Source organism: Esox lucius, chromosome 19, assembly GCF_011004845.1.
Source record: "Esox lucius isolate fEsoLuc1 chromosome 19, fEsoLuc1.pri, whole genome shotgun sequence".
Classification (NCBI taxonomy): Eukaryota; Metazoa; Chordata; class Actinopteri; order Esociformes; family Esocidae; genus Esox; species Esox lucius.
In genome coordinates, this window is record NC_047587.1 from 2,064,104 (window position 1) to 2,136,192 (window position 72,089).

At 44.7% G+C, this 72,089-nt stretch overlaps 2 protein-coding genes across 8 annotated transcripts in view; both read left to right on the plus strand.

The window, feature by feature from the left end:
* The first annotated feature begins 25,955 nt into the window (after positions 1-25,955).
* Positions 25,956-57,084, plus strand: smad6b (SMAD family member 6b). The gene is made up of 4 exons (XM_010905245.4): positions 25,956-27,586; positions 33,465-33,521; positions 35,652-35,741; positions 56,128-57,084. The coding sequence occupies exons 1-4, from the start codon at positions 26,749-26,751 to the stop codon at positions 56,703-56,705; spliced, it is 1,563 nt and encodes a 520-aa protein (XP_010903547.2). The 5' UTR covers positions 25,956-26,748; the 3' UTR covers positions 56,706-57,084.
* A 10,810-nt stretch (positions 57,085-67,894) lies between these two features.
* LOC105031050 (histone-lysine N-methyltransferase PRDM9-like) overlaps positions 67,895-72,089 on the plus strand; it is an 11,928-nt gene continuing 7,733 nt past the window's right edge. For 2 of the 7 annotated variants that reach the window (XM_010905246.3, XM_020056735.2), the window contains exons 1-5: positions 67,895-68,296; positions 68,613-69,027; positions 69,502-69,683; positions 70,885-71,014; positions 71,146-71,292. In XM_010905246.3, coding sequence (XP_010903548.2) covers positions 68,279-68,296; positions 68,613-69,027; positions 69,502-69,683; positions 70,885-71,014; positions 71,146-71,292 — 892 coding nt within the window. In that variant the 5' untranslated portion in view covers positions 67,895-68,278. Of the gene's footprint in view, positions 68,297-68,398; positions 68,482-68,612; positions 69,028-69,202; positions 69,684-70,884; positions 71,015-71,145; positions 71,293-72,089 lie in introns of those variants that run through there. The other 5 variants (XM_020056732.2, XM_034288197.1, XM_029114954.2 and 2 more) reach the window with 5 other exon arrangements.

Consider the following 72,089-nt stretch of genomic DNA (forward strand, 5'->3'; position numbering starts at 1 on the left):
CTATCTGTTCCTAACATCCTCTTCTTCTCTCCTCTCTTCTTCTCTTCCTCTAATTCCTAACTTGTTTATATTGTGACTTTCTATATAGTTTGCACTCTTTCAGTTTTCGGATAAAGTATCTTAGAAACCAAGGAAGCAAAGAGGAAACATTGTCGAAAACACAGGAAGAGGAAACAGAGCAGTTTGTATATACTTTTAGGTATGCAAATGTGTAATTTGTTGGTTTGTGGGTGTGGATGTGTTTCTTTGCATGTGCATGTGTTTGTTGGTTTGTGTGTGGGTTTGTGTGTTTAAGTGTGTGTGTGTATGTGTGTGGCTGCCTGTCTACTTACTGGTTCTGATTACGACAGCAGGGCCTCTTGGCGCCATCGACCCTGATGAGCCAGAAGGCATGGAGGGAGTGAGGAAGATGGGGGGAGAGAGAAGGAGGGAGGGATAGACTGATAAGGAGGGAGAGGAGGAGAAAGAGGGTGCGGCATGGAGAGCTGTGGTGCTGGAACTGAGACAACCCCTAATTATAATATAATAATGATAATGATAATTATAATAATGATAATAAATGAATAGGTGTGGAATTCAGCCGCACACCTCTACACCCGTGTGGGACTGGCTCAACATAAACATGCCACGATTCTGCCCTCCTGAATAGTCCGGTTTGTATTCTTCTGGTCACTCTAATTTGGTCACTCTGAAGAGATACTTTAGTCATCGTGGATGTGTAATCTCCCGCTGAAAAGGAACAAGATACTCAAAAACAAAACGAAAAACCAGTCAGTCAGAACTAAAGGAAGAGAGCAAGAGAGGGAGGGAGAGGGAGGGAGGGGGAGAGAGGGAGGGGGAGAGAGGGAGGGGGGGAGGGAGGGGGAACACCAGAACAGGAAGAGTGGCATCGCTACAGTGGAGATACTGTGTATAAACATTTAGAGACAGAGGGGACTGAGGGAGACAGACAGACAGATATATATAGAGAGAGCTTCTGCATTCACTGCATTCTGGGATTTGTCTGGATTCTGGGTTCTGACTGGAGGAGACATGCGGAGGCAGGAGCAGACGGGGAGACAGGATAAAGGAGTCGGGAGGAGATAGGAGACACTGGGAGGAGAAAGGAGATGGGAGTGGATAGACAGGGGGAGACAAGAGGAGACAAAGAGGGAAAAAATTAGGGGAAGAGAGAGAGAGGAGACAACAGAAAGAGAGGACGAAATGGGAGGACATGGGCTCTAGGGACTCCTTGTAGAAGGATGAATGCCTTCAAGCTCAATAGTGTTCATTGGCAGGGGAATGCATCTCCTCCAACAAATAAGACAACATTGTTATACCTATTAATTCAGATTATGCAACACCCAATTCCCCTGTGAAAAAGTAACTGCTCCCTCAACAATAGTTTATTTCCAATTTCAGCTACAATGACTTTTGTGAAATATAGAGAGAATTTAGAAAGTGGGCAAATACTGTTGTTTTATGACACTATAGCTGCAGGAAGATGAGCTGAGTTTTAGTTCAGTGGAGTGAGAGACTGAGAGGGGGTACAGGGGACAGTGGAGTGAGAGACTGAGAGGGGGTACAGGGGACAGTGGAGTGAGAGACTGAGAGGGGGTACAGGGGACAGTGGAGTGAGAGACTGAGAGGGGGTACAGGGGACAGTGGAGTGAGAGACTGAGAGGGGGTACAGGGGACAGTGGAGTGAGAGACTGAGAGGGGGTACAGGGGACAGTGGAGTGAGAGACTGAGAGGGGGTACAGGGGACAGTGGAGTGAGAGACTGAGAGGGGGTACAGGGGACAGTGGAGTGAGAGACTGAGAGGGGGTACAGGGGACAGTGGAGTGAGAGACTGAGAGGGGGTACAGGGGACAGTGGAGTGAGAGACTGAGAGGGGGTACAGGGGACAGTGGAGTGAGAGACTGAGAGGGGGTACAGGGGACAGTGGAGTGAGAGACTGAGAGGGGGTACAGGGGACAGTGGAGTGAGAGACTGAGAGGGGGTACAGGGGACAGTGGAGTGAGAGACTGAGAGGGGGTACAGGGGACAGTGGAGTGAGAGACTGAGAGGGGGTACAGGGGACAGTGGAGTGAGAGACTGAGAGGGGGTACAGGGGACAGTGGAGTGAGAGACTGAGAGGGGGTACAGGGGACAGTGGAGTGAGAGACTGAGAGGGGGTACAGGGGACAGTGGAGTGAGAGACTGAGAGGGGGTACAGGGGACAGTGGAGTGAGAGACTGAGAGGGGGTACAGGGGACAGTGGAGTGAGAGACTGAGAGGGGGTACAGGGGACAGTGGAGTGAGAGACTGAGAGGGGGTACAGGGGACAGTGGAGTGAGAGACTGAGAGGGGGTACAGGGGACAGTGGAGTGAGAGACTGAGAGGGGGTACAGGGGACAGTGGAGTGAGAGACTGAGAGGGGGTACAGGGGACAGTGGAGTGAGAGACTGAGAGGGGGTACAGGGGACAGTGGAGTGAGAGACTGAGAGGGGGTACAGGGGACAGTGGAGTGAGAGACTGAGAGGGGGTACAGGGGACAGTGGAGTGAGAGACTGAGAGGGGGTACAGGGGAAGCCACTGGGAAGCAGAACACGAGGTGCAGAGTTGTTGATGGGAATCATTCCTTTTATCTGCTCGACACAACGCAAAAGAGAAGAAGAGACACAGCCGAGAACCGAGGCATAATGCACAAACAACGATCCACCACTCAAAAGGCAAAAAGGTCAGCTTAAAGTAAAGAAAAGAAAGCGTAGAGTCCAGACATACTAGTTGAAATAGAAGTAGAGAAATGACAGCGTAGAGTCCAGACATACTTGTTGAAATAGAAGTAGAGAAAATAAAGCGTAGAGTCCAGACATACTTGTCGTGAACCAGCACTGGTGGGTTTTAATGTTTCCTGAACCCCAGTAAAACCCATAACGAATCTCAGAGCCAATCATTACATCACCCAACACACATACACTCAAACCCACTACACACACACACACACACACACACACACAGGGCAGGGCTTGCCACAGAATATAACTACCAAGCCTGGTAACCAGGTTGCCACACTGAGCCATTCAGCGAGCCAATGACGTGATTGAGCGGTTGAGTCATTCTGGGATCTGATTGGCAGATCAACAACAAATTCCTCATAACCCGTGGGCTGTGGAGCAAAGCAGAGCAGAGGGATAGAAGAGAAAGTGACAGAGAGATTTGGGAATTAGGTGAGAGAGATCTTTTTCATCTTATTTACCATTTATTATGCCAGGAGCCCACACTCCACCATTCAGCCATCAGAACTCATTGACAATAAAACAGGATTTTAAAATAACATGAAACCTCCATCTCCACATATTCACAGGTGCATATCATCTACAGTCAAGAAAAGGAGGAGACATACATACATCATGATCACACAAGGCCTTGACATCACCTATACACACGCACATACAAATACACAAAATAACAGAAATTAGTGGTATGATGAAATTATGCATGTAACTGTAAGTTGTGGGAATGTGAAACATCACACTGGCCAGTAGAATAACACTAGCATTCATACATCCATGCTCACATAATAACCCCCTCCCTCTTAAAGGGACCTAGAAGGTTGGTTATGAAGGCCTCCCTTCACATTTCCCTCCCCTCAGCAATCTCAGAATCAGGGTGAGAAGATAGAAAATCCTCCACGATGTTGGACGTACCTGGCCTGTGTTTGACCTCAAACTTGTAATGCTGAAGAGCCAAGTACCACGGAGTGATGAGGTCATTCCAGCCAGCCACTGCAGTGTGCAATGGTCAGTCTCCACCAGGATGGAGTGTCCAAGACTGTAATACAGTGGTGCTCATATGTTTGCATACCCTGGCAGAAATTGTGAAATGATGGCACTGATTTTGAAAATATGACCGATCATGCAAAAAAGAGGGCTTTTATTTATAGTGATCATATGAAGCCATTTATTATCACATAGTTGCTTGGCTCCTTTTTAAACCATTATATAACAGAAATCACCCCTGATCAAAAGTTTACATACCCTTGAATGTTTGGCCTTGTTACAGACACACAAGGTGACACACTCAGGTGAAAATGGCAATTAAAGGTGAATTTCCCACACCTGTGGCTTTTTAAAATGCAATAAGTGTCTATTTATGAATAGTTAATGAGTTTGTTAGCTCTCAAGTGGATGCACTGAGCAGGCTAGATACTGAGCCATGGGGAGCAGAAAATAACTGTCAAAAGACCTGCGTAACAAGGTAATGGAACTTTATAAAGATGGAAAAGGATATAAAGAGATATCCAAGCCTTGCAAATGCCAGTCAGTACTGTTCATTCCCTTATTAAGAAGTGGAAAATTCAGGGGTCTCGATACCAAGCCATGGTCAGGCAGACCAAGAAAGATTTCAGGCAAAACTAACAGAAGAATTGTTCAGGATACAAATAAAAACCCACAAGTAACCTCAGGAGAAATACAGGCTGCTCTGGAAAAAGATGGTGGGGTTGTTTCAAGGAGCACAATGCGACGGTACTTGAACAAAAATGAGCTCCATGGTCGAGTTGCCAGAAAGAAGCCTTTACTGCACCAATGCCACAAAAAAGCTCAAATGGTGAGAAGCCTGCAGTGCCCTGCAGCACCTCCTGGTACGCAAACAGCAAGTAGGAGCCGTGCATCCCAGCCTTTCCCAGACTCACTGACGAATCTTCGGAGCATTCCTTTTAACGTCTAAAACGTTCCACCAAACCATCGGTTTCAAGGGGATGAGGAGTACTGTAGATGGACGTCATCCTAAGGAACCTGTATATGTGCCCTGCTCTGTGATTATTTCTTTGGGTAAACCCATACATGTTCTAAGATGCCCACTGCCTCAGCTTTGATATTCCTTAGGGGAAAAGCCCCTGGGTACCGTGTGGCATAATCACATATGCCTAATATGTACTTGTTTTCTGAGCTACTTGGAACTAAAGGCCCCACAATATCCATGGCAATACGTGAGAATGGTTCCTGAATCACTGGTAGTGGACACAAAGGCCCCCTTTCTGAAACCCTTACAAGAGATGTAGCTTGACATTTCCGGACAGGTTAGAATTCAGCAAAACACCCTGGGTTATCCCTGGCCAATGAAATTGTTGCTGGATGCGGGCATGTGTCTTTTCTCTTCCCAAGTATCCAGCCACAGAGATACATTGACTAATCTCCATAACACTGGCACTGCACTCCACTGGCACCACTAACTGGTTAACTCACTTTGTGCAGGTTATCATTAATCACCGCAGACTCATTCACCACACCAGCCTGCTGCTTTTCTGCCTTCTTCTTGCCAGGCTCTCATCTGTCTATGGTGCTGACAACCACCAGCCCCCCCACCACCTCCAAGGGCTCCCGTCCCGGTATGACATCTCCTTGTCTTCTGGATAGCAACTGTAGCTTGGCCGAACCTGGCATGCAGTTAGGGCACACAGCCACGCCCCTCAGCCTGAAGCTATACTTGGGTCAAAAAACTAACAGCAGGGAAGAGAAAAACCTTCCCCAGGGCAGAGGAACAGCTGGGTAACAACCTTAACAGCCTCACCAACCTTGGACCTGGTATAAAAAGAAAGATAGAAAGAGAGGAATAGAGTGACAGTGAGAGGGAAATACAGAAGGCGGTCGGGGGGGGGTCAGAGGTCAGTAGCCCATCGTTAAATTAATTTGTTGTGCTGAATTCAGAACATCTGTTGTTGACGATGATGTGGCAGTGACAAGCACACACCAATACATACACACAAACACACACACACACACACACTACAACTACATTACTAGGCCTACTGATGCCATTATCTGACCTACTGATGGCATTACCAGACCTGTTTATGCCATTACCAGACCTACTGACGCCATTACCTGACCTACTCATGTCATTACCAGACCTACTGATGCCATTACCAAACCTACTGATACCCTTACCAGACCTACTGATACCATTACCAGACCCACTGATGCCATTACCTGACCTACTCATGCCATTACCAGACCTACCAATGCCATTACCAGACCTACTGATGCTATTACCAGATCTACTGATGCCATTATCAGACCTAATGGAGCTGGGCCTCCACTGTCCTATATTGTCCACTCCTCTCCATTTCTCTCCCCTCTCCTTCTTTCCTCTCCCCTCTGCCCTTCTCTTGTCTTCCTTCACTCCCCTAAACTCCACTCCATTCCTGTTCTCTATTCCAGTGTTTCTCAAACCTCCTCCTGGACGCCCCCCCCCACCCTGCATGTTTTAGGTCTCCCTGCCCTCCCATACCTGATGTAGCTCATGAAGGATTTGATAATGAGCTGATCATTTGAATCAGGTGTGACAGAGCAGGGAGAGATCTAAAACATGCAGGGCAGGGGGGCGACCAGGAGCAGGGAGAGATCTAAAACATGCAGGGCAGGGGGGTGACCAGGAGCAGGGAGAGATCTAAAACATGCAGGGCAGGGGGGTGACCAGGAGCAGGGAGAGATCTAAAACATGCAGGGCAGGGGGGAGACCAGGAGCAGGGAGAGATCTAAAACATGCAGGGCAGGGGGGCGACCAGGAGCAGGGTTGAGAAACACTGCCCTACCTTATTCTCCACTCTTCTGTTCTATCCTCCACTTTTATACACTCTTATACACTCTTATACCCTCTCCTTTACCTTCCAATCTTCTTTGTAACAAAATAATTTACAGCTTGGTTTTCTGTCTCTCTAGTATTTCATTTTTCATTTTACATTTCATATTTCAACGATAATCAGCAGTGGATACATGTGCTCTGTATGTTACTGGGGATGAATTATTATTAACACGCTCTAACCCTGTCTGTCTGTCTCTCCGTCTGTCAGTTTTTCTGCTGATACTGTTGGTCTGCCTGTTTGCGTGGGTTATCTGTTGATACTGTCTGTCTGTTTGCGTGTGTATCTGCTGATACTCTCTGTTTTTATGTCTGCCTGACTGTCTGCTGATACCGCTATCACCCGGCCTGCTTTAGCACCGAGCAGGAAGAGAGAAGTGTGTTTATAGAGAAGCCAGACAGGCCGTGATATCTGGACCAACACCAGATTAGCTGTCTCCAAGGCCTAATGAGCATCATAGGTCTGACAGAGGAAGTCACACAAATGCCTACAGCTCTAGAACACAATGACCCACGGTTCTAGAACACAACTATCTACAGCTCTAGAACACAATGACCCACGGTTCTAGAACAGAACTACCTACAGCTCTAGAACACAATGACCCACAGTTCTAGAACACAACTATCTACAGCTCTAGAACACAATGACCCACGGTTCTAGAACAGAACTACCTACAGCTCTAGAACACAATGACCCACGGTTCTAGAACAGAACTACCTACAGCTCTAGAACACAATGACCCACGGTTCTAGAACAGAACTACCTACAGCTCTAGAACACAATGACCCACAGTTCTAGAACACAACTATCTACAGCTCTAGAACACAATGACTCACGGTTCTAGAACACAACTACCTACAGCTCTAGAACACAACGACCCACGGTTCTAGAACACAACTATCTACAGCTCTAGAACACAATGACTCACGGTTCTAGAACACAACTACCTACAGCTCTAGAACACAATGACCCACGGTTCTAGAACACAACTATCTACAGCTCTAGAACACAATGACTCACGGTTCTAGAACAGAACTACCAACAGCTCTAGAACACAATGACCCACGGTTCTAGAACACAACTACCCACCACGAGCAAATGCTTTCTTTGAAAATAGGACAATTTGTGTGTTAGCAGCTGAACTTTAACAGTGTCTGCATCAAGCTAATCCAAATAAAGCCATCTTGTTGTGTTAACAAGGGGGCTGTCAGAGGAATGTGGAAGGATACGTAAAGCAGCAGTCTGGCACTGGCTGGGTTTTCTTTACTGAGTGTGCACAGACCAATCCACACACATACAAACACATAAACACAAAGAGAGAATAGATCAGCCAATACCCCTTGGTGCACTCTGGGTAGCTAGCAGGGAGGATATCCTGGTACTGAGAGAATATGGCAGAGAGGGTGGAGAGAGAGGAGGATGGGGAGGGAGGGAGAGACTGAAAGAGTGTGGAAGGGGACAGCGGAAATGGAGAGTGAGAGAGGGGGGAGAGAAAGGAGGATAGGGGAATAAGGGAGGGTGAGGGCAGGGGGATGAGGTGTGGGGTTTCTCCCTGTGGCCTTAACCACACACATTTACATACTCACACACACATTTACACACCCACACACACATTTACATACTCACACACACATTCGTTTTTCAGTACCGATAGACAGGCTGGAAAACTTTGTTGGTCTTAGTGACACAGTCCTAAATTGGTTCAAATCTCATTTACAAAACAGGGAATAATTTGTCTCCACAGGGAACTATGTATCATAGAGAACACACATGACATGTGGAGTTCCGAAAGGCTCTATCCTGGGGCCCCTTTTATTCAACATATACAGTTAGGTCTGGAAATAATTGGACACTGACACAAGTTTTGTTATTTTGGCTGTAAAGTTACAGTTAAATAATAAATATGGGCTTAAAGTGCAAGTCTATCAGCTTTAATTTCACATCCAAGGGTATCCAAGCTATTCACATCCAAATTAGAGGAAGGGTTTAGGACTTACAACTCTTAATATGTAGCCCCCACTATTTCCCCTCTATTTTAGAATAAAAGGGCCAGATTTTGCCAAAAAACTTCTAAAAAAGCCATCCCAGTTCTTGAACAGTATTCTTTGGAAGATCAATGATGTATCAGAATGAGGGGAAGAAATAAGTATGGAGAAGGAGTCATTCCCCCTGTAATGAGTCCTAGGATTTGAAAGCAACCTAGGACGGATCTACTTCATACACTACCTAGGATGGATCTACTTCATACACTACCTAGGATGGATCTACTTCATACACTACCTAGGACAGATCTACTTCATACACTACCTAGGACGGACCTACTTCATACACTACCTAGGACGGATCTACTTCATACACTACCTAGGACGGATCTACTTCATACACTACCTAGGACGGATCTACATCATACACTACCTAGGACAGATCTACTTCATACACTACCTAGGACGGACCTACTTCATACACTACCTAGGATGGATCTACTTCATACACTACCTAGGACAGATCTACTTCATACACTACCTAGGACGGACCTACTTCATACACTACCTAGGACAGACCTACTTCATACACTACCTAGGACGGATCTACTTCATACACTACCTAGGACGGACCTACTTCATACACTACCTAGGATGGATCTACTTCATACACTACCTAGGACGGATCTACTTCATACACTACCTAGGATGGATCTACTTCATACACTACCTAGGATGGATCTACTTCATACACTACCTAGGATGGACCTACTTCATACACTACCTAGGATGGATCTACTTCATACACAACCTAGGACGGATCTACTTCATACACTACCTAGGACGGATCTACTTCATACACTACCTAGGATGGATCTACTTCATACACTACCTAGGACGGATCTACTTCATACACTACCTAGGACGGATCTACTTCATACACTACCTAGGATGGACCTACTTCATACACTACCTAGGACGGACCTACTTCATACACTACCTAGGATGGATCTACTTCATACACTACCTAGGACGGATCTACTTCATACACTACCTAGGATGGATCTACTTCATACACTACCTAGAATGGATCTACTTCATACACTACCTAGGATGGACCTACTTGATACACTACCCAGGATGGATCTACTTCATACACAACCTAGGACGGATCTACTTCATACACTACCTAGGACGGATCTACTTCATACACTACCTAGGACGGATCTACTTCATACACTACCTAGGACGGACCTACTTCATACACTACCTAGGATGGACCTACTTCATACACTACCTAGGACGGACCTACTTCATACACTACCTAGGATGGATCTACTTCATACACTACCTAGGACAGATCTACTTCATACACTACCTAGGACGGACCTACTTCATACACTACCTAGGATGGATCTACTTCATACACTACCTAGGACGGATCTACTTCATACACTACCTAGGACGGATCTACTTCATACACTACCTAGGACGGACCTACTTCATACACTACCTAGGACGGATCTACTTCATACACTACCTAGGATGGATCTACTTCATACACTACCTGCCATATGCCCTGGGTCTGAAGCAGGGCAATACATAAGGAATTGGTGCCATTTAGGATGCATAACCAGTCTTAATATTGCTGATATAGTGGCCCTTTGTCAATCCCAGATCTATGAATTTATTACTGTAATCACAGAGTTCAAAAACACTTTAGCACAAAACATTAGACATTGTTTTGTCAGCCACTAATTCAACACAGGCACTTGGATAATCATTTGCAGGGAAAAACAATAATGTGTGAGGCAAGAGGAAGTCCAAGGCATTTGCAAACATGGCCTCCTAACCTCTCCCCTCCCAACCTCTCCCCTCCTAACCTCTCTTCTCTCCCCCTTCACCTCTCCTTTCCGCTCCTCCCCATTTCTCTCTTCTCCTTTCTTCATCAGCTTCTCGTCTCTTCATGTCTCCTCCCCCTTTGTATATTACTACATAGTATTTGATTCTACTCTGTTACAATATACAGGTGCTGGTCATAAAATTAGAATATCATCAAAAAGTTGATTTATTTCAGTAATTCCATTCAGAAAGTGAAACTTGTATATTATATTCATTCATTACACACAGACTGATATATTTCAAATGTATATTTCTTTTAATTGTGATGATTATAACTGACAACTAATGAAAATCCCAAATTCAGTATCTCCGAAAATTAGAATATTAGACCAATACAAAAAAAATATTTTTAGAGATGTTGGCCAACTGAAAAGTATGAACATGAAAAGTATGAGCATGTACAGCACTCAATACTTAGTTGGGGCTCCTTTTTCCTGAATTACTGCAGCAATGCGGCGTGGCATGGAGTCGATCAGTCTGTGGCACTGCTCAGGTGTTATGAGAGCCCAGGTTGCTCTGATAGTGGCCTTCAGCTCTTCTGCATTGTTGGGTCTGGCGTATCGCATCTTCCTCTTCACAATACCCCATAGATTTTCTATAGGGTTAAGGTCAGGCGAGTTTGCTGGCTAATTAAGAACAGGGATACCATGGTCCTTAAACCAGGTACTGGTAGTTTTGACAATGCGTGCAGGTGCCAAGTCCTGTTGGAAAATGAAATCTGCATCTCCATAAAGTTGGTTAGCAGCAGGAAGCATGAAGTGCTCTAAAACTTCCTGGTAGACGGCTGCGTTGATCTTGGACCTCAGAAAACAAAGTGGACCAACACCAGCAGATGACATGGCACCCCAAACCATCACTGACTGTGGAAACTTTACACTGGACTTCAAGCAACGTGGATTCTGTGCCTCTCCTCTCTTCCTCCAGACTCTGGGACCTTGATTTCCAAAGGAAATGCAAAATGTACTTTCATCAGAGAACATAACTCAGCAGCAGTCCAGTCCTTTTTGTCTTTAGCCCAGGCAAGACGCTTCCGACGCTGTGTCTTGTTCAAGAGTGGCTTGATACAAGGAATGCAACAGCTGAAACCCATGTCTTGCAAACGTCTGTGCGTGGTGGTTCTTGAAGCACTGACTCCAGCTGCAGTCCACTCTTTGTGAATGTCCCCCACATTTATGAATGGGTTTTGTTTCACAATCCTCTCCAGGGTGCGGTTATCCCTATTGCTTGTACACTTTTTTCTACCACATCTTTTCCTTCCCTTCGCCTCTCTATTAATGTGCTAGGACACAGAGCTCTGTGAACAGCCAGCCTCTTTAGCTATGACCTTTTGTGTCTTGCCTTCCTTGTGCAAGGTGTCAATGGTCGTCTTCTGAACAGCTGTCAAGTCAGCAGTCTTCCCCATGATTGTGTTGCCTACAGAACTAGACTGAGAGACCATTTAAAGACCTTTGCAGGTGTTTTGGATTAATTAGCTGATTAGAGTGTGGCACCAGGTGTCTTCAAAATTGAACCTTTTCACAATATTCTAATTTTCTGATATACTGAATTTGGGGTTTTCATTAGTTGTCAGTTATAATCATCAAAACATCAAAAAAACACTTGAAATATATCAGTCTGTGTGGAATGAACGTATACATTATACAAGTTTCACTTTTTGAATGGAATTACTGAAATAAATCAACTTTTTGATGATATTCAAATTTTATGACCAGTACCTGTATATATATATACAATGGGGAGAACAAGTATTTGATGCACTGTCGATTTTGCAGGTTTTCCTACTTAAAAAGCATGTAGAGGTCTGTAACTTTTATCATAGGTACACTTCAACTGTGAGAGACAAAAATCACATTGTATGATTTTTAAATCACCTAACAACCAGTAAGAATTCCGGCTCTCACAGACCTGTTAGTTTTTCTTTAAGAAGCCCTCCTGTTCCCCACTCATTACCTGTATTTACTGCACCTGTTTGAACTTGTTACCTGTATAAAAGACACCTGTCCACACACTAAATCTAACAGACTCCAATCTCTCCACAATGACCAAGAACAGAGAGCTGTGTAATGACATCAGGGATAAAATTGTAGACCTGCACAAGGCTGGGATGGGCTACAGGACAATAGGCAAGCAGCTTGGTGAGAAGGGAACAACTGTTGGCGCAATTATTAAAAAATAAGAGGTTCAAGATGACAGTCAATCTCCCTCGGTTTGGGGCTCCATGCAAGATCTCCCCTCGTGGGGCATCAATGATCATGAGGAAGGTGAGGGATCAGCCCAGAACTACACGGCAGTACCTGGTCAATGACATGAAGAGAGATGGGACCACAGTCTCAAAGAAAACCATTAGTAACACACTACGCCGTCATGGATTAAAATCCTGCAGCGCACGCAAGGTCCCCGTGCTCAAGCCAGCGCATGTCCAGGCCCGTCTGAAGTTTGCCAATGACCATCTGGATGATCCAGAGGAGGAATGGGAGAAGGTCATGTTGTCTGATGAGACAAAAATAGAGCTTTTTGGTCTAAACTCCACTTGCCGTGTTTGGAGGAAGAAGAAGGATGAGTACAAACCCAAGAAAACCATCCCAACCGTGAAGCATGGAGGTGGAAACATCATTCTTTGGGGATGCTTTTCAGCAAAGGGGACAGGACGACTGCATCATATTGAGGGGAGGATGGATGGGGCCATGTATCGCGAGATCTTGGCCAACAACCTCCTTCCCTCAGTAAGAACATTGAAGATGGTTTGTGGCTGGGTCTTCCAGCATGACAACGACCCGAAACACACAGCCAGGGCAACTAAGGAGTGGCTCCGTAAGAAGCATCTCAAGGTCCTGGAATGGCCTAGCCAGTCTCCAGACCTGAACCCAATAGAAAATCTTTGGAGGGAGCTGAAAGTCCGTAATGCCCAGTGATCGCCCGAAACCTGAAGGATCTGGAGAAGGTCTGTCTGGAGGAGTGGGCCAAACTCCCTGCTGCAGTGTGTGCAAACCTGGTCAAGACCTACAGGAAACGTATGATCTCTGTAATTGCAAACAAAGGTTTCTGTATCAAATATTAAGTTCTGCTTTTCTGATGTATCAAATACTTATGTCATGCAATAAAATGCAAATTAATTACTTACAATTCATACAATGTGATTTTCTGGATTTTTGTTTTAGTTTCTGTCACTCACAGTTGAAGAGTACCTATGATAAAAATGACAGACTTCTACATGCTTTGTAAGTAGGAAAACCTGCAAAATCAGCAGTGTATCAAATACTTGTTCTCCCCACTGTATATATATACACTCACCTAAAGGATTATTAGGAACACCATACTAATACTGTGTTTGACCCCCTTTCGCCTTCAGAACTGCCTGAATTCTACGTGGCATTGATTCAACAAGGTGCTGAAAGCATTCTTTAGAAATGTTGGCCCATATTGATAGGATAGCATCTTGCAGTTGATGGAGATTTGTGGGATGCACATCTAGGGCACGAAGCTCCCGTTCCACCACATCCCAAAGATGCTCTATTGGGTTGAGATCTGGTGACTGTGGGGGCCATTTCAGTACAGTGAACTCATTGTCATGTTCAAGAAACCAATTTGAAATGATTCAAGCTTTGTGACATGGTGCATTATCCTGCTGGAAGTAGCCATCAGAGGATGGATACATGGTGGTCATAAAGGGATGGACATGGTCAGAAACAATGCTCAGGTAGGCCGTGGCATTTAAACGATGCCCACTTGGCATTAAGGGGCCTAAAGTGTGCCAAGAAAACATCCCCCACACCATAACACCACCACCAGCCTGCACAGTGGTAACAAGGCTGGTGGTGGTGGTGTTCTCATTCTGTTTACGCCAAATTCTGACTCTACCATCTGAATGTCTCAACAGATATCGAGACTCATCAGACAAGGCAACATTCTTCCAGTCTTCAACTGTCCAATTTTGGTGAGCTTGTGCAAATTGTAGCCTCTTTTTCCTATTTGTAGTGAAGATGAGTGGTACCCGGTGGGGTCTTCTGCTGTTGTAACCCATTCGCCTCAAGGTTGTGCGTGTTGTGGCTTCACAAATGCTTTGCTGCATACCTCGGTTGTAACAAGTGGTTATTTTAGTCAAAGTTGCTCTTCTATCAGCTTGAATCAGTCGGCCCATTCTCCTTTGACCTCTAGCATCAACAAGGCATTTTCGCCCACAGGACTGCCGCATACTGGATGTTTTTCCCTTTTCACACCATTCTTTGTAAACCCTAGAAATGGTTGTGCGTGAAAATCCCAGTAACTGAGCAGATTGTGAACAACCATGCCATGCTCAAAATTGCTTAAATCACCTTTCTTTCCCATTCTGACATTCAGTTTGGTGTTCAGGAGATTGTCTTGACCAGGACCACACCCCTAAATGTATTGAAGCATCTGTCATGTGATTGGTTAATTAGATAATTGCATTAATGTGAAATTGAACAGGTGTTCCTAATAATACTTTAGGTGAGTGTATATTCCAACCCAACAGACTGTGCATATAGCATTTTATATATTTTAAACTGCAATGTGTTGAGGAGGGGTGTTGAGGCGGGGTGTATGTTTAAAGTGGGTGTCGAGGTGGATGTTGAGGTAAATTTTGAGCTGGGGTGTTGAGGTGGGTGTTGAGCTGGGGTGTTGAGGTAGATGTTGAGCTGGGGTGTTGAGGGGGGTGTTGCGTGGGGTGTTGAGGTAAATGTTGAGCTGGGGTGTTGAGCTGAAGTGTTGAGGTGGGTGTTGAGCTGGGGTGTTGAGGGGGGTGTTGCGTGGGGTGTTGAGGTAAATGTTGAGCTGGGGTGTTGAGGTGGGTGTTGAGCTGGGGTGTTGAGGTAAATGTTGAGCTGAGGTGTTGAGCTGAAGTGTTGAGGTGGGTGTTGAGCTGGGGTGTTGAGGTAAATGTTGAGCTGAGGTGTTGAGCTGAAGTGTTGAGGTGGGTGTTGAGCTGGGGTGTTGGGGTAAATGTTGAGCTGAGGTGTTGAGCTGAAGTGTTGAGGTGGGTTTAAAGGAGAATGCTGAGGTGGGTGTTGAGCTGGGTGTTAAGCTGGGGTGTTGAGGTGGGTTTTGCGGTGGGTGTTGAAGTGGGTGTTTAGGTGGATGATGAGGTGGATGATGAGGTGGATGATGAGGTGTGTGTTGAGGTGGATGATGAGGTGGGTGTTAAGTGGGCCACACATACAGAAACACACACACACTAAGACACCCACACACACACATACAGTAAGATACACACACACTAAGACACACACACACAAACATTAAGACACACACACACGGTAAGACATACATATACTAAGATACACACACACTAAGACACACACACATTAAGACACACACACACACATTAAGACACGCACACACGCACACACACGGTAAGACATACATATACTAAGATACACACACACTAAGACACACACACATGCAGTAAGACACAAACACACTGACACACACACACACACACACACACAGTAAGACATACATATACTAAGACACACACACACTAAGACACACACACACATTCAGGCTAAATGGTGTCCATGGGAAAGTCCCCTGGCTGACAGGCATATTGTGGTTGGAGGGGCCCTTAGGCTTAGAAGGCAAGGCGCCTGTGTGTTTGTGTGTGTGTGTGTGTGTGTGAGAGAGAGAGAGAGAGTGAGAGCAAGAGAGAGACAGGAGAGATGGCAGTGTGAAGCATACAACACTACATGGATTTTGAAAGGGTAACCCTCAGAGGTTGGTTTATTGACTTAAAGCTGTGCATTAATCTGTGTGTGTCTTTATATGTATAAATGTGTGTGCATGTGTATCTGTGTGTATCTGTGCGTGTTGTGTTCGTGTGTACTGTTGTACTGGTGATGTCTAGATATGCTCAGAGGTATAGTAACCCAGGGTGAATCATGACAAGCGAGGACATCTTGCTGTTAATAGCCTCTTAGCTAGCTCCTTTGACACATTTCATAGCAATTGTTTCACAGCCATTTCAAAGTTCATTCTACAGTGTACCCTATCAGTCATATTTTATGATTCCAAGGCAGTGCACATGAGCAATAAGCCACCTACTTACATTCACTTCTGCAGGGTCAAACCCCTCTGGAAGTGTGCAGCTATAGAGGGATGAAAGAGAGGGTCACCCTTTAGCTTCACTGCTATCACCCAATTTCCAACTCTAGGGGCATCATCACCCAAACCAGCCCGACAGCAGTTCAAATCTGGAGGTCTGGCTTATGGACAATTGTTGAGAGCATGACCCTGGGGAGCTGATTTTCCCCTGCAGACGCGTGCGCGCACTCACACACACACACAAAGATACACTCTCTTTTGTTCTCTTACACACATACACTCAGCTTCAGTCTCCAGTTCCCTGGACCAGCCGTCTCCAACACAACCAAATGAATCAGATTGGCTCCAATTAAAGATGATTCCATCTTTCTTTCCCTGAGGCTGTCATTCTCTCTCCTTGCCTCTCTTTCTGTCTCTCTCTGCTTCTTTTTTCACTCACACAAAGTATACCAATGCTGTAACAGACCCAGACAAAGGAATACTTTGAAAGGTTTGTTTGTTCGACTTAACTGGTATGTTTGCATTGCTTTAGTCTTTTGAGTTGAGGCTTGAGTGTTTTTCGTTTAGGTTATAGAAAATTGCTCTTTGATGACTGTTATTTACAGAACTGTTTTAACTTTTAGGTGTTTTATTTGCTCATTCAGAAACCAACAGTTAAACTGCCACCCTACATTTTATACTGTTCACTGTCTCCCTGCATCTCCTCAGGTGCCCAGATGTAACCGATTAGATTGGAAGCTGGGGATGATTAGGTGTGGATGAAGCTGGGGATGATTAGGTGTGGATGAAGCTGGGGATGATTAGGTGTGGATGAAGCTGGGGATGATTAGGTGTGGATGAAGCTGGGGATGATTAGGTGTGGATGAAGCTGGGGATGATTAGGTGTGGATGAAGCTGGGGATGATTAGGTGTTGATGAAGCTGGAGATGATTAGGTGTGGATGAAGCTGGGGATGATTAGGTGTGGATGAAGCTGGGGATGATTAGGTGTGGATGAAGCTGGGGATGATTAGGTGTGGATGAAGCCGGCGATGATTAGGTGTGGATGAAGCTGGGGATGATTAGGTGCGGATGAAGCTGGAGATGACTAGGTGGCCATGTTGATATGAGGGTCAGACTGGACATTTATTTGGGAGACACAACTAGTTAACACAACTAGTCTTAAGATTAGTTCCACGGGCTCTTTGGTGACCATAGACAGTCAGGCCACCTGTTCCAATACCTGAAGGTGGCACCCACCTTGTGCAGTGTTTCACTGCCCTGGGGCATTGGGGTTTGATTTTCAGATCAGAGGAAGGGGGCTGTCCCACAACACCACCAGCAGAATTTGGTCTCCCATCCAGGGACCAGCAGGCCAGCAGGGCTGTAGGTTCAGAAGCAGTCCGGCAGGGCTGCTGGTTCAGAAGCAGGTCAATAGGGCTGTTGATTCAGAAGCAGGCGGGCAGGGCTGTTGGTTCAGAAGCAGGTCAATAGGGCTGTTGGTTCAGAAGCAGGCGGGCAGGGCTGTTGGTTCAGAAGCAGGCTGACGGGGCTGTTGGTTCAGAAGCAGTCCGGCAGGGCTGTAGGTTCAGAAGCAGTCCGGCAGGGCTGCTGGTTCAGAAGCAGGTCAATAGGGCTGTTGGTTCAGAAGCAGGCGGGCAGGGCTGTTGGTTCAGAAGCAGGCTGACGGGGCTGTTGGTTCAGAAGCAGTCCGGCAGTCCGGCAGAATCAGAAGCGGGTTTGTTGGTCCAGAAACTAAGCTTCAGTCCACAGAGGGGCACTCTCACTGTCAGAAAAATTATGAGTCATAGTCAGGTTAGCTGTCATTAGCTAAGAAAACATCCCCTAATGACTATATACATTTTTAGCTCATCCATTTTCTTCATATATTGCTGAATTGCAAGCTAATAGTTTAATAATGATATAATTGGGTGCTAACGACTTTTGGGGGAGCTTACTGTTTCTGCTGCTACACTTTGAGTTTCTGGCATCATCACTAACTCATCACTGTCACCAAATCCTGTTAAAAATGCTTGCATTTGCCTTTTTCCTTTCTAAATAAGTGAGGAATATCCATTTATTTTCTTGCTTTGTCCTATGCTGCTCCTACACTGACTGACTCTTGACAGACGTTCTGCTGCTGAGAGATAACGGGACATTCACAAGCCTGTCTGGCAGGTGCTTCGAAGATGGGGAAGAGGGTGAGGGAGAAGTTGTGAGAAGTAAACAGTCCATTATAAGGCAAGCAAGCAGACGTCTGTTTATAATCACACAAGCAAGTTATACATGCCGTAATAAACAGAGCAAAAAATATTTCACTTAGATTGGACGAAAAGACCCAAGGAATCCAACGTCTCCACTGGTGTCAGGTAGGCTAGTGGGTGGAGCAGCAGCTAGGTTGAATCCAAGAGCTGGCAAGGTGAGCACATGTCATTTGGTCCCCTAAACAAGGCAGTTAAGCTTAATTGTTCCCATGTGGGTAACTGCTGTAAATCAGAATGTGGACTCGTGCTTTTACCTGGGAAAGAAGTAAGCTGGAAAAAGCGTCTGCAAAATGACTCAAGTGAAATATAATAATCCATACATTCCGTAATGTCACTTGAGTTGAGTCAAAGAATCTGAACACAAATTGAAGGGTCTTCGGGACACGTAGGCAGTGGTTCCAAATCGACCAGGAGCCTTACAAACCTGAATGGGGACGACTTCATTCTCATCTTGCAGTCTGGACAGGCTGACGAACAGCTGTTTTAGACCCTCAGCCCGAGTCAGCAGCTCCTCTTTCACCCTGTCTTTCCTTACAGTCATACACACATGCTCTAATGGGCTCAACCAGTCACACACACATGCTCTAATGGGCTCAACCAGTGACACACACATGCTCTAATGGGCTCAACCAGTCACACACACATACTCTAATGGGCTCAACCAGTGACACACACATGCTCTAATGGGCTCAACCAGTCATACACACATGCTCTAATGGGCTCAACCAGTGACACACACATGCTCTAATGGGCTCAACCAGTGACACACACATGCTCTAATGGGCTCAACCAGTCACACACCCATGCTCTAATGGGCTCAACCAGTGACACACACATGCTCTAATGGGCTCAACCAGTCATACACACATGCTCTAATGGGCTCAACCAGTCACACACACATGCTCTAATGGGCTCAACCAGTGACACACACATGCTCTAATGGGCTCAACCAGTCATACACACATGCTCTAATGGGCTCAACCAGTCACACACATATGCTCTAATGGACTCAACCAGTGACACACACATGCTCTAATGGGCTCAACCAGTGACACACACATGCTCTAATGGGCTCAACCAGTGACACACACATGCTCTAATGGGCTCAACCAGTGACACACACATGCTCTAATGGGCTCAACCAGTCATACACACATGCTCTAATGGGCTCAACCAGTCACACACACATGCTCTAATGGGCTCAACCAGTGACACACACATGCTCTAATGGGCTCAACCAGTCATACACACATGCTCTAATGGGCTCAACCAGTCACACACACATGCTCTAATGGGCTCAAACAGTCATAAACTCATGCTCTAATGGGCTCAAACAGTCATAAACTCATGCTCTAATGGGCTCAACCAGTCATACACACATGCTCTAATGGGCTCAACCAGTCACACACACATGCTCTAATGGGCTCAACCAGTGACACACACATGCTCTAATGGGCTCAACCAGTCACACACACATGCTCTAATGGGCTCAACCAGTCACACACACATGCTCTAATGGGCTCAACCAGTCACACACACATGCTCTAATGGGCTCAAACAGTCATAAACTCATGCTCTAATGGGCTCAACCAGTCATACACACATGCTCTAATGGGCTCAACCAGTCACACACACATGCTCTAATGGGCTCAACCAGTGACACACACATGCTCTAATGGGCTCAACCAGTCACACACACATGCTCTAATGGGCTCAACCAGTCACACACACACTCTTATGGGCTCAACCAGTCTCACACGGCACATCTGTCCAGGGAGAGACAAAGTCAAGGAACAATACAGGTGTCTTATGGTTCAGTTTAAGAATCATGGTTAGGGATATTTTAGGTTAAGGGATAAGGTTGGGAATTATGAATGATAAAGGTTAGAATTATGATTAAGGTTAGCAATTAAGATTGGGGTTACGTATTAGGTCCACAACTGTGCCGTCCATAACTGTGCTGTCCACAGCTCCAGTCTTTATAAATGTAAAATTACTCCCCATTTTAATAAAATATGGACGTTCTATCCACCTAGACTAATATCTTAATAATAAATGGTTATTTTGGGTTTATTTTGATTTCATATAAATTTCATTTCAAATATAATACATTTCCATTTTAAATATAAAAAATATAAGAAATATGTATAATTGAAATTGAAGTCCTGCTCTGGAAAGTTTTGTTTTGCATGTCTAACATGGGACTGATTTACAAAGGAGAACGTGGGCAGCACATTCTCCATCTAGTGCCCTACTTAACTAGGGCGCACAGTCCTTAAATAGGGAATAGGGGGTCATTTAGAATGGAGCCTGTATCTGCAACAGGTGCCTGTTTGTAACGTCTCCTACACTCAGTGACCTCTCTCTCCCTAACACACACACACACACCCTGAAGGAACATGAGCCCTTCTCACAGTCACTGGTTCAGGGGAAAATATATACATTTCCCAAGACACTGCCCAGGTCCAAGGTAGTGCTCTATATAGGAATTACAGTGTTCATGGTCCGGTATATGGTGTAGGCAGGACACACCACCATATAGGGAAAAGGGGCCTTTTTTTGACTGAAGAATGTTAGAATGCCGTGTGATGCTGCCCACAGGCAGGACGCCAGGATGTTAGGAATGTATTTCATTCACTCTCTCCACGGTGGGCGGGGCAGCTTCCTTTTACTTTTTTTTCTCCCTGACTGATTCTGGACTCCTGGCCAATAAGAGCCAGTAATTACATGGAGGGGCTTGGCCAAACCAGTAGGCGGGTCTGGAGAAAACTTTAACTCTTTGATGACATCATTGAACAGGACAACACAGGTTATATTAAGAATACTATACAATAACAATATTTATTAATAAACAATAAGGCTTTAATATGAATTGTTATTAGTAGCAGTAAATTTGTCATAGTGGTGGTAGTAATAACTGAGTACTGAGTAGGAGTACTAGTTCATTTTTTTTTTATTATCAATATGATGATTTTTAAAATGGTTCTCCATTTTGTACCATTACCGATTTCTTTATGTCCAATCTGCAGGTCTCATCGAAACATTTGGGAGAGTTGAAAATCCCGGTACGACTAACGATCCTGATGATGTTCGCCGATGCGCACCACGCTGAGCCAATCTGCTCTCTCAACTAGGTCGTGTTTTCTGGCAGAAATGCGCCAGAGGAGAAAACGCACCGGAGGAGAGCACTTTCCCCAGCTTGACGGTGACCAACATACCACTAGGAATCGCCAGAGTGCAACGAAAAAAGGCTGCACCTGTCCAACATCCACCCATACTTCCTCAGCAACTCCCCCAGGGGACTGGAGGAATGCGACTTTAGGACCCCAACTCCTGCCCACGGTCTACCTGCCCTGCAAGCCAAAGCCTTAAACCACTTCTGCCCACGGTCTACCTGCCCTGCAAGCCAAAGCCTTAAACCACTTTGTCATTCGGGGTCCTACCTAGGTGTTATTTTAAAGGAGCTTACAGAGAGAAGTGAGAGAGACACACAGACCTGGAAATACCTTATTCACCTGGAACTCACCAGATCTGCCTCTTACCAGATACAGACACTTACCTCCATCAGCTGCAATCAAAATGTCTAGGTGTAGCAAAATGACCCTTAACCTTTACTGGTACTTAGAAATCCTCCATCACTGGAATGTTTATCCACCTTCCCCACCAATGGTATTTTCAGCATAATTTAAACACTAACAGGCACTGTAGTACATCAGATATATATATTTCTACATATCTGAACCACACACACACTCACATACAAACAGACTGTAATACCACAGAAATATAATAAATTGCTTTACTGACAACAAGGTAATTTCAGCAATATGCAGTGTTGACCAGTCAAGTCCTTTTCTACCGATGATATTACCATGTGCGACACACTTTGGGTATTAATAACCAAAAACATAAAATAACAAATAACATACATAACAGGCCGGCAAAACATACAGACTATCTAGACTTGATCAGGACGCTGCGGTGTAGCCGTAGCCAATCGGCCCTGGCGTGTAGCCGTAGCCAATCGGCCCTGGCGTGTAGCCGTCTGCCTGACGGACATGGCTGTGTTCAGATCATAATGAGGGGCTCTGTCCCACGTGCCTCATGAGGTCATGGGATGGAATGCCCGGGCTTCCTTGTGTGCAGGTGGAGAGAGACTGAGAGACACACACACACACACGTTAAACAAACCTACATATGTACACTCACCTAAAGGATTATTAGGAACACCTGTTCAATTTCTCATTAATGCAATTATCTAATCAACCGATCACATGGCAGTTGCTTCAATGCATTTAGGGGTGTGGTCCTGGTCAAGACAATCTCCTGAACTCCAAACTGAATGTCAGAATGGGAAAGAAAGGTGATTTAAGCAATTTTGAGCGTGGCATGGTTGTTGGTGCCAGACGGGCTGGTCTGAGTATTTCACAATCTGCTCAGTTACTGGGATTTTCACGCACAACCATTTCTAGGGTTTACAAAGAATGGTAACAGTATGCGACAGTCCTGTGGGCGAAAATGCCTTGTTGATGCTAGAGGTCAGAGGAGAATGGGCCGACTGATTCAAGCTGATAGAAGAGCAACTTTGACTGAAATAACCACTTGTTACAACCGAGGTATGCAGCATTTGTATTTGCATTTGTAAAGCCACAACACGCACAACCTTGAGGCGGATGGGCTACAACAGCAGAAGACCTCACCGGGTACCACTCATCTCCACTACAAATAGGAAAAAGAGGCTACAATTTGCACGAGCTCACCAAAATTGGACAGTTGAAGACTGGAAGAATGTTACCTGGTCTGATGAGTCTGGATTTCTGTTGAGACATTCAGATGGTAGAGTCAGAATTCGGTGTAAACAGAATGAGAACATGGATCCATCATGCCTTGTTACCACTGTGCAGGCTGGTGGTGGTTGTGTAATGGTGTGGGGGATGTCTTGGCACACTTTAGGCCCCTTAGTGCCAATTGGGCATTGTTTAAATGCCACGGCCTACCTGAGCATTGTTTCTGACCATGTCCATCCCTTTATGACCACCATGTACCCATCCTCTGATGGCTACTTCCAGCAGGATAATGCACCATGTCACAAAGCTTGAATCATTTCAAATTGGTTTCTTGAACATGACAATGAGTTCACTGTACTGAAATGGCCCCCACAGTCACCAGATCTCAACCCAATAGAGCATCTTTGGGATGTGGTGGAATGGGAGCTTCGTGCCCTGGATGTGCATCCCACAAATCTCCATCAACTGCAAGATGCTATCCTATCAATATGTGCCAACATTTCTAAAGAATGCTTTCAGCACCTTGTTGAATCAATGCCACGTAGAATTAAGGCAGTTCTGAAGGCGAAAGGGGGTCAAACACAGTTCCTAATAATCCTTTAGGTGAGTGCATATAGCACACACAGACACACATAAAACACACCTACAGTGGGGAGAACAATTTGATACACAGCCGATTTTGCAGGTTTTCCTACTTACAAAGCATGTAGAGGTCTGTCATTTTTATCATAGGTACACTTCAACTGTGAGAGACATAATCTAAAACAAATCCAGAAAATCACATAAATAAATAATTTATTTGCATTTTATTGCATGACATAAGTATTTGATCAACCAGTAAGAATTACGGCTCTCACAGACCTGTTAGTTTTTCTTTAAGAAGCCCTCCTGTTCTCCACTCATTACCTGTATTAACTTCACCTGTTTGAACTCGTTACCTGTCCTTATAAAAGACACCTGTCCACACACTCAATCAAACAGACTCCAACCTCTCCACAATGGCCAAGACCAGAGAGCTGTGTAAGGACATCAGGGATAAAATTGTAGACCTGCACAAGGCTGGGATGGGCTACAGGACAATAGGCAAGCAGCTTGGTGAGAAGGCAACAACTGTTGGCACAATTATTAGAAAATGGAAGAAGTTCAAGAAGATGGTCAGTCTCCCTCGGTCTGGGGCTCCATGCAAGATCTCACTTTGTGGGGCATCAATGATCATGAGGAAGGTGAGGGATCAGCCCAGAACTACACAGCAGGACCTGGTCAATGACCTGAAGAGAGATGGGACCACAGTCTTAAAGAAAACCATTAGTAACACACTACGCCGTCATGGATTAAAATCCTGCAGCGCACGCAAGGTCCCCCTGCTCAAGCCAGAGCATGTCCAGGCCCGTCTGAAGTTTGCCAATGACCATCTGGATGATCCAGAGTAGGAATGGGAGAAGGTCATGTGGTCTGATGAGACAAAAATAGAGCTTTTTGGCCTAAACTCCACTCGCCATGTTTGGAGGAAGAAGAAGGGGCAGTGCCCCACCTGATTGTCAAAAATATGAATTGCTGATCACTAACGAAGCTTCGCCCGTTGTACAATGCATTCTCTGATGCCCTAATGGGTGGCCCACCACTGTGTCTATGTCTTGCCACTTGCCAATATAATTTATTCCTGCCCTGCATTTAAAAGAGCCAAATATTAGAATAGTTTTGTTTATTTCAGCAATAAGGTTTTGCTTCAAGGGATCAATACATGTCTGTTGATTTTAAAATTCTGTCAAAATTTGGTACCGCCCTTACTACACAGCCAATCAGAAGCCACCACTGACACACACTCCGACACACACTCACACACACACACGTTTACGCACACACGTACACGCGCACACTGACACACAGACACTGAGTTACCTTCCTGGCGCCCACAGCACAGCGCCACAATGGCTCGAGCACAGGGAGGGTGCAAGACGTTGGAGTGAGATCAACGTTCACAGCAATTTGTCGGCTTGGCTTTGCCGTCAGAACACTGTTTGTGTCCTGTTGCTTGTTGGTAATTAAAAAATGTAATGGCTGAATAGTGTCTTTATTGCAATTCTGTTATTTACATCTTTTTTTTTTTTTCTTAAACCTTGTCGAGATTATAATATATATGCCTAGGTGAGTCAAAATATTGACGTTAAAACTCTGTAGGATGTTACGCCTTTAAGAGTTAGGAAACTTGAAACCTTGTTTGCGCAACAATCAGTGCAGCTTGCAGCCGCCAATGTGTCTAGACTAGCACATGATGATAGGCAGCCAATGGCTCCATTGCTCTCCTCGGGGGCCTAGGGTGTGTGCGTGTATGTGCGTGTGTGTGCGCGCGCGCCTGCCTGTGTGCGTGCGCCTGCATGTGTGCGTGTGTGTCGGAGAGAGCAAAGGGGAGAAGAAAAAAAGGAACTGAGGAAGGAAGAGACATCGGCTACTCGGTTTTGCTTGCCTAGTATTCACCACGGAACCGAGGGCGAGGAGGCGAGTGTGCCGTTTGTGAATGAGACTTTCTAGATTCTAGGTCGCGTGAATATTTGGGAATTACAGAGAGAGTGCGACTACTGGGACGTTGGGATACAACCCGAATCTGGATGCATAACGGATTTCTGGGGATTTTAATCACTTGGATTACAAGTCTCATTCATGTTGTGCACTCCGTACCGGGAGATGTGAGGGGGTTCATTCCAAAGTCCGAAACTACACACTGTGTGCGCGAGGTTTTCTAGGTCTGGTTTTAACTTGAGTTAAGCCTACTTCTAGCTATTGTCCTATGCTAATATCATGTGCATGATTTTTTTTTTCATTCTTTCCGATGCACAGCAATAAACTACTCGGATCAATTACAGACTCTCTGCACAAAAAGACCCGTTTTGCATAGTATCGACTACGTATCCAGTATGCATGCATTTTGATTTCAGTGTTTCAGTATTATTGTTAAATTGGCAATTGGTTTGTGGTCGTAGATGCAACAAAATAACCTTAATGTTACTGTTGGGTCACGGAGGCCCACCCGTTGGCTGTGCATGCCCTGCACGGCGTTCCGCTGACGTTCATGTCCACAGACCGCGTACCCAGTAAACTTTGAGCTTTCCCTTCAGCGGCCCGAAACAAAAGTAGCCTAGAGAGAAAAACACATATAGAATTTCAAATTGTCGTATGTTCAGGACGAAACGCTCAGGTCTTGTGCGGCGACTCTGGAGAAGCCGTTTGATTCCAGACAGTGAGGTGGGAGATGATTCAAATAATGACCCAAATAGCGAGGGCTGTCCCGGGGACGATTCGTTGTTCACCGCCTGCCACAACCCGGAGAAGATTCCCAAAACGGATCTCCGACCGATGACGCCTACCGGATCACCTGTAGTGGACTCGTGTGCCTTTAACTCGCCGGAGAGGGACGGCTGGGTAGGGGTCAGTTCGGACCAAGATGGGAGTTTGGTGTCTGCGTGTGTCCAGGGGTCGGAGCAGGACAGTCTCCGGTCCAGGCAGGACAGAGAGTGCAGGACTGTGGGGTGTTGTTTATTTAAAGACGGGGACCACTGTGAAGTTGAACCCATGGCCCTGGGAAGAGAACCGTTACCAAGTTCCTTTTACTGTGTTCCTAGGAACCAAGGAGCTGGTGCCCGGGACACCAGTTCTCCTGAAGCACCGGAGCCGTCCCCGGCGAAGGCTCGCTCGGTACTGGAGCAAGAACTAAAAACCGCCACATATTCCCTGTTAAAACGCCTCAAGGAGAAAACGCTGGATACTTTACTGGAGGCGGTGGAATCCAGAGAAGGAATGCCTAGTGATTGTGTGATGATCTCCCGGACGGAGCTGCGTCTGGGCGGCCACGCGGCCCTGTCCCCTCCTCTGCTCCTGTGTAAACTTTACCGCTGGTCGGACCTCCAGCACACCTCCCAGCTCAAGCCGCTCTGTGAGTGCAGGAGCTTTGGGACGCTGGACGGCCCAGCGGTATGCTGCAACCCCTATCACTACAGCCGTCTCTGCAGCCCAGGTAGGAGAGCAAACTAAAATAATTTGTTAGTGGACTTAAATACTTCTTCTATTTGGGTTTTGCGAAGTTATCTAAATGCTAAAGCTAAATTAAATCCCCCAAAATTATAAAGCCCCTTTTACTTCAGCAGTTGTTCAGCAGTATGCTTGTACAGATATCCGGGCTAAAATCCCAAAGAGCCAGCAACAACGAGAATACATCACCAGTGGCTAGGAAGGACAATACAGAAACCTCTTGAGGAGCGGGTTTAAGGGTTGCAAAGTCCTCTTTTAAGAGTACATGACAGCTGCTATATATTTATTGAATTTCTACATTAACAATATACTGTATACCAATTGATTCTTAAAGAAAAGTAATTTTATATGTTTCCTGATCTTATTTTGTTGTACCCCATCAGAAACCTTTGTGAACAGTGTATATGCAAACTACAATGAGTTGTCTCAGCTCTGTCTAGGATCTGGAGGTTTAATATCCCCAAGCCTGAAGCCTCAGCTGTTTACCAAAACATACCATAGGTGGGGTGCCACTTTGGTGTTGCATCAATTACAATGTTTTAATCCAACGAAGGTTTAGGATCACAACATTTTAGTACTTTAAATTTGTTAGTTGCAGATGCAGACAGGCCTACAGAAAGTAGGTCTGAGTTGATACAGTATGTCTATGTTAGTAAAGTAGATATGTTAATACAGTAGGAATATGTTAAAAATAGTTGGTATACAGTAGATCTGTTAATATACTAGGTCTATGTTAATACAGTTGGCCTACAATAGGGCTGAGTTGATACCGTAGGTCTACATTAGTACAGTACGTCTGAGATGATAAGGTAGGTTTATGTACTGGAGATCTGTTAATAAACCTACTGTATTAAGTAGGGTCTGTCCCTGATCATATGTAAACCTACTGTAGACCTATTGTATTAAGTAGGGTTGGTCTCTGGTCTATTGTAGACCTACTTTATTAAGTAGGGTCAGTCTCTGGTCTAATGTAGACCTACTGTATTAAGTAAGGTCTGTCCCTGATCATCTGTAGACCTACTGTAGACCTACTGTATTAAGTAGGGTTGGTCTCTGGTCTATTTTAGACCTACTGTATTAAGTAGTGTCTGTCCCTGATCATCTGTAGACCTACTGTAGACCTACTGTATTAAGTGGGGTTGGTCTCTGGTCTATTGTAGACCTACTGTATTAAATAGGGTCTGTCTCTGATCAACTGTAGACCTACTGTATTAAGCAGGGTCTGTCTCTGGCCTACTGTAGACCTACTGTATTAAGCAGGGCCGGTTTCCGTTCTACTGTAAACCTACTCTATTAAGCAGGGTCGGTCTCTGGGCTACTGTAGACCTTCTGTATTAAGCAGGGTCAGTCTCTGGTCTACTGTAGACCTACTGTATTAAGCAGGGTTTCCACTGGGGCTTTATTTTCCGGTACCAGGGCTAAACTGGTGATTTATGCTAATGTTGGCTCTAAACTTTTCTGTTACAACTATACATTTGGTACCAAAGACTTAAGGAGGGGCTCAGGTGGGGAGGGATGAGTAATCTATCAACGCAATTTAGTTTTCCGGTTACGAAAAAAAAAAGGTGATATTTTTCTGGTAGTAAAATAAAAGAAACAATAATGCCATGCTCAGTTTGTTTACAATACACCGTTATTACTTGAGTAATAAAACTAATTTATTTCTCAAACTCCTGCGACTCGTGACATTCTCCACCTACACTCGTGAAATGGCAACTGTAAGCCAGTGTATTCATTATTTAGTTTGATCAGTATTTTGCCCAAACTATCTACCTTTAAAAGAAGGATTTGGGAGAATTCTGAGGTAATTTTGTGTTGTTATAGGTTCTACAGGCAACGTCTCAGCACTCAGTTTTTCTATTGAGTCAACGATGCGTAGCACGTTCGTTTGTTCCAACTATTTCAGAGATTTTGCTTCCCTGTACTGTTGCTTTATTTTCTGTATTTTATCATCTGTTTGTTAGATCGGATGAAGCTTAAAGCAAATGGTACACATTGCCATTTGAAATGCACAACACCGCATGTAAACATGTCAACCCGCAAACCCCGCCCTAATTCCTAAAGTCTGTGGCTTGGCACCAAGTGAGAGCCGGGCAACATTTCTGGGTTTTAGGGTAAAACAGTGTTTGGCACCAGTGGAAATTGAACAGGAAGTAGTAGGTATGAGACAGGGATTCGACAGATTGAAATAGAGGCCAGTACTATTTTATTCTAATGTTTGATTAAAGGAAGCAGTTAAACATTTGAAGTACTGGTTAAACTCCTGTCCAAATCAAGACCTGGTATAAGGAAGAGTTCCAAACACTCCTGAGGTCCCTCAGCTGGTATAAGGAAGAGTTCCAAACACTCCCGAGGTCCCTCAGCTGGTATAAGGAAGAGTTCCAAACACTCCCGAGGTCCCTCAGCTGGTATAAGGAAGAGTTCCAAACACTCCCGAGGTCCCTCAGCTGGTATAAGGAAGAGTTCCAAACACTCCCGAGGTCCCTCAGCTGGTATAAGGAAGAGTTCTCAACACTCCTGAGGTCCCTCAGCTGGTATAAGGAAGAGTTCCAAACACTCCTGAGGTCCCTCAGCTGTTGCATGTTTGTTTAGTCCATAGCTGGAACACCTAATTCCACCTGCCAATATATCATCAGCCCCTTAATTAGCGAGTCAGTGAGCAAGTTTAAGGCCACCAGAAAACATGTCTGGTGTTCCACGGGAGAGGTTTAAAAGCCCCCCACTAATGCAGTGTTCTGACCCTACTTCATCCTGCTTTAAAAACACACATCTCACTCTACGCACCATGTAGATATCATAGGCGTACGCCCGGGGCAGGACGGCTGGCCTGGGAGCCACACAGTGGGTAATGTGATGTGTTTGATACCAGTCCATTAACATCCTTCCAGACACCACTATGGGCCCATCCTCTCCAGTGAACTACTAGAATGCCATTTGGGACACAGGCCATTGTGTGAACATTGTGCCAGCCAACCCTAGTGACCTTGGCATGTAGCGCGTGGGCAGGGCTGACCCCAGGTGACCTAGGCATGTTGCGCGTGGGTGGGGCTGACCCCAGGTGACCTAGGCATGTTGCGCGTGGGCGGGGCTGACCCCAGGTGACCTAGGCATGTTGCGCGTGGGCGGGGCTGACCCCGGTGACCTAGGCATGTAGCGCGTGGGCGGGGCTGACCCTGGCGTCCTCGACCAAACATGCAGAGCCCTGGAGTATCATGTGTGGAGACGATCCTCAGCGACCGTTCGGTCGTGTCCCAAACAGCACCCATGTCCCATATGAGAGCGTGCTGTTTTTTTACCGGGGCTGCCTGCCGACGGTGGACTGCTCAGGGAGCGGAGTGGCATTTGGAACACTGGGTTAGTATTTCTGTCTTTGTTGGCACGACTGGAGGATTTTCCATAACATCCGCGTTGCGCCGAGCCAGCTGGCGGCTCGGCCAGGCTCTGGTCTGACCAAAGCAGCGGTGATTGATACAGGTGCTGGGGGAGGCTGATGTCACATGAACAGAGACACACACTTCAGTTGAAGTTTCCCTTTTATGTAACTGCACAGTAACCAACGGCAAGGCTTTGGTGTTGTACATTTCCATTGCCTCTGTTTATACTTGAGTGTGTGTTCTGTTTGTGGGTTATTTAAAGAAGAGGCTTTGGTAAGAATGGCTTGACGAGTTTGAAAGGGGGGCTGTTGCACGGCATTTTCACTGCCGCTTAAGTAGCTTCATTCACATCCATTACTCCGTCTACCTTTTATATTCGTCTGTGCAGTTAAGTGAAGGAAGGACAGAAGGAGTTTCTCGTTGTGTGAGGTGACACAGTTTTAGATGACTTGAGTTAAGAGGGGGAAAGGGGTGAGACCTGTCCCTTGGCAGAGGGGTGACAGTGGTGGTAGAGAGGTGTGAGTGGGAGGGATGATGGTCAGGGATGAGAGAGGTGTGAGTGAGAACTGGCATGTAAGCCTTTCGTTGAACGGTCCATACCTTTAGTATCCTGTTCATATAACCAGGGGAGTTGGAATGAATATAAAAAACACTGACTGGAAGTGCAGTTAGACTGATCGGGTTTCCGCAGTAAAAGTGGTCTAAATTTCGAACCCTCTGTTGATTGGAGCCTTTAATGCATTAAAAGGGTAGTGATTGGGTAAAACTGTGATTTTGGGAATTGTATTCATGGATTGGTTGATTTTGTTTAAAATTATTTGATGGGAATTCTGGAGGGATCCTGGAATGAGTGAATCCTCTTCTCTGCAGTTTTGCGCAGTTTAAAATGCTACCAACTTCAAAACGAAGACATTGAACAACCAATTCATGAATAAAAATCAGGATTTTAAACCCACTATGTGCAATCTGTTAGTCAAAAACAAGTTATTTAATTGAATGGACCAAAACCTGTAATTTTTTTTCTGGGTCATTATAGCTTTGAATGGAGATTAGTTTCCAGTTATGTTTTTGTTGTTCTGTGGACATCCCTCTCTGCCCTTCATGCTATTTAGGTTAAGGAGTGGTGCTAATATACAGTTTGCATAGCCACACACACACACCGGCGCCAGAGAGACTAGCTGGGGATCTGACTGACTGAGGCGGCATCCCAAACAGCAGCCTCTCCCCTTCATAGTGCCCTAGTCCTGCAGGGCTCTGGTGAAAAGTAGTGCACTACATAGGGAATAGGGTGCCATTTGGGATGCGGAGTGAGTTCCCATCCTACCAATTACTGACTTTGTGCTCTTAAAGAAGCAGTGCCCCTGCTTTTTTCCCTTTTTTTTCTGTTACAAATTCCACTTCAGGTCAGGGCTCTTGCTGACTGCCTGGGTTCAGGTCAGGGCTCTAGCTGACTGCCTGGGTTCAGGTCAGGGCTCTAGCTGACTGCCTGGGTTCAGGTCAGGGCTCTAGCTGACTGCCTGGGTTCAGGTCAGGGCTCTAGCTGACTGCCTGGGTTCAGGTCAGGGCTCTAGCTGACTGCCTGGGTTCAGGTCAGGGCTCTAGCTGACTGCCTGGGTTCAGGTCAGGGCTCTTGCTGACTGCCTGGTTTCAGGAAATCTCCTGCGGTTGTTCTTCTCTTTTTCTTCTGCTACATGACTCTTTTTTCAACACTGAACATAAGGTTTTACCAATCTTGAAATGTCGAAATTAAGAGATATGGTGACTTGCTTTTACCAATAGGGCTACTGTGTTGAACAAAGTTTTCCAGTCTTTGACTTATGAAGTAGTTACTTTATTCATAGAACATTACACAAAGACGAAGCTATTAAACATTTCAAAAATGACAAATCCAACACTTAGTTTAGCAAATTTGCATATTTCCCTTTACAGGACCGATAGCTGTTAAAATAAACATTACTTGATACAATTTACAATGAAAATCTGTTTCGTTTTTAAAGATACAATGCCATCTCATATCTGCAGCATTTTAATAGGACTGTACAGATTAAAACTACTCCTTTAACCAACCCTTTGTTGTCCATTGTGTTCTAGAGGTCATGTTGTGTTGTAGAGTCCCTGACATGTGTTCTAGAGGTCCTGATGTGTTGTGTTGTAGAGTCCCTGACATGTGTTCTAGAGTTGCCCCCACCTCCATAGTAACGACAGTTTTGAGTCCCTGACATGTGTTCTAGAGGTCCTGATGTGTTGTGTTGTAGAGTCCCTGACATGTGTTCTAGAGTTGCCCCCACCTCCATAGTAACGACAGTTTTGAGTCCCTGACAAGTTTATTGTATTCTAGAGTCTCTGACATGTGTGATGTGTGTTCTAGTGTTGCCCCCACTTCCATACTCACAACAGTTTTGAGTCCCTGACAAGTTTATTGTGTTCTAGAGTCTCTGACATGTGTGTTGTGTGTTCTAGAGTCTCTGACATGTGTGTTGTGTGTTCTAGAGTCGCCCCCACCTCCATACTCACGACTGTCCCCAACAGAGGAACACAAGACGCTGGGTGAGTAGTTGCCAACACATTGACAACACACAGAACACACCAGAGGCCTGTTCTATCTATCCACCTACTACATTCTTAGAACACACAGAACACACCAGAGGCCTGTTCTTTCTATCCACCTACTACATTCTTAGAACACACAGAACACACCAGAGGCCTGTTCTATCTATCCACCTACTACTCTCTTAGAACACACAGAACACACCAGATGCCTGTTCTATCTATCCACCTACTACACTCTTAGAACACATAGAACATACCAGTGGCGTTCTCTGTATCTGAGAAGCCTGATTTTATTAAATTTTCTGTTTACTTAACTTTACCTAGTAGAGTTGTCTTTTTTGCCAAGAAGAGAAGACATTTGTAACCTGGCTGGCAATGTGGAGTGAGGATAATTCAATGGCCTCTCACTGGTTGGCCTGATTCCTCGGCCTGGAGTGAGAGAGAGAGAGAGAGAGAGAGAGAGAGAGAGAGATGGAGGAGGAGAGGGGAAGAAGCCAGCCCAGGCACTGTGAAACAACGTGAAGAATGTTAATGGCGGTAATTAGGCACAGTGACTAACTATAGGAATCTGTGCTGCAGCTCTACAGTTGGAGCTCTGAGGCCAGCCCCAACACAGACATCAGAGGACCAGTAGCACTTCTTTGTACAATACCAACAGACATTCCTACCAACATTTGCCGCATGGCAAAGACAGTTTAATTTCTGCTTCCCTGCTAGACATTGTAGATGTAAATCCTTTCAGTGTCCAGCTCAAGCTGAGTGTAAGGAGACATGTAGCAGCGTACCAGTAGCTTTAAGTTGAGAGATTAGGGGTTAGCTAGCTACCACTAGACTAATGTTAGCTAACCACAGTAGCCACCATGGACCACTGGACTAACGTTAGCTAACTACACTAGCCACCACGGACCACTGGACTAATGTTGGCTAACTACACTAGCCACCATGGACCACTGGACTAACGTTAGCTAACTACACTAGCCACCACGGACCACTGGACTAATGTTGGCTAACTACACTAGCCACCATGGACCACTGGACTAACGTTAGCTAACTACACTAGCTACCATGGACCACTGGACTAATTTTAGCTTACTACAGTAGCCACCATGGACCACCGGACTAATGTTAGCTTACTACAGCAGCCACCATGGACCACTGGACTAATGTAAGCTAACTACACTGGCCACCATGGACCACTGGACTAATGTAAGCTAACCACACTAGCCACCATGGACCACTGAACTAACATTAGCTTACTACATTAGCGAACATGGACCACTGGACTAACTTTAGCTAACCACACTAGCCATCATGGACCACTGGACAAATGTTAGCTAACCTCACCAGCCACCATGGACCACTGGCTAGATAGATAGAGATAGAGGGATTGATAGATATAGAGGGAATGATAGAGATATAGGGAATGATAGAGATAAAGGGAGTGAAATATATAGAGGGAGTGATAGATATAGAGGGAGTGATAGAGATAGAGAGTGATAGATTTAGAGGGAATGATAGAGATAGAGGGAGTGATAGATATAGAGGGACTGATAGATATAGAGGGAGTGATAGATATAGAGGGAATGATATATATAGAGGGAATGATAGAGATAGAGGGAGTGATAGAGATAGAGGGAGTGATAGATATAGAGGGAGTGATAGATATAGAGGGAGTGATAGATATAGAGGGACTGATAGAGATAGAGGGAGTGATAGATATATAGGGAATGATAGATATAGAGGGAATGATAGAGATAGAGGGAGTGATAGAGATAGAGGGAGTGATAGATATAGAGGGAGTGATAGATATAGAGGGAGTGATAGATATAGAGGGACTGATAGAGATAGAGGGAGTGATAGATATATAGGGAATGATAGATATAGAGGGAATGATAGAGATAGAGGGAGTGATAGAGATAGAGGGAGCGATAGATATAGAGGGTGTGATAGATATAGAGGGAGTAATAAATATAGAGGGAGGGATAAATATATAGGGAATGATAGAGATAGAGGGAGTGAGTGAAAGAGACAGGTGGAGAGGGAAAGAGAAGGAAAATGAGAGGTCCATCAATTGTTCTGGTGATTGATGACATGCCACTGACTCCCCCAATTCTCTTCCCCATGCAGTTCTGTCAGACTCCATACTGTCTCACACTGAAAAAGAGGTGACCAGCTTCAACTCACCAATCACAGCACAGCAGCTGGTGGCGTTCTCAGGTAAATCTCTCTTACTGACCAATCAATTGATCAAGAAGGGGTTTCCTCACTTTATTGGGCAAATCTACCAAGCTGTTGGTCAAATCTTGCTGGCCTGCCCCCCCAAATCCTGCACTGTTCACTTGACTATTACCTGGGCTTGAAGGTAATAGTCTGATGCTGGCTTTTAAATGCTTTGGGTGTTTCAGTTTTTCTGCCCTTTGCCCACAGGCACCCTGTAGTCCAGTGTTGGTTGCAGATGTGTGACTCCATCACTGTGCTCAGAGTGCATGTGTGTTTCCTGACTCCAGCGCTGTGTGTGTTTTTCATGTAATAACGGTGCATAACAGGAATCATGAATCATACTCTTATCTCCATCTCTTCTCCGGCCTGTATGTAGCATCACATCTAGATGCAGGGGGGAAAAAAGTTCAGGACATTGTGTGGGTGTGTTATGAAAGACATTACTAATCAACAACACTGAACAGAGACAGGAATTATTCTGACATCTTGAAATATAGACCCCAAATCCAATGTTATTTCTAACAATATTGTTATTAAACCTTTATTTCAACAAGGAACACAGACTGGAACCGAGGTCTCTTTTACAGCTGGGCCCTGCAGCCACACTGGGGACAACAAGTATTTGATACACTGCCTATTTTGCAGGTTTTCCCACTTACAAAGCATGTAGAAGTCGGTAATTTTATCATAGGTACTCTTCAACAAGTGTGTGTGTCTGTGCTTTTTACATATGTAGGTGTGTTTTATGTGTGTGTGTGTGTGTGTGTGCTTTTTACATATGTAGTTGTGTTGTACGTGTGTGTGTGTGTGCTTTTTACATATGTAGGTGTGTTTTATGTGTGTTCAGGTCTGGAGACTGGCTAGGCCACTCCAGTACCTTGAGATGCTTCTTACGGAGCCACTCCTTAGTTGCTCTGGCTGTGTGTTTCAAGTCATTGTCATGCTGGAAGACCCAGCCATGACCCATCTTCAATGTTCTTACTGAGGGAAGGAGGTTGTTGGCCAAGATCTCGCAATACATGGCCCCATCCATCCTCCATGAAGAAAAGCCAAAAATGATGTTTCCACCTCCATGCTTCACGGTTGGGATGGTGTTCTTGGGGTTGTACTCATCCTTCTTCTTCCTCCAAACATGGCAAGTGGAGTTTAGATCAAAAAGCTCTATTTTTGTCTCATCAGACAACATGATCTTCTCCCATTCCTCCTCATTGGCAAACTTCAGATGGGCCTGGACATGCGCTGGCTTGAGCAGGGGGACCTTGCGTGCGCTGCAGGATTTTAATCCATGATGGCATAGAGTGTTACTAATGGTTTTCTTTGAGACTGTGGTCCCAGCTCTCTTCAGGTCATTGACCAGGTCCTGCTGTGTAGTTCTGGGCTGATCCCTCACCTTCCTCATGATCATTGATGCCCCATGAGGTGAGATCTTGCATAGAGCCCCAGACCGAGGGAGATTGACCCTCATCTTGAACTTCTTCCATTTTGTAATAACTGCGCCAACAGTGGTTGCCTTCTCACCAAGCTGCTTGCCTATTGTCCTGTAGCCCATCCCAGCCTTGTGCAGGTCTACAATTTTATCCCTGATGTCCTTACACAGCTCCCTGGTCTTGGCCATTGTGGAGAGGTTGGAGTCTGTTTGATTGAGTGTGTGGACAGGTGTCTTTTATACAGGTAACGAGTTCAAACAGGTGCAGTTAATACAGGTAATGAGTGGAGAACAGGAGGTCTTCTTACAGAAAAACTAACAGGTCTGTGAGAGACGGAATTCTTACTGGTTGGTAGGTGATCAAATACTTATGTCATGCAATAAAATGCATATTAATTATTTAAAAACCATACAATGTGATTTTCTGGATTTCTGTTTTAGATTCCGTCTCTCACAGTTGAAGAGTACCCATGATAAACATTACAGACCTCTACATGCTTTTTAAGTGGGAAAATCGACAGTGTATCAAATACTTGCTCTCCCCAATGTCAGCGTTTCATACAATGTGGGTTCAAAGCCGAGGCGTGGCTAGGATCACAGTACAGCCCCCCCCCGCACCACCCGGGACAGAAAGTACAGGGTCTTGAATGCACACGCAGACAATGTGGATGTACATGCTAGTGGCCTACACGTCTACATTGTCATAATGGATTTATAGATGACTAGATCAGGGGCTATAGCCCCGGACGCTCAGGCCTAATGACGCCACTGGTTCAAAGATTTAAAAGGACTGACAAAACAAGACATACAATGATTAAGAAATTACATAAAACAGACAAAACAAAAAGATAACAGATAGCACAAAACAAGTAAAATATAAAAAAAGATTTATATAAAAAAATACAGCATCAGATTGTTTAAATTTACACAGAGGTTATTCCCTCACTATAGCAAACGATTTACAAGCAGCCTCCAGACGGACTCTCACCAGCCCGGTATCTCAATCCTTGCGCGTCCAGCGCTTGGATAAACTTGTCAGTCGTTCCATCAGATGAACCCTGCATCGATGTCCATTTAGTGTGTCAGGAAGACTGGTTGGCAGTCAACACAGCTACAATCTATTCCATTACACAGTGGGAACACATTCCCATGTCTAAAATCCCACTGCTGATTGTGAATTCATCCCTGTTATGCCCAGTTCTGCCTTTGCTTCCAGGAAAACCGCAGTCTGGCAGTGGCAAACATCATTCTGCCTCCCACTGATGACTGTGTTGTTGTCATGACAACATTTTTCTAGTAAAAGGGACCAGGAGAGAAATAGCCAATTAGAAGCCAGGGATGAATAGGTGTCCATGAGGATGTAAGGACCAGTCACATTTAGCAGCAGGAGAGAGGTCTGGTTTGAAACATGCTGCCGGAAGGACCAAGTTCTAATTTATCTGTTTAACCAATGACTTAATTTCAAACAAATTGTAGCACATGTTCTAATCCTAGCATTTACGTGAGCACCAAATTATTGGGATTTATCAAAAGGTTGCACAGTGTGTTTCCATTGATTAGTTTGAATTCAGAGCGTTGTTGGATTGTCGGTGCAGGGCTACTCGTTGCTGTCTGGATGTTTGGATCTCAAAGCTTCTTCTGGTTGAATAGTATTGTTGATCCAAGCACTCTGACAACAGCAGTCAAGCATCCAAATCAAAGTGGTTCATGTTGGGTAGCTCGCTTGCTACTTTCCAACTTAAAAGAGAATCTCACATTTGTCAGCACATTTGTCAATACTGGACAATAACAAGTGTAAACATTTAAATACAAACATTAGACTACTTTTGGATCGACAAAGCAACTCACATTTCATCCCACTTAAATATTTCTCTGGGGAAAAATAGAAAGGAGAAAGGGGAGAAAAGGAGGAAAGTAGAAGTATGGAGGAGTGGGAAGAGGTGGATAGGTAAGGGAGACCGACCACAGTCTCCCTGGTGTCACCAGTGTCACATGAGGTCTGTCAACCTGCCGGCCCTGTGTCATGAGGTCTGCCAACCTGCCGGCCCTGTGTCATGAGGTCTATCAACCAGCCGGCCCGGTGTCATGAGGTCTATCAACCAGCCGGCCTGGTGTCATGAGGTCTATCAACCAGCCGGCCCTGTGTCATGAGGTCTGCCAACCTGCCGGCCCGGTGTCATGAGGTCTGCCAACCTGCCGGCCCTGTGTCATGAGGTCTATCAACCAGCCGGCCCGGTGTCATGAGGTCTGCCAACCTGCCGGCCCTGTGTCATGAGGTCTATCAACCAGCCGGCCCTGTGTCATGAGGTCTGCCAACCTGCCGGCACTGTGTCATGAGGTCTGCCAACCTGCCGGCCCTGTGTCATGAGGTCTATCAACCAGCCGGCCCTGTGTCATGAGGTCTATCAACCAGCCGGCCCTGTGTCATGAGGTCTGCCAACCTGCCGGCCCTGTGTCATGAGGTCTATCAACCAGCTGGCCCGGTGTCATGAGGTCTATCAACCAGCCGGCCCTGTGTCATGAGGTCTATCAACCAGCTGGCCCGGTGTCATGAGGTCTGCCAACCTGCCGGCCCGGTGTCATGAGGTCTGTCAACCAGCCGGCCCTGTGTCATGAGGTCAATCAACCTGCCGGCCCTGTGTCATGAGGTCTGTCAACCAGCCGGCCCTGTGTCATGAGGTCTGCCAACCTGCCGGCCCTGTGTCATGAGGTCTGCCAACCTGCCGGCCCGGTGTCATGAGGTCTGTCAACCTGCCGGCCCTGTGTCATGAGGTCTGCCAACCTGCCGGCCCGGTGTCATGAGGTCTGTCAACCAGCCGGCCCTGTGTCATGAGGTCAATCAACCTGCCGGCCCTGTGTCATGAGGTCTGTCAACCAGCCGGCCCTGTGTCATGAGGTCTGCCAACCTGCCGGCCCTGTGTCATGAGGTCTGCCAACCTGCCGGCCCGGTGTCATGAGGTCTGTCAACCTGCCGGCCCTGTGTCATGAGGTCTATCAACCAGCCGGCCCTGTGTCATGAGGTCTATCAACCAGCCGGCCCTGTGTCATGAGGTCTGCCAACCTGCCGGCCCTGTGTCATGAGGTCTATCAACCAGCTGGCCCGGTGTCATGAGGTCTATCAACCAGCCGGCCCTGTGTCATGAGGTCTATCAACCAGCTGGCCCGGTGTCATGAGGTCTGCCAACCTGCCGGCCCGGTGTCATGAGGTCTGTCAACCAGCCGGCCCTGTGTCATGAGGTCAATCAACCTGCCGGCCCTGTGTCATGAGGTCTGTCAACCAGCCGGCCCTGTGTCATGAGGTCTGCCAACCTGCCGGCCCTGTGTCATGAGGTCTGCCAACCTGCCGGCCCGGTGTCATGAGGTCTGTCAACCTGCCGGCCCTGTGTCATGAGGTCTGCCAACCTGCCGGCCCGGTGTCATGAGGTCTGTCAACCAGCCGGCCCTGTGTCATGAGGTCAATCAACCTGCCGGCCCTGTGTCATGAGGTCTGTCAACCAGCCGGCCCTGTGTCATGAGGTCTGCCAACCTGCCGGCCCTGTGTCATGAGGTCTGCCAACCTGCCGGCCCGGTGTCATGAGGTCTGTCAACCTGCCGGCCCTGTGTCATGAGGTCTGCCAACCTGCTGGCCCGGTGTCATGAGGTCTATCAGGGCTCCTGTCTGGTATCGACTGACTACTGTCCAGCCAGCCCTGCCCAGAGGCAGCCAGAAAGCTACTACCCAGCCAGCCCATACAAACAGGCTACGACCACCCTGCCTTTATGTCTCTTTTCCCTAGACCATCCAGAAATCACGTTCTGCTAATTGGTTATTTGAGACAATAGGCCCTGCAGACAAACATCCTGTTTTCGAAAGCAATGCCTGTCTGAGTGGTCGCCCTGCTTCAGCTGGGATCATCAGCTTCTGTGGAGGTCATCAGTTTCAGCAGGGGCGATTGCTTCTTGAGTTTGTGGTCATGGGACAGAATTTACTAAAACTGTAGAGTATAAATTGACCGCAAAATGTCCATTGTTTGACTAGAACATCTTAATCTTTTCAAAATGTGTTTCCATCTGCTCACGACTCTCTGTGTTCAGTGGAAATACTTTGGAACAGATTTCCAATGTTCAAATAATTCAGAGCAGATTGTTCTCTTTAAAGTTTTTTTATGTACAACAATTAATATTTAAAAAAACAGTATAATAATAGAGAAAAATGTTAAACAACTGCTAGAGAATGCTGCAATTCTCTTTTCTCCAAGTTCTCCGGGCCTCTTTTTTTAAGTCTTGTGTTCTTTATGTCCTCTGGGTTCTCTGAGTCTCGGTTCTAGAACCCTGTGTTCTTTATGTTCTCTGGGCTCCCTGAGTCTCGTTTCTAAAGCCTTGTGTTCTTTATGTTTTCTGGGAATGAAGCCCTGGATTTTTTGGTTTGTCTGAGTCTATGTTCTATTGCTCTGTGTTCTCTGGGTACCAGAGCTCTGGTCAAATAGAGTTCACTATATAGGGCTTTCTGTAGCCACAGTCTTTCTCTCCTCAAGTATTTGTTCCTGTCCCGAGGCCCACGCTTCCGTTTCCTTCCATCCTATGTAGCACACATGGAAGCACACTCACATTTACATAAACACATGCAAATACACACACACACTGACACACACAGACACACACACGCCCACACATGCACACTGACACACACACACACACACACTGACACACACACACACACACACACACACTGACACACACAGACACACACACACACACACACACACACACACACACTGACACACACACACACACTGACACACACACATAGACACACACACACACACACACACTGACACACACAGACACACACACGCCCCCACACACACACTGACACACACCCACACACACACTGACACAGACACACACAGGCACACACACTGACACACACAGACACACACACTGACACACACACACACACACACACTGACACACACACACACACACAGACACACAGACAGAAAGATAGTTATTGATCCAAAAGGTCATGATAATGTGTCTGCTGATTCCATTGCTTTATATTGTTAGTAGCATTTTAGTGTGTAGCGTGTCTGGTAATGTGTAGTGTGTCAGGTAGTGTGTCAGGTAGGGTAGTGTGTCAGGTAGTGTGTAGTGTGTCAGAGATATTTTGAATGGGACAGCAGTCTGGAGCAGAAAAGTCTGGGACTTGTGTCTGGGTCACACAGTCAGTAAGATAATCAGACAGTCAGACAGACTCATTCATATTGAAAGTGAGTCAGTCCTTTAGTCAGCCAGTCAGTCAGATAGTGAGTGAGTCCTTTAGTCAGCCAGTCAGTCAGATAGACAGTCAGTCCTTTAGTCAGCCAGTCAGTCAGATAGTGAGTCAGTCCTTTAGTCAGCCAGTCAGTCAGATAGTGAGTCAGTCCTTTAGTCAGCCAGTCAGTCAGATAGTGAGTCAGTCCTTTAGTCAGCCAGTCAGAGTCAGATAGTGAGTGAGTCCTTTAGTCAGCCAGTCAGTCAGATAGACAGTCAGTCCTTTAGTCAGCCAGTCAGTCAGATAGTGAGTGAGTCCTTTAGTCAGCCAGTCAGTCAGATAGTGAGTGAGTCCTTTAGTCAGCCAGTCAGAGTCAGATAGTGAGTGAGTCCTTTAGTCAGCCAGTCAGTCAGATAGACAGTCAGTCCTTTAGTCAGCCAGTCAGAGTCAGATAGACAGTCAGTCCTTTAGTCAGCCAGTCAGTCAGATAGTGAGTCAGTCCTTTAGTCAGCCAGTCAGTCAGATAGTGAGTCAGTCCTTTAGTCAGCCAGTCAGTCAGATAGAGAGTCAGTCCTTTAGTCAGCCAGTCAGTCAGATAGTGAGTCAGTCCTTTAGTCAGCCAGTCAGTCAGATAGTGAGTCAGTCCTTTAGTCAGCCAGTCAGTCAGATAGTGAGTGAGTCCTTTAGTCAGCCAGTCAGTCAGATAGTGAGTCAGTCCTTTAGTCAGCCAGTCAGTCAGATAGTGAGTCAGTCCTTTAGTCAGCCAGTCAGTCAGATGGTGAGTCAGTCCTTTAGTCAGCCAGTCAGAGTCAGATAGTGAGTCAGTCAGTCAGTGATGTAGTCAGTCAGCAAGTCAAGTAGTCAGTAAAAGTTGATCAGACATTCAGTCAGTCAAATGGTTTGTCAGATAGTCAGTCAGTCACTTTGTGTGTTTACACTGAAACTGAATGTTAAGAATGTGTTTCTATTTTTGAACGTTTGAAATTAGTTCTTGGCAGATTGTCAAATGGGTTCAAGCAAAGCAGCAGAAACACACCAGTCAGTTCTAAAGCATCATCCAACAGCTCAGCCTGTCTGCAACAACATCATTTTGTCTTGCAACATGTTTCTCTCTGCGTTTGAAGACAAAAGATATTTACAGTTTTTCTCGATTGCTTACAAGCATCGGTCAATACTGAAACCACAATAACAAAACTCTTCACACAGTGTGCATTACAAACATGCATTATTGCAAAACAGTTAATCTCACCCCCAAAACTCACTAAAACCACCAAAACACTTCATGCATGTCTCAAAACAAGCTTGTTGCACCAAAACACTGGCAACAATCCTCACTCAGAAACACACACTGTCACTCATAACACACTGACCTAAAAAACACTAACAACAGGGATCATTACATGAATGACGAAGTTTTGTCTTGTAGGTTTGTATCTGTATGTTTGGTTATTGAACAGACATCTTACCTGGATATATTGATACTGGAGTTCAGTCACACATTCGCAGTTTCTCTCAAAGGTTACCGTGTACAACATTTGGGTTGGTTTTCAGTTGAAACTGCAATCAACTGTGTTTGGATTTACTAAATATTCTAACATTATTTACATTTTCGAACAAATATCAAACATTTTCTTTATATTTCAATCTGGTCACTGCAAAAATGCACACCAGTTGCCATCATTCAGTTTTGAATGTGTTTTTAACAGTTTTGAGAACAGTGTGTAAGCATCTGAGAAAACATGTGCTGTGAATATATTGTTTTGTAGGTGGTTGAGTTTGATTGAGAAAAGAGTTCATGGATTTTGGGGAATGTGTTCATTGAATGCATTTTGTGTGACAGCAATGAGAAAGTATTCACAGTTTGGTTTGCATACACTTCTGTTTGGCTGACTGTGGGAAGAGTTTTGTTACTGTAACTTCTGTATTGTTCAATGCTTGTAAGCAATTGGGAAAAGTGAAAACTGTGAAAGTGAAAATAGGTTCTCTGCTGCAGTCGCGGTGATCCTCTTTGGTTTGTTGTATTCAAATGTAGAGACGTTTATGCGTGAGAAAGAATGTGTGTGTGAATGTGAGTCAAAAACAGAAGTGTGTGTTACACCACAGTGTTATGATTGAAACAGAACTCTACTGACATGTTACACTGACGCAACACACACACACACACCAACACACACACACACACCAACACACACACAGTCTGTGATCCACTTGGTCGATCAGTTGAACGGGACTGTGTCCATCATCCCCGCCAGGCTCACAGTAACTCAATATACAGCTTTCAGCTCACATTAGAATGACTGACTGGCACAGTAGACAGGCAGCCTAACAGACAGGAACACACGGACAGTTGCTGACTGGTACAGTAGACAGGCAGCCTAACAGAGAGGAAAACATGGACAGTTACTGACTGGTACAGTAGACAGGCAGTCTAGCAGACAGGAACACATGGACAGTTACTGACTGGTACAGTAGACAGGCAGTCTAGCAGACAGGAACACATGGACAGTTACTGACTGGTACAGTAGACAGGCAGCCTAGCAGAGAGGAACACATGGACAGTTACTGACTGGTACAGTAGACAGGCAGTCTAGCAGACAGGAACACATGGACAGTTACTGACTGGTACAGTAGACAGGCAGTCTAGCAGAGACAAACACATGGAACGTTGGTCAATATTCCCTTAAGCAAGGCACTTAACCCTGGATCACTTCCAGTGTCTCTGTGTCTGTGAATCTCTCTCCAAGGGTGTCTGAGGTGGGATTGAAAACACCTTTGCATTTGGCAACAACATGCCCTGTCCAGTGGAACAGGATGAATACAGACATTCCCTGTCTTCTGTTGTCCGCTGGCAGCGTTCTCAGCTTCTTCCTCATTGGCACAGAGCAGTCGCTCTGGCTTCTTATTGGCACAGTGCAGTCGCTCTGGCTTCTAGCAATGTTGGAGATGTGACACGAACAAAGCAACAATATTAGGTTGTTTTGTTTCAGAACATGTGAGTCATTATTGATAGTCTGAGGGGAGGGATATTGAAGAGAGTTGGAGGAGTAGAAAGGAGTAATTGAGGAGAGGTTCAGGAGAGGAGTTGTTTTAGAGACAAAAAAAAAGTGAGACCTGCATGATCTGTAATTATAATTGCACAGTATGTCCCATTTCACAGGTTCTGATATATCACCGGACTTACTTTAATTTCCCTTTTAAGTAAACAGGAAATGTATTGCTGCGGACAGTCCAATTGGACTGGTTTAGTTTTCTGCCTGTCCAAAATGGCCACCATTCTGGAGCTTTGAGGGATTATGAAAGTTGAGCAGTATCTATGGATGCAGCAGGAGGTAGGGGAATGTAGGAGGTCTCCTCTACAGAGCCAATGTTCCCAGGAGGATGCAGGATGAGTACTTCTGGATGGGGTCTTTAAGACAACGTTGTTGACGTTTCACAGATAGAATTACAACCAAAAAGTCTCATAAGTAATGTGTAAAATAAAATATGCACAGATTAGGAATTTTTACAAATCCTGACGTAGGGGAATTTTTACAAAAAGTCTGTTTCTGACGTAGGGGTTTGATTTAGGGTAAAACATTCTGTTAGGGTTAGTTTTATGTTCAGTCAGTTCAGGTTTGGGTTAAGTTAAAGTTAGGATCAGGGATTGATTTGTTTCCTGGTCATCAGAAGAAGTGCAAGGCTGTGGTTTGAGTGTGTGTGTGTGTGTGTCTTGCATAGCTTCCTGTGCCTTTTTCATTTCCCCCTGTTTATTGATTTTGTTTATGGATTGTCTTTGTAGTCTGCTATCCACGGTAAAGCATACCTCACTGTATCCATTTTCTTCTGCTATCATCCCTTTATCTCTGTTATCCCTTAAACATGTTTCTCATACTTTTACCTGTCATCTCTTTATATCTGACATCATCCCTCTGCTACCATCCCTTTATCTTTGCCATCATCCTTTTACCTCTGCCGTCATCCCCTTAATTTCTGCAATCATCCCTTTACAACTGCCGTCATCGTTTTACCTCTGCTATCATCCATTTATCTCTGTCATTATCCCTTCAACATGCCATCATCCTTTTACCTGTCGTCTCTTTATATTTGACATCATCCCTCTGCTACCATCCCTTTATCTCTGCCATCATCCTTTTACCTCTGCTATCATCCCCTTTATTTCCCTTTATATTTGCCATTATTCTTTGCCTTTGCTATCATCTTTACTTCTGCTGTCATCCCTTTATCTCTTCTATTATCTTCACCTACTGATATCTTTGTTTTACCTTGCCATCATCGCCTTACTTCTTTTAAGAAATATTGGAGGGGGAAAGAGAGTGTTGAGGAAGGGATGTAGATGACAGACAGATTACATAAAGTCTTAGAATCTCATCTCATTCTCAAAACCCGTTGGATGATTACCGGCAGGTCCTTTCTGTCGGAACTGCTCCAACAGGTTTTTGATAAAGACACGAGCAGAGAAAGACGCAACAAGTATACAAGTGAAATCGTGTTCAGGAGGTTATTGGGTTCGCTAGGCTCCAGCCTGCTCTGCTCTGACGATCTGGTTTAGGTTGGGCCGCTGTCAATATGACACTGGTCTGTGATCAGTCAGTGTGAATGGTCTGTGATCAGTCAGTTGGCTGCCCGGGCGCTGACGGAGATCAGGGCACTCATGGAACTTGCTGAAAAGGGGAGTGAGAGACGTCAATCATACCTGCAATTGTAAATGAGGCTAGAGCTTCTCATTATTGAAATATCAATGCAATTTACCTTCAGAGCTGTTGTGGTTGCCACAAGAAAAGGAGACTCTACAGGTCATCATCTGGTCACCTTAGTCTGATAAAAGATGCCTGGAAAATTATGCAATGGTCTCTGAAGGTCAAAATGTTTCATTAATTATATTTCAACATACTTTACTGGTCTATCCTAAATAGTAAGAAATGGAGACTAAAAATGTCAGAAACATTTGGGAGCATTTTGTTTTGTTGGATAGGAAAATGGTGACAAGGTTTGAAGCACCAGTCAGTGTATTTTTCCGTTGGAAATGTACTTAGGTGATCTATTTGTAATCTGACATTTAGTACAACATTTTGAAGTGCTTCCTGGTAGAAGAGAGGAGCATTCTGGTTGACATGAAATGTAAAGATGGAGAAGAGAAGTACATTCTGTTCAGCTTGAAATATAAAGACGTCAGAGAAGAGCATTCTGGTCAGCTAGACATATAAAGATGTAGAAGAAAATAGTGTTCTGGTCAGCTAGACATACAAAGATGTAGAAGAAAAGTGTTTTGGTCAGCCAGACATATAAAGATGTAGAAGAAAAGTGTTCTGGTCAGCCAGACATATAAAGATGTAGAAGAAAAGTGTTCTGGTCAGCTAGACACATAAAGATGTAGAAGAAAAGAGTGTTCTGGTCAGCTAGACATATTAAGATGTACAGTGGGGAGAACAAGTATTTGCAGGTTTTCCTACTTACAAAGTATGTAGAGGTCTGTAATGTTTTTTCATAGTTACACTTCAACTGTGAGAGACGGAATCTAAAACAAAAATCCAGAAAATCACATGTGATTTTTAAATAATTAATATGCATTTTATTGCATGACATAAGTATTTGATCACCTACCAACCAGTAAGAATTCCAGCTCTCACAGACCTGTTAAGAAGCCCTCCTGTTCTCCACTCATTACCTGTATTAACTGCACCTGTTTGAACTCGTTACCTGTATAAAAGACACCTGTCCACACACTCAATCAAACAGACTCCCACCTCTCCACAATGGCCGAGACCAGAGAGCTGTGTAAGGACATCAGGGATAAAATTGTAGACCTGCACAAGGCTGTGATGGGCTGCAGGATAATAGGCAAGCAGCTTGGTGAGAAGGCGACAACTGTTGGCGCAATTATTAGAAAATGGAAGAAGTTCAAGATGACAGTCAATCTCCCTCGGTCTGGGGCTCCATGCAAGATCTCACCTCGTGGGGTATCAGTGATCATGAGGAAGGTGAGGGATCAGCCCACTACACAGCAGGACCTGGTCAATGACCTGAAGAGAGCTGGGACCACAGTCTCAAAGAAAACCATTAGTAACACACTACGCCGTCATGGATTAAAATCCTGCAGCACACGCAAGGTCCCCCTGCTCAAGCCAGTGCATGTCCAGGCCTGTCTGAAGTTTGCCAGTGACCATCTGGATGATCCAGAGGAGGAATGGGAGAAGGTCATGTGGTCTGATGAGACAAAAATAGAGCTTTTTGGCCTAAACTCCACTCGCCGTGTTTGCAGGAAGAAGGATGAGTACAACCCCAAGAACACCATCCCAACCGTGAAGCATGGAGGTGGAAACATCATTCTTTGGGGATGCTTTTCTGCAAAGGGTACAGGAGGACTGCACCATATTGAGGGGATGATGGATGGGGCCATTTATCGCGAGATCTTGGCCAACAACCTCCTTCCCTCAGTAAGAGCATTGAAGATGGGTCGTGGCTGGGTCTTCCAGCATGACAACGACCCGAAACACACAGCCAGGGCAACTAAGGAGTGCCTCCCTAAGAAGCATTTCAAGGTCCTGGAGTGGCCTAGCCAGTCTCCAGACCTGAACCCAATATAAAATCTTTGGAGGGAGCTGAAAGTCTGTATAGCCCAGCGACAGCCCTGAAACCTGAAGAATCTGGAGAAGGTCTGCATGGAGGAGTGGACCAAAATCCCTGCTGCAGTGTGTGCAAATCTGATCAAGAACTACAGGAATTTTCTGGATTTTCTGGATTTTTGTTTTAGATTCTGGATTTTGGGATTTTTTTTTTGGGTACTCTTCACTCACAGTTGAAGAGTACCTATGATAAAAAATTACAGACTTCTACATGCTTTGTAAATGGGAAAATCGGCAAAATCAGCAGTGTATCAAATAATTGTTTTCCCCACTGTAGATCAATTATTTCTATTTAATCTGTGTAATGCGATAATAGTAAAGACAGGTTTTCACGTTCTACTAGCTAGATGTCCAAACTATTAGTCTTGGATTAGTTGGCTAGTATTTTTGGTTAGTTGGCTAGTATTCTTGGTTAGTAGGCTAGTATTCTTTTCCATCTCTACGTTTTTTGGTAGATGCTCAGTTGACTGATTGATTTCATCAAACTATTTAAAGATTAATTGATAACTCGTCATTGAAGACAATGGCAGCCGGGTAAGTACCATTCACAGCCACACATTTAAACACAACATCATCCACATTTTTACATGCTGTATCGAAAAAAACTTATCAAACCCAGCAGATCCCAGAGCCAAAACCCTGGGGATGTGCACCACTGGTTCTGTGTTTTGTTACGGGAAATGTGAGTTAATGTGATTGGTAATTCTTTCTGTGCCATACCTTTAAAAGCCCAGCCCGGCAGAGCTGTGCCCAGACACATGTAGGCTAATATAATCGTGATTTATGGTGCCTCCCTGAACGGCGCTGTGGTCTAAGTCAGCAGTCTGTGGTACATTGTGATCGGGCTGGGCTTTTATATTAATACTTGTGTTATTGTTTTGTTCCTGACACTCGATCATGGTGGTGTATCCAAAATGCCCACCCCTCCACATCTCAAAATGCCCCCTCCCCCATGGCCTTTGTCAAAAGACGTGCAAAACATAGAAAAAGGGTGCCATTTGGGACTTGGTCTGTTACTGTGAACACACCCTGGATTTTACACTGTGTGTGTATGTGTATGTATGTGTATGTATGTATGTGTGTGTGTGTGTGTGTGTGTTTCTATTCCATGTGTTTTACTCAGTCTGACATGCCAAATTTTGAGCCATAGTGAATTTCTATTTGACCAATAGGGTTCTTCTGGCTGAAAATGACATAAACAATTGACAAAACAATTGACAAAGCCTTGATATTTTTGAGAAAATGCATTTTCTATACCATTTAAAATGGTCTTGTAATTTCTACCATGAGAGAGAATTCTAATCACCTATAAATTGAGAACAGCAGAACAGAAGTAGTTCTTTAGTCTGAACAACTGCAAGTCTTGGCAAAAAACTGAAACAGAAATTAAAATTCACTATGGCTCAAAATTTAGCAGGGAATGCTTTTCTGGATCTCCATTAACCCTGCCATTTTAGAAACACAGTTTTAACTATGGTATATGCTTGCGGTATAGGGTTGGGGTATTGGACTATGGTATATGCCTGGGGTATAGGATAATGTTATAGGACTGCGGTATTGGGGTTTAGGAATATGGTATAGGCCTGGGGAATAGGATAATGGTATAGGACTGCGGTATTGGGGTTTAGGACTATGGTATAGGATAATGGTATAGGACTGCGGTATTGGAGTTTAGGAATATGGTATATGCCTGAGGTATAGAATAATGGTATAGGACTGCAGTATTGGGGTTTATGACTATGGTATAGGCCTGGGGTATAGGATAATGGTATAGGACTGCAGTATTGGGGTTTATGACTATGATATAGGCCTGGGGTATAGGATAATGGTATAGGACTGCAGTATTGGGGTTTATGACTATGGTATAGGCCTGGGGTATAGGATAATGGTATAGGACTGCGGTATTGGGGTTTAGGACTATGGTATAGGATAATGGTATAGGACTGCGGTATTGGAGTTTAGGAATATGGTATATGCCTGAGGTATAGAATAATGGTATAGGACTGCAGTATTGGGGTTTATGACTATGGTATAGGCCTGGGGTATAGGATAATGGTATAGGACTGCAGTATTGGGGTTTATGACTATGGTATAGGTCTGTGGGGCCCGGCCGGGCTCAGCCCGAACGGGTGACGTGGGGCCGCCCTCCCGTGGGCTCACCACCCACAGGAGGGACCATAAGGGGCCGGTGCAAAGAGGATCGGGCGGCAGTCGAAGGCAGGGGCCTAGACAACCCGATCTCTGGACACAGAAACTGGCTCTAGGGACGTGGAATGTCACCTCGCTGGCGGGGAAGGAGCCTGAGTTAGTGCGTGAGGTTGAGAGGTTCCGATTAGAGGTAGTCGGGATCACCTCTACGCACGGCTTGGGCTCTGGAACCACACTCCTTGAGAGAGGATGGACTCTTCACCACTCTGGAGTTGCCCATGGTGAGAGGCGGCGGGCTGGTGTGGGTTTGCTCATAGCTCCCCAGCTCTGCCGCCATGTGTTGGAGTTTACCCCGGTGAACGAGAGGGTCGTTTCCCTGCGCCTACGGGTCGGGGATAGGTCTCTCACTGTTGTTTGTGCCTACGGGCCGAACCGCAGTGCAGAGTACCCGACCTTCTTGGAGTCTCTGGGAGGGGTGCTGGAAAGTGCTCCGACTGGGGACTCTATTGTTCTACTGGGGGACTTCAACGCCCACGTGGGCAACGACAGTGACACCTGGAGGGGCGTGATTGGGAGGAACGGCCCCCCTGATCTGAACCCGAGTGGTGTTCAGTTATTGGACTTCTGTGCTAGTCACAGTTTGTCCATAACGAACACCATGTTCAAGCATAAGGGTGTCCATCAGTGCACGTGGCACCAGGACACCCTAGGCCGCAGGTCGATGATCGACTTTGTTGTCGTCTCATCTGACCTGCGGCCGTATGTCTTGGACACTCGGGTGAAGAGAGGGGCGGAGCTGTCAACTGATCACCACCTGGTGGTGAGTTGGATCCGATGGTGGGGGAGGAAGCTGGACAGACTCGGCAGGCCCAAGCGTACTGTAAGGGTCTGCTGGGAACGTCTGGCCGAGTCTCCTGTCAGAGAGATCTTTAACTCCCACCTCCGGCAGAGCTTCGACTGGATCCCGAGGGAGGTTGGAGATATTGAGTCCGAGTGGACCATGTTCTCCACCGCCATTGTCGAAGCGGCCGCTCGGAGCTGTGGCCGTAAGGTCTCCGGTGCCTGTCGAGGCGGCAATCCCCGAACCCGGTGGTGGACACCGGAAGTAAGGGATGCCGTCAAGCTGAAGAAGGAGTCCTATCAGGCCTGGTTGGCTTGTGGGACTCCTGAGGCAGCTGACGGGTACCGACAGGCCAAGCGGGCTGCAGCCCGGGTGGTTGTGGAGGCAAAAACTCGGGCCTGGGAGGAGTTCGGTGAGGCCATGGAGAAGGACTATCGGCTGGCCTCGAAGAGATTCTGGCAAACCATCCGGCGCCTCAGGAGAGGGAAACAGTGCCCTACCAACGCTGTTTACAGTAGAGGTGGGCAGCTGTTGACCTCAACTGAGGATGTCGTCGGGCGGTGGAAGGAGTACTTCGAGGATCTCCTCAATCCCGCTGACATGTCTTCCATTGAGGAAGCAGAGGATGAGGGCTCAGTGGTGGACTCGTCCATCACCCGGGCTGAAGTCACAGAGGTGGTCAAGAAACTCCTCGGTGGCAAGGCACCGGGGGTGGATGAGATCCGCCCTGAGTACCTCAAGTCTCTGGATGTTGTGGGGCTGTCTTGGTTGACACGCCTGTGCAACATCGCGTGGCGGTCGGGGACAGTGCCTCTGGGATGGCAGACCGGGGTGGTGGTCCCTCTTTTTAAGAAGGGGGACCGGAGGGTGTGTTCCAACTATAGGGGGATCACACTTCTCAGCCTCCCCGGGAAAGTCTATGCCAGGGTTCTGGAGAGGAGAATACGGCCGATAGTAGAACCTCGGATTCAGGAGGAACAGTGTGGTTTTCGTCCGGGCCATGGAACACTGGACCAGCTCTATACCCTCTACGGGGTGTTGGAGGGTTCATGGGAGTTTGCCCAACCAATCCACATGTGTTTTGTGGATTTGGAGAAGGCATTCGACTGTGTCCCTCGCGGCATCTTGTGGAGGGTGCTTGGGGAATATGGGGTCCTGGGTCCTTTGCTAAGGGCTGTCAGGTCCCTATACAACCGAAGCAGGAGCTTGGTCCGCATTGCCGGCAGTAAGTCAGACTTGTTCCCAGTGCATGTTGGACTCCGGCAGGGCTGCCCTTTGTCACCGGTTCTGTTTGTAATTTTTATGGACAGAATTTCTAGGCGCAGCCAGGGGCCGGAGGGTGTCAGGTTTGGGGACCACACGATTTCGTCTCTGCTCTTTGCAGATGATGTTGTCGTGTTGGCCCCTTCTAACCAGGACCTTCAGCATGCACTGGGACGGTTTGCAGCCGAGTGTGAAGCGGTGGGGATGAAAATCAGTACCTCCAAATCCGAGGCCATGGTCCTCAGTCGGAAAAGGGTGGCTTGCCCACTTCAGGTTGGTGGAGAGTGCCTGCCTCAAGTGGAGGAGTTTAAGTATCTAGGGGTCTTGTTCACGAGTGAGGGAAGGATGGAACGGGAGATTGACAGACGGATCGGTGCAGCTTCTGCAGTAATGCAGTCGATGTATCGGTCTGTCGTGGTGAAGAAAGAGCTGAGCCGCAAGGCGAAGCTCTCGATTTACCAGTCAATCTACGTTCCTACTCTCACCTATGGTCATGAGCTTTGGGTCATGACCGAAAGGACAAGATCCCGGATACAGGCGGCCGAAATGAGTTTTCTCCGCAGGGTGGCTGGGCGATCCCTTAGAGATAGGGTGAGAAGCTCGGTCACCCGGGAGGAGCTCAGAGTAGAGCCGTTGCTCCTCCACATCGAGAGGGGTCAGCTGAGGTGGCTTGGGCATCTTTTTCGGATGCCTCCGGAACGCCTTCCTGGGAAGGTGTTCCGGTCCCATCCCACCGGGAGGAGACCCCGGGGAAGACCTAGGACACGCTGGAGGGACTATGTCTCCCGGCTGGCCTGGGAACGCCTCGGTGTCCCCCCGGAAGAGCTAGAGGAAGTGTCTGGGGAGAGGGAAGTCTGGGCATCCCTGCTTAGACTGCTGCCCCCGCGACCCGGCCCCGGATAAGCGGTAGAAGATGGATGGATGGATGGATGGTATAGGTCTGGGGTATAGGATAATGGTATAGGACTGCAGTTTTGGGGTTTATGACTATGGTATAGGCCTGAGGTATAGGATAATGGTATAGGACTGCAGTATTGGGGTTTATGACTATGGTATAGGCCTGGGGTATAGAGCAAGATGACAAGAGCCATGATACTGTTCTGATCCTAATGAGTTCGCCCAATCTTCTCCTCCATTCCTCCCTCTTCCCCTTCTTTCTTTTTTCATACTGCTTGACACCAACCCGTCAGGGACGGGCTTAGCTTGTCTAGACTGGTCTCAGCCAAAACACACATTCAGCCCAACAAAACAGGATATTTTCCTTAGTCCACAGAGTGTTGTGCCCACTATCAGAAAAATAAAGGCTCAGTTTGGAAACAATTAACGTCCCTCAGAGCAATGTTGTTCAGGAACCATTTTAGGGCCTATGAAGAATAATTAATGGGAGGACTTTCAGAAGAACCGTACAATATTACAGAACCAATAGCTGGTGTTTGTAGCTTCAGCAGATGCCTGGTAAGCATTCTAGGATCCAGATGACATTTTAATCATGTCAGATGTTACAGGAAATCACTACATTTTGAATTGTTTTATATGTGGTAAAATAAAAACAGAGAAATTGAAACTAACAATTCGAAGCAAGCCTGCAATATAGCATGCTGGAAAATATGATCATTACGTTTGGTAACACCAACACTGTTTTTCTTTTACAGCACTGAATGTTAATTTACCTCGTACTGAGCAATTCTAACTCCTGAATCAACACTCAAAATGTTACACTGAAAAATCAACACTAGTTAACGCGGGTCAAATTGTTGCATGCTATGACAGGGTCAGATCTGCAGGAGGGCAGGGGAAGGTAGTGGGTCATTATATTGTGAGAAACAGAGGGGAAACTGGCCCGCTAAGATGCCCCTTTAAATCCCCATGGCTAAAAGCCACCGAACCGCCCCTTTAAATCCCCCTGGCTAAAAGAGGCTCTTTAGTAAAATAATGGCATCACTCTGTGTGAGAGTTAATGTGTGCTGATGGCATGAAGGCCTAGGGGTCACTGGATCACTGGCTGCCGTTGTCAGGGAGCTGAATGCCATGGAGGAGGGGGAGCAGGGTGGGGATAAATGGGGAGGGGGAGGGGGTGATGCCCACCACCCACCAGTGGAATCAGGAACGAGAGCGTGGCCTTGTCCATCTCACCGCGCTAACAGCAGTTCTCTCACATATGGAAACACCACTGTCTCGCTAACAAATACAAACCTTGTGTTATATTCCAAGGCTCTGAAAAGACGTGTTTACTGTCATAGAGTATAGATGTATTACCTACCGATTAATCCTCTGAGTAGGCGCGCGCTGAACATCACATTGAACGTAAATGGGATTAGTGTGGATAGAGAGTGACAGAAAGGGATATTCCGCCACCATGAGGCCATGGGAGGAATTGCAGTCATTTGGTTCTTGGCCTAAAGCACCCTTTACAATAGTTAGTTTAGCCTCTCTGTGCTTGTTGGGGGGTGTAGCTTAGGGTGTACTTACCTTTTCCACATCTCTTTATTTCTCTATCATTTTCCCCAGATGGTATTATAGCTTCAGTAATTCCCAGCTCCCTCCTGTAATAAAACACTTCTCCTTAATAGTATTTTATACATGTAGCACTCTGTATCTCTTTTATACTGTAATATTAATACATTCCTTTGTATCACTGTAATATTAAGATATGTATCTCCCTGTATCTCTGTTATACTGTAATATTAAGATATGTATCTCCCTGTATCTCTGTTATGCTGTAATATTAAGACATGTATCTCCCTGTATCTCTCTCTAATAGAAGTATTAATACACATGTATCTGTGTCCTCTTTCAAATGGCAGTGTTCATAAATGATTAATTGGTTGATTGACGGGTCTCTCCTCCAGATTCCAGCTTGTCATCGGGGGTCTCCCGGCAGATCCAGTGGTGCAACGTGGCGTACTGGGAGCACCGCCAGCGGGTGGGGCGTCTCTACCCTGTGTGCCAGACCTCCGTCTCCGTCTTCTACGACCTACCTCAGGGGACTGGCTTCTGTCTGGGCCAGCTCACCCTCGACCCCCGCCACCCCCGCTCCAGCCAACACCCCCGCTCCAGCACCGTCCAGCGCACCCGCGCCAAGATCGGCTATGGCATTGTCCTCAGTAAAGAGCCGGATGGGGTCTGGGCGTATAACCGCTCTCAGCATCCCATCTTCGTTAATTCTCCCACCCTGGATGTTCCTGGCAGTAGGAGTCTGGTGGTGAAGAAGGTGATGTCTGGATACTCCATCAAGGTGTTTGACTGGGGGAGATCCGGCATGGCCAGGAGCGCGCCACACTCAGAGCACCCAGAGCTGCTGGAGGGGCCCTATGACCCGAACAGTGTGAGGATCAGCTTTGCTAAGGGCTGGGGGCCCTGCTACTCCAGACAGTTCATCACATCCTGTCCCTGTTGGCTGGAGATACTGCTTAACAACCACAGATAACACACAGAGACACACATATACACACACACACGTACACACATCATGTCTCTGATGACACACACACACAGACACACATACACACACTCACACACACACACAGACACACACACAGAAACACACAGAGACACAAACACACACTAGCCCAGAAAACTATCCCAAATATTGATCTACCTAGATGATTTAATATAAATTTTTATATATTGTATGAAATATATATTATACTTGTAAATACGAGTCATTTTTACAATGTCATTATTTATGTACGGTGCAATGTGTTTATGGACAATAGGAAAAAAATGGAAAATGCACTTTGGCTTATACAGTGGGGAGAACAAGTATTTGATACACTGCCGATTTTGCAGGTTTTACCACTTACAAAGCATGTAGAAGTCTGTTATTTATTTATTTATTTACTCTTCAACTGTGAGTGACAGAATCTAAAACAAAAATAATAAGTATACATAAGTATTTGATACATCAGAAAAGCAGAACTTAATATTTGGTACAGAAACCGTTGTTTGCGATTACAGAGATCATACGTTTCCTGTAGTTCTTGACCAGGTTTGCACACACTGCAGCAGGGATTTTGGCCCACTCCTCCATACAGACCTTCTCCAGATCCTTCAGGATTCAGGGCTGTTGCTGGGCTAAACAGACTTTCAGCTCCCTCCAAATAATTTATATTGGGTTCAGGTCTGGAGACTGGCTAGGCCACTCCAGGACCTTGAGATGCTTCTTACAGAGCCACTCCTTAGTTGCCCTGGCTGTGTGTTTCGGGTCGTTGGCATGCTGGAAGACCCAGCCACAACCCATCTTCAATGCGCTTACTGAGGGAAGGAGGTTGTTGGCCAAGATCTTGCGATACATGGCCCCATCCATCCTCCCCTCAATACGGTGCAGTCGTCCTGTCCCCTTTGCAGAAAAGCATCCCCAAAGAATGATGTTTCCACCTCCATGCTTCACGGTTGGGATGGTGTTCTTGGGGTTGTACTCATCCTTCTTCCTCCAAACAAGGCTTTTTAGACCAAAAAGCTCTATTTTTGTCTCATCAGACAACATGACCTTCTCCCATTCCTCCTCTGGATCGTCCAGATGGTCATTGGCAAACTTCAGACAGGCCTGGACATGCGCTGGCTTGAGCAGGGGGACCTTGCGTGCGCTGCAGGATTTTAATCCATGACGGCGTAGTGTGTTACTAATGGTTTTCTTTGAGACTGTGGTCCCAGCTCTCTTCAGGTCATTGACCAGGTCCTGCCGTGTAGTTCTGGGCTGATCCCTCACCTTCCTCATGATCACTGATGCCTCATGATCACATTTTGGAGAGGTTGGAGTCTGTTTGATTGAGTGTGTGGACAGGTGTCCTTTATACAGGTAACGAGTTCAAACTGGTGTAGTTAATACAGGTAATGAGTGGAGAACAGGAGGGCTTATTAAAGAAAAACTAACAGGTCTGTGAGAGCCAGAATTCTTACTGGTTGGTAGGTGAACAAATACTTATGTCATGCAATAAAATGCAAATTAATTATTTAAAAATCATACAATGTGATTTTCTGGATTTTTGTTTTAGATTCCGTCTCTCACAGTTGAAGTGTACCTATGATAAACATTACAAACCTCTACATACTTTGTAAGTAGGAAAACCTGCAACATTGGCAGTGTATCAAATACTTGTTCTCCCCACTGTATGTATGTATGTATATATATATATATATATATATATATATATATATGTATATATATATATATATATAATAAAAATATATAAAGATATATAAAGATAAAGAATTGTATACAGCTGAAATAGGAGATTCCTTATTTTGGTGTATAGTTTTCATTTATGAGTCATAACCAGACAAAGAGCTAACACCATTCACACATTCATAATAAAGTATCCATTAAATGTCTCTGTTTGTGTGATGTATTTCATCATGTTTCTTGTGAATTCGACCAGATGGCTAGAGGCATCTGGACCTTCCGTCTATCTGACCTCACACCCAGTCACTCATCTCAAACTCCAATTAGCCTAACTTTCCAACAATAGTCTACATCTGGAATCTCACTCCCCATCACTAATGTACATGTGGAATCTAACTTCCCATCACTAATGTACATGTGGAATCGAACTCCCCATCACTAATGTACATGTGGAATCTAACTCCCCATCACTAATGTACATGTGGAATCTAACTCCCCATCACTAATGTATGCCTAGAATATAACTTCCCATCACTAATGTATGTCTAGAATCTAACTTCTCATCACTAATGAACATATGGAATCTAACTTCCCATCACTAATGTACATCTGGAATCTAACTTCCCATCACCAATGTACATGTGGAATCGAACTCCCCATCACTAATGTACATGTGGAATCGAACTCCCCATCACTAATGTACATGTGGAATCTAACTCCCCATCACTAATGTACATGTGGAATCTAACTTCCCATCACTAATGTACATGTGGAATCTAACTCCCCATCACTAATGTACATGTGGAATCTAACTCCCCATCACTAATGTACATGTGGAATCTAACTCCCCATCACTAATGTACATGTGGAATTTAACTCCCCATCACTAATGTACATGTGGAATTTAACTCCCCATCACTAATGTACATGTGGAATCTAACTCCCCATCACTAATGTATGCCTAGAATCTAACTTCCCATCACTAATGTACATCTGGAATCTAAATTCCCATTTATAATAAAAGGAAATGCTGGTGGAATTTAGATAAATAATTTGGGTCATAGAAAGTAATTTGAGAATAAAGTTAAAAAAAATAGATTAAAGGCAAAAGGTTTAACACGAAATAATATTTCACAAATCCTCATGATATGTTGCCATGGTAAATCCTCTGTTGTTCTATTCTGCCATTTTAGTGATAATCTTCCAAACTTCAGATAGCCTTTGAAAGATCCTTTAGTGATTTGTTTATGAAGATAACACGCTTGATTCTCCTCTGCATTGTACTGCCATCTTGTGGTAATAAAAATTACCTTTTTCTCAAATGTATTTTTCTGATCCAAAGTTAAGCTAAACGCCAAATTTCCTCTGCCTTTGGCCCTTCATTTGCAAGCATAGTAAGTGAAAATTATCAAGGATGTAAGGGCCAATTAAACCCTCAAGATGTCCAATACACACTGCTCAAAAAAATGAAGGGAAGACATATTCATCACAGTATAACACAAAGTCAATTCAACCTCAGGGATGTCAGTCTGTCCAGTTAGGAAGCATAAGCGATTGTGAATCAATGTCATTGGCTTTGGTGCAAATGAAAGTGACAACAGGTGCACTGGAGAGGCAACAACAAGACAACCCCCTAAAAGGGAATGGTTTTGCAGGTGACAGACAATTAGATGACAAAGGCATTGATGCCAATGACTGGCCCTCACGTTCCCCAGACCTAAATCAAATTGAGAACCTCTGGGATGTTATGTTTCGGTGCATCCACCGTCGCCATGTAGCACCACACACTGTCCAGGAGCTCACTGATGCCCTGATCCAGGTCTGGGAGGAGATCCCCCAGGACACCATCCACTGTCTCATCAGGAGCAGGCCCAGATGTTGTTGGGAGTGCATACAGGCACTTGGGGACCATGCACACTACTGAGTCACATTATGAGTTGCAGTGTTGAAATTCACACAAGCTTGAACAAGAAGGCCACCTATTTTCTGAATATTATACAGCTCTGGAAAAAATTAAGAGGCCACTGCACCTTTTTCTTTCCTTTCCAAAAAAGTTGGAAAGGATGGTTTTGAGTGAGGAACATACGGGTTAAAATTAAGAGACCACTGCAAATTGAACGCTTCTGTTCCTCACTCAAAACTTTCATTTTCAACTTTTTTGGAAAGGAAAGAAAAATGTACAGTGGTCTCTTAATTTTTTCCAGAGCTGTACATCAGGTTTGAAGTTCCTATGACAAATACTGGAAACGATATTGAAGAAATACCGAATTAAACGTGTCTCCATTGATTGATTGATTGATTATGAATATATCCATAATTAGATTTTTCACCAAGACACAGCTTGAACAAGTATGCCAGCTATTTATACAATGATATACATCAAATTTGAAGTTTCTATGACAAAGATATTGAAGAAATATCTAAATAAACGTGTTTCCATTGATTTAGTGATTATTAATAAATCCAAAGTTGAATTTTTCACCAGAATAAATGCTTGACCCAGTAGGACAGCTATATATAGAATAATCTACATCAGGTTTGAAGTTCTTACGACAAATGTTGGAAAAGATATCGAAGAAATACCAAATGAAATGAATTTCCATTGATTTGTTGATTTTTAATAAATCCATAATGACTTTTTTCACCAAATCTTAGGTTAAAAAAGTAGGCCACCTATTTTTAGAATGATATACATCAGATATTAAGTTATTTTGACAATCTTTGAAAAATATATTTAAATCAGTTGTATTGATTATTAATATATCAATAGAGACCTTTTCCACAAAATCAAAGTTTGAACAAGTACGCTATTTTTAGAATAACCTACATCAGGTTAGAAGTTCCTTTGACAATCATTGAAAAAGATATTGAATAAATACTGAATTAAACATGCTTCAATTTATTTATTGATTAGTGATAAATCAATAAATATATTTTTGACAAAATGAGATGTGGTATAGTATTTAGCATGTGGATTGATGTTGACGAGAGTCCATAATGATACTATACTCGTCTTCTGACATTTCTGCAATTACCTGGTTTACTCTTTTACCTTGGCCCATAAATGTGGAAGGGAGCTTAAACGGAGGAACAAATATGAATATCTGTTGAATCTTGAATATAAAACTGATTTCACCTCGGTATACGAACGACAGAATATGCAATGGTCAATGGGTTGCTTTACGCACATGCTAACAGGCCTACCTTGTTATCTATCAGTTCCTGCTGATTGGCAGAGGGGTTAAACCAATAGGAGTGAAGCCCCTATGGGGCAAAGCTTCAAGAAATAAAACTTAGGAGGTGACACACAACTACATTACTCAAATATTGAAATGTAAATAAATGCAGTAAACTTTTGTCTGCAACAGTAGTCCTGTCAGTTGAAAATCAAGATTTGATAATTCTTATTATTTTTTGCTAAAAATACACAGAACTGTTATCAATGTGGATTTTCTATTTGTACATATCCAAAATCAATGTACTAATTAAATCATGTACAGAACTCTAAACTATGCCTTTCTGTGTGGTCTGACAGAGGGATGCTGTTCAGATCTGGAGTCACTCTGAACCTCACCAAACTTACAATTGAAACACCTAGAGCTCAGAGACAATGACCTGAAGGACTCTGGAGTTACACAAACTGTGGTAGGTACAGCTTCAGTCTGGTTTATACTTGGCTGTCGTGCACAAACAGCAATGTGACATCACATTCTACATTTTTTTTTATTTTACTGTGTCAGTCCTACATACATCTTCTTCCGCTTATCCGGGGCCGGGTCGCGGGGGCAGCAGTCTAAGCAGAGATGCCCAGACTTCCCTCTCCCCAGACACTTCCTCCAGCTCTTCCGGGGGGACACCGAGGCGTTCCCAGGCCAGCCGGAAGACATAGTCCCTCCAGCGTGTCCTAGGTCTTCCCCAGGGTCTCCTCCCGGTGGGACGGGACCGGAACACCTCCCCAGGAAGGCGTTCCGGAGGCATCCGAAACAGATGCCCAAGCCACCTCAGCTGACCCCTCTCGATTGTGTCGGTCCTATATAAGGTATTCATTTATTGCATTGCACAGAGCATGCAGTTTCTGGTTTTTAATCAAAGTGACAAGTAAAATCTCGTTGCTGTGGTTTTTACAAAATTGTTAGGTGGGCTACCTGGTTTATGATTTTATCTGATACCAGTTTTAAAGTTTTATCACTTTTAAAATACATGTTTTATTCACCTGAGATTTTATACCTTAACAGAGTTTGTGGATCTTATACATTTAAACAAGTTCTTTCCACTTGCGTTGTGGTTAGCCCTTGGACTGGGACCACTAGGTACTACCTCACGTGTAGTGTAAGGCCTGAGATGGAGACATCGACCTACAAGGACACTGCCATGAGGTGCGACATTTGCAAGAAGGTGACCAATGTTTATTAAATGATCTCCATCCTGTTGATTATAAATCTTTAAGCAAGCCTTTGGGTTAATGGTCGTGGAGGGGGAATTGCTGTAGTTCACAAAACCCAGTTCAAATGCACCTCCATCACTGTGTCAGAATTCTACTCTTTTGAGGTGCTTATGTTGTCTATTCACTGCCTTGAGATAGTTTTATGTGTTATGGTTTATCACCCTCCAAAACCAAACTCCAACTTCATGCTAGAGTTTTCTGAATTTATTTTCTCCCTGGTGGTGAAACATGACCATATCATTGTTGCAGGGGATTTCCATATTGATATCCCCTCAAAAATAGCAGCCACTGACTTCATAAATCTAACTGAATCATTTAACATGACACAGCATGTCATGGCCACACTTTGGATTTGGGTTTTACTCTTGGTTTCACCTTGAATAATCATGTAAAGGAAGATATTTTTCAAATCATCTTAGTAGTGTTTTTAATGTCCTGTTCAAAGTTTTCCCCAAAAAGGAAAATCATAATATTTTCCCTTGCATCGTTAATTCACAGACAGCTTCAAAAACAAATTCTGAGTCAGAGTGAAAACCTGTATGCCACTTGTAGTACTGATGTATCACTAAATACATTCAACAAACTATGTCAAAGCACTCTTGATGAAATTGTTTCTTTTAGATCTAGGTCAAGGTCTGAATCTAAACCTCACCCTTGGTTAGATGAGAACATAAGAAAACTTAAGAAGACATGTAGAAAAGCAGACTGAATATGGAAAATGACAAAACTACACGTCCATTACAACTATATGAAGGAGCTGTTATTATCTTATAATAAGGCAATTAGGGATGTGAAGGCTGGGTATTCTTCTGAACTAATTGCATCAAACTGTCACAACCCATAGTTCTTATTTAGAACTACTGATCGTGTTGTTAATCCAGCACCAGTCAGGGACATGGCCTCAACTGCTGCAGACCGGAAAGTTCTTTTTTTTTATGAGAAACTTTATAATATTAGATCTATGATGAATCGTACTCTGCCTTATATTAAAGTTCCTTACCCCTGTCTAAACTAATTTAACTGCTTTACTTGTTTTAGAAGACCTTTTAGATATTACATCTAATTTAATAAAACCCTCCTTTTGCCCTCTAGATACTATGCCTCCCAGACCACTTAATGAATTTATTGGAACAATAGGCCCTGAACTACTCTCCATTATAAACAGTTTTGTCTGCACAGGTTTTGGCCAATCCTGTTTTCTCTGTCTATGATTCCATTATGTAGAATAATCCGTCAGCATGAAATTTATTTTCATTGTTATGCAGATGATATGAAGTTGTATTTGTCGGTTAGGCCAAATGACTTGAGCTAGTTCTTTGTGTATGTGTATGTATGTATACATGTATGTATGTGTGTGTGTGTGTGTGTGTGTGTGTGTGTATATGTATATACATACTTATACACAGTGGATATATAAAATCTACACACCTCTGTGAAAATGCCAGGTTTTTGTGATGTAAAAGATAAAGATAAATCATGTCAGAACTTTTTCCACTTTCAATGTGACCGATAATGTGAACAATTCAATTGAATAACAAACTGAAATGTTCGAGTTGGAAAAATGAAAAATAAAAACCTTACAATAACCTGGTTGCATAAGTGTACACACCCTCTTATAACTGGGGATGTGGCTGTGTTCAGAATTAACCAATAACATTCAAACTCATGTTAAATAAAAGTCATTACACACCTGCCATCATTTTAAGTGACTATGATTAATCACAAATAAAGAACAGCTGTTATAGTAGGATTTTCCTGAAATTTTTCTTAGTTGCATCTCAGAGCAAAAGCCATGGTCCGCAGAGAGCTTCCAAAGCATCAGAGGGATCTCATTGTTGAAAGATATCAGTCAGGAGAAGGGTAAAAAAGAATTTCCAAAGCATTAGATATACCATGGAACAGTGAAGACAGTCATCATCAAGTGGAGAAAATATGGCACAACAGGGACATTGCCAAGAACAGGACATCCCTCCAAAATTGATGAAAAGACGAGAAGAAAACTGATCAGGGAGGCTTCCAGTGCACTTTGTAGGTGGCCCACTAGAATGTCTTCTGTCATGTCAAAATAATACCAAATAAAATGTATGTTTCAGGACACATAACTAGGCTAGTTCCAGAAAAGTATGATAAACTAGAGAAACTGATTGTAGTTGCCTTTGGTCTCTCTGAGCTCTATGACATAACAAGGTAAAGTTAGTTTTATGACTGATATTCGGTGAACATTCATTTTCTCTTGTCAATAGCTATATAGACAAGCATTACATGACAATGACATGTACAGATTTTGAATCGGTATATGATGGGCAACAAATTGTTGCCAACAATCCACATATTTTCTTTTTTCAAAATTAAAACATTTTTGAGCCAGGTTCTGAATTCAATTGTCAATAGCTCCTACAAAGTGTTCAACATTCTAAACCAGTGTCTCCCAACTTTTTTCAGTTACTGTACCCCCAAAATGTTTTTGCACTGCTTTCAGTACCCCTGAAGTACCCCCTCATGTTAATTTCACTAGTAAGTTTATGGTGTCATGAGTGTTTTGAAGTACCCCCTGTGGAGAGGCCAAGTACCCCCAGGGGTCCTAGTCCCTGGTTGGGAACCACTGTTCTAAACTGTACATCTTCTGAATCGGGGGATGGTGGACTACAATCCACAGCTTTTAGTTTTTCTACATTTCAAAATTTGAATTTCAATAGCCCCCCAAAAAAAGTGTGCCATGACCATGTCATATTCTGAATCGGGGGAAGGACTACAATGCACGGCTTTCAGTTTTCCAAAATTGTGCGGTTTTTGTGTGTAATTTAGATATTTAATATTGCTATTGATAGTAAATATTTAGCTATTAATGCGAGGATGTAGTTTAATCCATGCCATTGTTGCATGGATTAAACATCAGAGGGCCTACAGCAAGTCTCTCAGTGACACACGGTCCCGGTTCTACTCCAACATAATCAACAATAGCCCTGGTAACTCAAAGCAACTATTTTCAACCATAAATCAGCTTCTCAAACCCCAGATCCCCTTACACTCAGATAACACGCAGGAGCGTTGCAACAACTTCATCTCCTTTTTCAAAAGAAAGGTTGAAAACATCCGCTCCATGCTCTCCAGTACCCCTGTCCTCCAGCCACCCGCTGTACCTGCTCTGTTGCACCCGACCACTCTTCTCCCAAGTCCTTCTGCCTCCCCTGTTACATCCACTGAATCCCATGGGACTACCCAGCTCCTCAGTTGTTTCATGGATACTAATCAACATGAGATTGATGTTCTCCTGAGGAAGATGAAGCCCTCCACCTGTGAACTGGACCCTTTTCCCTCAATTTTAATTAAAAGTCACTCTTCTGTGGTAAGTCCCATGATCACCAAGATCATTAATCAGTCTCTTCGGTCTGGCCAAGTCCCTGCATCTTTGAAAACTGCGTTTATCAAACCTCTGCTTAAAAAGCCCAGCCTTGACCCCGAAGTATTTGCCAACTACCGACCCATCTCCAACCTCCCTTTTTTGTCAAAGGTGTTGGAAAAGGTAGTTTCTGTGCAACTTCACAATCACCTCATTACAAACAGTCTTTATGAGAAGTTCCAGTCTGGCTTTCACTCTGGCCACAGTACAGAAACTGCCTTGGTCAGGGTCACCAACGACCTGTTGATGGCGGCTGATGCTGGATCTCCATCACTTCTCATCCTTCTAGATCTCACTGCAGCATTTGACACTGAGGACCACCATATCCTTTTAAACCGCCTTCACTCTTCCATTGGACTTTCTGACATTACTCTGGCTTGGTTTACTTCATATCTCACGGACAGAACAGAATATGTATCTTTGGGTGGTGCTAAATCGGACACACACTCTGTCACTTGTGTTGTCCCTCAAGGATCAGTCCTTGGCCCCACCCTTTTTACACTGTATATGCTCCCCCTGGGTCATGTCATTAGCCGGCATGGAATATCTTTCCATTGCTACGCTGATGACACGCAACTGTACATCAAAACAAACCCAACCCCGGCTACAGCTCTCTCCACACTTTCCATCTGCTTGGAGGAGATAGAGACATGGATGGCGGATAATTTTCTGCAACTAAACAGTTCAAAAACGGAAGCCATTCTTGTTGGCACTCCACACCAAACCCGGTCATCTACCATCACCAGCATCACCTTCTCTGGTCACGATATCCACCTCTCATCCTCAGTCACAAACCTCGGTGTTAGAATGGATCCCCATTTGACTTATGACGCCCATATTAAACATCTGTGCAAAACCTCCTTCTTTCACCTCAGGAACATTGCAAAACTCCGCCCTACACTTACTCTCCCAGATGCTGAGAAACTTGTCCATGCCTTTATCTCCTCCAGGTTGGACTACTGCAATTCACTCCTCATCGGGATCCCAAGCAAGAATATCCAGCCGTTGCAGTACGTCCAGAACTGTGCTGCTAGGATCCTGATGGGGGTGCGGAAGCACCACCACATCACTCCCATCCTTAAATCGCTTCACTGGCTTCCTGTCCAATACAGGATTGAATTCAAAGTTTCCCTTCTGTCCCATCAGTGTCTCTATGGCACTGCACCATTATACCTCAAACAAATCATCACTCCCCTTTCTGCCTCACGCCATCTCCGCTCTGGACAGGCTAACCTCCTACAGCCTCTGAGGACAAGGCTGCGAACAATGGGTGACCGTGCCTTCTGCTCAGTTGCACCAGCTCTGTGGAATGCTCTCCCTGTTCATCTAAGGGCCCCACAGACTGTGGACTCTTTTAAAAAGGGCCTGAAAACCCATCTTTTTAGAAAAGCCTTTTTTGTTTAATTGTGTTATTTTAATGTCGCTGTTCTATGCTTTTAGGCTAATGCATTGTAGCACTTTGAGGTCATTTAATTGATATAAAGTGCATTATAAATAAAATTTATTATTATTATTATTATCTGGACGGAAAAGTAGCCCTACTGCAAATTCCAATTTGCTGACAGACGTTGCTGGTTTTAATTCATTATCTGGGGCTTTTATTTTGTTTTAGCATAAGGTGAAAACGTGGTCATTGATGCTGCTTGCAGTAGTGCTAACAAGAATACCATGCTAAGCACAACGTTGGGAATTATGCAATACTGAGAATAATACATTAGCTCGGTAATGTTACAGATGGCAAGTTAGACAGTTTACAAAAGTAGGTAGTTAGCTACCTAAATCTTTTTTAGGTACTGTACCTCGCAAGTTACCTAACGTTAAATGCATCTACTGTGGTCTAGGTAACCTGCTAGCTAAGCTACCAGTAGAGTACTCCACTGAGTGGCGTGCGGCATAGGTATCTAGAAATGGTGCAAGGTGCCAAGGAATTCGATGACAGTTGATATTTTCAAGTTTATTGAATCTGACCAGCATTAATTGTAGCTAACGTACATTCTTAATTCGATGTAAGAACATTTAGGGGCGAGAGCAGTGATGAGTTCCTTCGAAGAGGTGAGTTGAACAATTCCTGGAGAAGCTGACGTTTGGTAAATAAGCGTCGCATTTTAGAGTGGACAGTGGTTTGTCTCCCACAATGTACCAATGTGTTTCTAGGTTTGTGATTTCAGAGTCTTACTGTAATAACATAATTAGCAGTGAACGAGGTTGATGGACCCCATGGTATGGAGACAAGAGAGGTAAACCGTATTGATGTAACCTGAACCATTTATATCTGCGAGATGCATATTTAGGGTGAGTTACCTGTGACAGCTCTACCTGTGAGGCGTGACAATTGTACATTTTGAAGTCTCTCATCTTCTCTTCCCAGGAGGTTCATGGTGTTTTTGGAATGAATGGGGAGATTATTGTACCAGTGAAAGATGAGGAAAAAGAAGCGTTTGTAATGGAGGAGAAAGAGGGTATTGCAAGATTGAAAGAAAAATATGTTACAGTGAAAGAAGAAGAAGCGTTGTCCTTTATGGGGGAGGATGATACTACAGCGAAACAGGAGGAAGAAAAAGAAGATGCAGTTTTTAGAGTGAAGGAGGAATTGGAGGAGCCTGCTGTCACAGAGAAAGATGAGAAAATTGTTTTTGGAGTGAAAGACAAGGAAGATGTTTCAGTGAAAGAAGTTTTTGTTTTGGGATTAAAAGTGGAGACTGAGGAAGAAAAGGCGATGGTTGTCAAGGTGAAAGAGGAAAAGAAGGACGAAGACCAGACTGGAGATCTGATTACCCCCAGTAGTGAGTACTGTCTCTTGTTGGAAAGTTGATTTCACTCGAGTCACGTCATGTTTTAGGCAATTACACAGCTCTAGGCAAATGAACTCAAGAGGGTCATATGAACATTTGAAAGTTAGAAGGCCAATTTACATTGCATTTTTATTCATTTAAACAATTACCGTCCTCTGGGGGATAGATGCCCACCAGGTGAGTTGACCCTCCTCTGGGAGATGGATGACCACCAGGTGAGTTGACCCTCCTCTGGGAGATGGATGACCACCAGGTGAGTTGACCCTCCTCTGGGAGATGGATGACCACCAGGTGAGTTGACCCTCCTCTGGGAGATGGATGACCACCAGGTAGAGCAGCAGTACCAAACCAGCTCATTGTAATGAGTAGACAGGTTTTCCAACCAACTGAAGTATGTGAAATTGCTGATGTTAACATGTCCTTGTTTAAGGCTTTATATTACGTCTCTGTGGTCTTTCCCCAAAGCTTCATGGAGCTTCTGGACTTCAACCAGGAAAACAGAAGCATCTCAAAGGACTGCAACCAGGAGACCAGCGGCATCTCAAAGAGCCTCAACCAGGAGACCAGCAGTGTGCCAGAGAACTCCAACCAGAAGACCAGCAGTGTATCAGAGAGCCCCTCTGGCTGACAGACCTGCTACAATACAAGTAAGAATTATAAACTGCTGTTAGTCAGTGTTAGACTGATGCTTTGTTCATAAAGATTGAATAATAATTGTAAATTAATTTTATTTACCTGCATTAAGGGGCCTTATGTTAGATTTTTCCTGTATTCATTGCATAAATACAAGCATAAATCACCAGAAAATGCCTGTACGTAATGTATTAAATTAATGTTGCAATATTTATTCCTCTACAAAATTCTTACGAATGCCTGAGATATTTCCCGGTCCGTCTATCAGTTTTCATTGACGTGTAACCAAACGCGTTACTTTTTTACACTTTTTGTAAACAAAAAGAATAAACCAATCAGGTGTGATATTCAGATATCAGGAATGCAGTGGAATGACTGGGTGAAGGTATGTAATATGTGAAGAGCAAAAACAACAAACAAAGGAGAATCAAAAGTCAAGGGTGCTAAACAGGGGGAGGAGTCTACAGGAGGCTCAATCAAAAGCCCTCCCACTGATTTCAACAGCTGCCACAGGTGCTCCCAATCAACACAGACGACCCATTCAACTCCCCCCACCAACCTGCAAGGACTAGACTGGGCGCAGTTAGGCAGACAGAGACCCAACACCACCCCGAATGCAAACCAGAACAAATATCAAATTTACCCATCATAACCCCCCACCCTCCCCAAAAAACCTTGAACAGTGGTTGCTTGCTCAGAGGACCTTGGTTATCATCTTTATCAGGTTCCTCCTGGCTCAAGCTCTGAATAAAGGCTCTTTTCTATCCTGTGATTTTCATGACCATTTATTTTGAAAACTCGTGCACAGATGGGACAATACCGTTTTGTGATTAATTCTACGCTGTTGAGGGGTTTCTGAGAGGTTTATTTAAGTCCTTCATGGGAGTTTAGATTGACGGAGAGATGACAGTGACTCTCGTGGTGGGAGGGGTGGTGTCAGGAGGTGAGGTGTGTATTAATATAATGCTGCGCAACATCTTTTTCTTATTTTTAAACCTAACATATACAGTACCATTCAAAGGTTTGGACACCTACTGCTTCATGGGTTTTTCTTCAGTTTTATTATTTTCCACATTGTAGAATAATTGTGCAGACATGAAAACTATGAAATAACACACAATGGAATCATGCAGTTACCAAAATAGTTTTTAACAAATCCAAATACTTTTCAGATAGTAGATTATTCAATGTAGCCACCCATTGCCTTGATTTCAGGAGGGTCAGAGTGAAGTGACCCCCAGCACCAGTGGAGGGGAGGCAGGGAGTTCCACACAGGGAGGGGGGACAGACACCCCCGCAGTCACACAGGGAGGGGCTCCCTTGTTGCACCCCAAGTTAACCTCAGGTAACAGAGACTGACATTAGTTTACAGTCTAAAATCAGACTGATTTTATTTCTTCAGAGAGGCACTTTGAATATTTTCGTAACACCGTTAATTCTTAATTTATTGATGTTATTTTCTGTTGTCTGTGTCAGAAATGTCAAAGAAAATAGATTGGTTTGAAAGACGGACGGACAGGTACAGGTGCGGCAGAAACATGAGAGACAGACCTAGAGTCACTTACACGGAGGAGGAGGAGGATGAAGAACAGGGAGAGGTGTCCCAAGAGGACCACTACCTCTGTGAGTCAAACTGTCCCACTCTTTCTTTCTTCGTCCAGGTGGTACGGGTTCCTTGTTGTCCAAACATGACGTCATCAAGCGGCCACGACACATTCTTTATGCTGGAGCATCCTAATGCCAGTTTATAAGTGGTGTCTGGTTAATCGGACCATCCACCTTTATATTTAACTTTCTGAGCTTGATCCCAAAATAGTTTTCAGATATTTTGTTTTTTAGTTCTAGAGTGAATTGGTTGTCTGATTTTACTGACTGTGAGAACGTGTCCATAGGTTATAAACCGGTTGTAACACTAGTGACCAACTCTTATTGCCGGATTTAATTCTGGGAAATGTTCAGTATCTCATGAAATCCATATTTGTTGTAGTGGAGAGAACATTCTGTTATGTGTGATGGTAATTCCATCAATCGACACTCTTAAATAAGGAAGTACAGAGACGAAATTCTCTAAGCACAAGTTAACCATTTTAATATTATTTGCAAATAAGAGAGACGCGTCAAACACTTACCAACATTATCGTCCGAGGAGTCTCTGACTACATACATGCACAATCCGTATTTATTACAGTGAAAAGGGGTGTGGTAAGTTGTTGCACATCTGTCTTGTGTCACAAAGGCTTTACCCAAAGGGCGGGCTGTCCCCCCACCTTATCCTTTCTGCCATAATGTTTACTGTTGTGTTTACCTAAAGGGGCCAACTGATCTTACTTCCCCCCAAGGACCAGATTCCTAAGGAACAGAAAGGACTGACACCCTTCTTTGTCTAGGCAGGAGAACATGGTCAAAGTACCTAATAATCC

Coding starts and splice junctions, on each gene's coding strand:
- smad6b (XM_010905245.4), top strand. CDS start 26,749: ATGTTCAGGACGAAACGCTCAGGTCTTGTGCGGCGACTCTGGAGAAGC. Junction 27,587..33,464: donor CAGCCGTCTCTGCAGCCCAG/GTAGGAGAGCAA, acceptor TGTGTGTTCTAG/AGTCGCCCCCACCTCCATAC. Junction 33,522..35,651: donor AGAGGAACACAAGACGCTGG/GTGAGTAGTTGC, acceptor TTCCCCATGCAG/TTCTGTCAGACTCCATACTG.